Raw genomic sequence first — 60,948 nt, forward strand, 5'->3', positions numbered from 1 at the left:
AGGAGACACTTGTTTGTATCCTGGATGGTCTCCTTCCAGCTACTTACGCTCTGGTGGTGGATAAATTTTTACGACATATCTCGCTTACATTTAGAAAGAAGAAGATGCTTCGAAATCCGACAGTTGTGGTTGTGGTTTAATTACTGCTGATATACCCACTCTGTGATCTACTGGAACAAGACAAAGCTAACAGAGTTTATAGCCACCAAACCGGTATTACAGGAAACAATAAACTTTAAAAAAAAAAAAACACTGACGTGTGATGCCTGCAGCTTTGTCTGTCTTTTCCAAGGTTTTTATGGTTATTTGCGGTCATTTGTGGTTCTGAACAAAAATTAAGGTTGTTTGTTCTATTTCTTTGAAAATTTTCACTGGAAATTTCATAGGAATTTTGTTGAGTCTGTAGGTGGCGTTTGGTATAGTAACATTTTAACCAAGTTACTTCTTGCATTTCTCGGTCTCAGGGTGCTTTTCCATTTATTTAGTTTTCTCCATTTCTTTCATGAGGTGTAATCGTATTCAGAGCACAGGTCGTTCTCCTCCTTCTTTAAAGTTGACACTGCATTTGTTTGTGCAGTGACAAACCTGTGTTCTCTAAAGGGCTGTTCTCATGATGGGCCCAATAACAAGGGAAGGAAAAACTCAAGAATGCCCATAACTACCCTTAGGCAGATTGCAGTGCTCCCCTCTTCTGCCATCCATAGAGATTGTAAAAGAATGAGAACTGCTGTATGAATGAAGAGCAGTTTTGAAGCACCAAACGTCACTATCCTCAAAGCTCTAACTCCGTGTAAGGAATACTGGTGCTGTTTCGGAAATGAACTACACGTGCTTTTCTGGTAAGAAATCACTCGGTTAGTTACCTACTAGGCGGTGCTCATACCCAAAATCACCCGATTTCTCAACAGAAACTTTGCAAGCCAGTTGGCAGTGGCAACAAATACTCAAAGTGATGAATACCAAGAACAACAACCAAGATTACTCCTTTAGAACGGAAGGTCAGATTAAGAGCTTTCTTTGGGGTTTTCCTCTCTCCTGCTTTCCCTTCTGCGGACCAACTGTGTTAATTACACATTTCCAGAAACAAACAATTCATCCATCATAAGTCTTAACTTGTGTGCGGTTCAGAGTTGGGTCATGAAATTTTCTTGAGCCCTGCTCTACCCCACCCAGAACATGAATCATCCCGTTGTCCAGCGCCTCCAACTTGTGTGTGCGATTCGTCCTTTAGTCAAACATGACAAACCTAACAGAGTTTGTCACCACCAAATGAGTGGTATATGAAACTGTGCGTGGCATTCTTCAAAAAGATGAAGAATGGCAGAAGTGCTGTAAGGAAAAGAACAGTTTCAAATCGCCAAACGGCACCTCAGATTAACCTCAAAGCGCTAACTCTGTGTAAGGATTACTCCTGCTGTTGTAGTCATGAATTGCTAATGCTCTTCTGGTAATAAACTCATCCTCTTCACTCTATAAAGCTGCGCTACCAGGCTATCTCTCTACACTAGATTATATTTACACTGGAGAAGACTACTACACTCACTATGTTCTTTGAGAATAGAATCACGTCCTTCGTCAAACGGAGTTGTGCGGAATTGATGGTGGATGCTGTGTTTTCCTTTCTTGTGGAGGAGATAAGCTTGGCTCTCCCAGAAGGGTCCATGAAATCTAGGGAGAACCACTGCCTGTGGTGTTTCAAAAAGATGTGCCACTTACTGTTGAAGGAGACACTTGTTTGTATCCTGGATTGTCTCCTTCCAGCTACTTACCCTCTGGTGGTGGATAAATTTTTACGACATATCTCGCTTAGATTTAGAAAGAAGAAGATGTTTCCAAATCCGACAGTTGTGGTTGTGGTTTTATTACTGCTGATATACCCACTCTGTGATCTACTGGAACAAGACAAAGCTAACAGAGTTTATAACCACCAAACCGGTAATACATGAAACAATAAAGTTTAAAAAAAAAAAACACTGAAGTGTGATGCCTGCAGCTTTGTCTGTCTTTTCCAAGGTGTTTATGGTTATTTGTGGTCATTTGTGGTTCTGAACAAAAATTAAGGTTGTTTGTTCTATTTCTGTGAAAATTTTCACTGACAATTTGTTAGGAATTGTGTTGAGTCTGTAGTTGGCCTTTGGTATCTAACATTTTAACAAAGTTATTTCTTGCAATCATAGATCCCAGGATATTTTTCCATTCATTTTTGTTTTCTCCATTTCATTTATAAGGTGTAATAGTTTTTAGAGCACAGGTCTTTCACCTCCTTGGTTAAAGTTAACACTACATCTGTTTGTGCAGTTACAAACCTGTGTTCTCTATAGGGCTGTTCTCATGATGGGTCCAATAACAAGGGAAGGACAAACTCAAGAATGCCCATCTCTAGCCTTTGGTCGAATGTAATGCTCCACCCTTCTGCCTTCCATAGAGTATATAAAAGAATGAGAAGTGCTATAAGAATAAAGAGCAGTTTTGAATTGCCAAAAGTCACCTCAGATTAGTCTCAGTGCTCTGTGTAAGGATTACTTCTGCTGCTTTAGTCGTGAATTATTCATGCTTTCCTGGTAATAAATTCATCTTCTTCTTTTTATAAACCCCCTATATCAGGCTTCCTCTCTACACCTGCTCATGTTTAGACTGGAGAAGATTCGCACTCTCACTATGTTCTTTGAGAATTTAATCACGTCCTTTGTCCAAACAATGCCATGAAGTTGATGGTGGATGTTAGTAGCCAGCTATGTTATCACATCAAAAAAGGCATTGTATATGTAGGACTTGATGCTCTCCTCCATGTCAGGTGTTGACTGGGAGTGCTGGAAGGTACTGCCCATGGATAAGGGCGGGGTGGGGGCAACTCTAGTATTTACAAATGTAGTGTATGCAGTCTTGCCATGTGGTTCTAGATTAAGTTCCTTCTGCTGGGAGCTCAGGATCTTTAGCGTGGACCAGAGGAGGGGAGCCGGTCTCCAGAGAAAGACCACAGTGAGGGGGTAAGAGCACTCAATGGGTGCTAAGGGGCTACAGCCTACTTGAGGTTCCCTGAGTGGGGGACTTGGGTGGCCAAGGCTGAAATTCTAGGCTTCTTGTGCTTCTTCCACTGGTGTTTAGGGTTCCATACTATCTGTGGGAGAAGCACAAACCATAAGTTGTTTGAAGGCATATTTCCCCTGTAATGGGACAGATATCCAAAATTAGCCAGAGTGCAGACAGCCACTGAGGACAGAACTGGGGGGAGGTATAGGGCTTAGAAGACACATGTTACAGGGGACCCAAGTTGGGGTGGCATGGTGGTGTCAGTGAAACTTGGCAGGTATCCAGAAGCCTCTGGTTGGGTAAAGAGAACCACAGTGAAGGGAGAGGAAAGGTGTGAGTTCAACAACCCTCCCCATGGAAATCTTGAGCTCCTATAGCTTCCCTGGACAGTGGAGCCTACACTGCTCTGGCTCTTCAGCCTCGAAGAAGAAGAAAGAAGAGAAAGAAGGAAAAAAAGGAGAAGGAGGAGGAGGAGGAGGAGGAGGAGGAGGAGGAGGAGGAGGAGGAAAAGGAGAAAAGAAGGAGAAGGAGAAGAAGAAGGAGGAGAGAGAGAGAGAGAGAGAGAGAGAGAGAGAGAGAGAGAGAGAGAGAAGAGAGAAAGAAAGAAAGAAAGAAAGAAAGAAAGAAAGAAAGAAAGAAAGAAAGAAAGAAAGAAAGAAAGAAAGAAAGAAAGAAAGAAAGAATATCAATCTCAAATGTAACCCTCACGATCTCAGGTCACTCATCAACCAAGAAAGAGGGGAGAGGTCAGTTAGGATGAGTCAATTTGCTCACTTGGAGCCCCCAGTGGTCTTAAAAGATGATCAACTCCCTGTCAGGCAAAAGCCTTGCTATCCGCATCCATCTGTGCTTGGTGATTTCCTATACACCAAACCCCCTACAGAATTTGATAACTTGCTGATTAGACTGAACTCAGCCTTGCAGGGGGGGAAAAGGCAACCACCGGCTCTTCCAGGGCAATCCTGAGCAACACTGAAACCGCAACCCACACCCCACTTTGAGAGCAAGCTAAGCACATCTCAACTTGGTTGGATCTAGATTCTGAGAAATCCTGGCCCTCTCTCCAGAATCCTGACCCCTCTACCCTGTTGCACTTTCTTCCCTGCCTGCTACTTAGCCACAAATCATCATTTTAAACCGGAACAAAATTATCCTCTTCCTTAAGAAAAGAAACTCATGCACCTAGGCTGCTCAAAAAGTTTATTTTCCTGACCCTGATGTCTCCTTCAAAAGAAACACGGGCTCTTCTGGATGTGGATAGTCATGAACAGTCTGTCAAACCCGGGTGTGAGAGCAGACATTGTGAAGACACTCTCCCAACTTTTTATACCCCCGTCTTGGTTATCAGATTGAGTGTCCCAGTGCCGTACTGTTTGTGTCCAAATCACCCTTATTTTACTTGATAATGGCCCCAAAGAGCAAGAGTAGTGATGCTGGCACTTAGGATAGGTAAAGAGCTTCCTCCAAGGAAAAAAGTGAAAGTTCTTAACTTGTTCTATTTTATTAGTAGTCACTGTTGTCAATCTCATATTGTGCCTAATTTAAAATTAAAATGTATCATAGATGTGTGTGTATATGGAAAAGCATGCATAGGGTTCTGTACTACCTATGGTTTCAGCCACTGGGATCTTGGGTCCTATTCCCTGCAGATAAGAGGGCTACTGAACATACGCTTTGCTGCAAAATGCTGGGGTATGACAGACGATTCACATGATTTGCCTCCCAGCTTTCTCTGGGAGCTTTATCTTGTGTCATAGAGAATAACTCTCTGTGTGAAGGAGATTCCAGTAGGAGAAATTATGACAGACCACAACCTGGTTGTAATATATACAGGGTGAGACTTTGCTACAGAAAAAAAAAAATAGAGTAGTTTCAGCCTACCATACAACAATGGGTTGCTCCATAATGGGAAAGAAAGAGATATAGGACATACCTGAATGGCTACAGAAAGTGGCGAAAGCTGACAGGAAGTGACTTTTATTCATTCTGGTCAGAGTTGGCCCACATTTGATCACTTGATGTGTAAGAATATTTTAAGGGGGGTCATGGTGACCAATATTGAACTGATATAAACTAGGACTTGTTTTTCTTTCTCTTAAGAAGACAAAATGTTTCTGGATTACTGGTCAACTCTTAAGATATTTTAAATAGTCTTCTCTAGAGACATATGAAAACATGCTCAAAGTCACTAATCATCCGAGAGATGCAAATCAAAACAACAATGAGGTACCATCTCACACCTGTCAGAATGGCCATCATCAACAAATCAACAAACAACAAGTGCTGGAGAGGATGTGGAGAAAAAGGAACACTTGTGCACTGCTGGTAGGAATGCAGACTGGTGCAGCCACTATGGAAGGCAGTATGGAGGTTCCTCAAAAAATTGGAAATGGAACTCCCATTTGACCCTGTGATCCCACTTCTAGGAATATATCCCAAGAAACCAGAAACACCAATCAGAAAGGATATATGCACCCAGATGTTCATAGCAGCACAATTCACCATAGCTAAGATCTGGAAACAGCCTAAGTGCCCATTAGTAGATGAATGGATTAGAAAACTGTGGTACATCTACACGATGGAATACTATGCTGCTGTTAAAAAGAAGGAACTCCTACCATTTGCAACATCATGGATGGAACTGGAGAGCATTGTGCTAAGTGAAACAAGCCAGTCAATGAAGGAAAAATACCACATGATCTCACTCATTCATGGATAATAAAGACCATTACAAACTTTTGAACAATAATAGATACAGAGGCAGAGCTGCCTCAAACTGATTGTCAAACTGCAGTGGGAAGGCCAGAGAGAGTTGGGGGGCAGGAGGGAGGGGAGTAAGAGATCAACCGAAGGACTTGTATGCATGCATATAAGCATAACTAATGGACATAAGACACTGGGGGGTAAGGGAGGGTAGGGGTTTGTCAAGGGTGGGGGGGAAAAAAGGACACTTATGTAATACCCTTTGTAATACTTTAAGCGAAAAATAAAAATAAATAAATAAATAAATAAATAAAAAGAAAGAAGCTATCGAAAAAAAAAAAAAAAAGTCTTCTCTAGCCCTAGCCAGTTTGGCTCAGTGGCTAGAGCGTCAGTCTGCAGACTGAAGTGTGCCGTGTTCAATTCCAGTCGAGGGCACATGCCCGGGTTGTGGGCTCGGTCCCCAGTAGGGGGCGTGCAGGAGGCAGCCAATCAACAATCTCCTCTCATCACTGATGTTTCTCTCTCTCTCCAACTCCCGAGACAGCCAATAAATGATTCCCTCTTATAATTGATATTTCTATCTCTCGCTCCCTCTTCCTTCCTCTCTGAAATCAATAAAAAAATATTTTAAAAAAATTATACCTACTGAGCAATATTAAAATACTTTAAAACTTAAGCCAACAGAAGCAGATACAATTTTACAAATTTTTAACTTAACAAATAAATATTGCAAAATATTTGAACAGGTACAAGTCAGGCCCTTTCAGGTTATAAATGCACACAGCAAGTCTGTCACAACAGCTGTAATTTATTTTAAAATATAGGAACAAACTTCAATAAAAATGGCTATTAAAATAATTAAAAGAAATATAAATATTTTTAAATAAATAAAATCCATGATAAAATGAAATATAAATATAAAATATATAAAATTTCAAAACTGAAATAAAACCTAAAGATTCATGATAGAAAATAATAAGACATAAATAACAAAAAGAAAGTATAAATTAAAGGAATAAAATAAAGATAAAATAAACAACTATGAATCAAGTAATGATTAATTAGTCAGTATAAGTTGAAAATAGTAAAATAAATGAAAAATTAACTCAAAACTGGAAAGATCTAAAATGGATAGAGGATTTAAAATTATTACTACTAATACTATTAATAGTGATACTATTACCATTACAAATACCACTACTGCTATTACTATTGTCTGTGTCCATAAGTTTGTTTGTTCACTTGTTGCTTTCAGTTTTATATCTCACAGATGAGTGAAATCTATGGTTCTTGACTTTTTCTGACTGACTTATTCTGCTTAGCCTGATATTCTCAAGATCCACCCATGTTTCCTACCCTAACAGAGGCTCACTGTTTGATAATGTGTACAAACCCATCTGACTGGACTTTTTTTAGACAGATCTTCAAGACCTATTTCCACCCTGGTCCATCACCTCTTTTGCACAAGGGTGTGGTTGTTCTTTCTTTTGTGCCATTTTGGGGTGGAGACGGTGGATGTGATGAGGCCAAAACTTCATTCCCTCCCAGGTTGTGGGGTTTTGCCCTTGCACCAGAATATGAAATAGCTTCTAAGAGCTCCAGCTGTATGCTGGGAAGAATCTGTGACTGTAATCACATGGTGACAATACTCGGAACCTAAACTAGACTTCTGTTATATTCTCGCCACTCAGTTTATTTTTTAGCAGTTTAATGAGTCTTCCATTGTGTGGAATTAGATCCTCTCTTTCAAATGTTGTAATTAACATCACTTAAAATAAAACTTGAGTAAAATATTGAAACAAAAAAATCCATCTATGTTGTCACAAACAGAATATTTTATCTTATCTTATGGCTGAGTGATATTCCATTGTACATAGGTACCACATCCTTTTCATCCAAACATCTAGTGAAGGACACCTTACTTGTGTCCATGTCTTAGCCACTGTGAATAATGCTGCAATGAACACAGGGGTGCATGCATCTTTATGAATAAATGTTTTCTAGTTTCTTGAGTAGATACCCAAAAGAGGGGCTGCTGAGTCATATGGTAAATCTATTCTTGATTTTTTGAGGAGCCTCCACACTGCTTTCCACAGCGGCTGTACCAGTTATATTCCCACCAGCAGTGAATTAGTTTCCTGTTTCTCCACGGCCTTCAACACCTGTTATTACTTGTCTTGTTGGGGATAGCCACTCTAACAGGTGTGAGGTGGTATCTCATTGTGGTTTTTATCTGAAGTCCCCTAATAGCTAATGAAGTTGATCATCTTTATATCTGTTGGCCATTTATTTGCATGTCTTCTTGGGAGAAGTGTCCATTCAGGTCCTCTGCCCATTTTTTAACTGGAACAATAGTCACTATTAATAAAGTCTTTCCTCACTAGTGCTTAGACCCATGGTTGGCAAACCGCGGCTCACGAGCCACATGCGGCTCTTTGGCCCCTTCAGTGTGGCTCTTCCACAAAATACCATATGCGGGCACGCACATACAGTATGATTGAAACTTTGTGGCCCATGTGCAGAAGTCGGTATTTTGTGGAAGAGCTGGTATTTTCTGGAAGAGCCACACTGAAGGGGCCCAAGAGCCGCATGTGGCTCTCGAGCCGCGGTTTGCCAAGCCGCAGTTTGCCAACCACTGGCCCTAGACTGACTTAGATTTGCCTTTTTTTTTTTTGCTTGACAGACATCCTCTGTCTGGTTCACTACTACATCCACAACACTTTGAATAAGGCCTTGAACATACTAAGTGTTCAATAAATAATTGATGCATAAATAATGGGAAAAACACAGGCTGTAATATCTACACAAAAATAAGGTTTTTCTTTTTCCTCCTGCCCCCTTTTAGAAGGAAATTGATACTGTTTGTATTACTTTTCAATTTGCTTTTTTTTTCCACTCAGGAATTTGCCTTGGGCTTTTTCTGCATCAATTTATAGAGATCAGCCTCATTTGATTGCCACCAATCCAGAGCTTCTAGGAATGTTTATGAGGACAGGATGAGTTCAGAGACAGAGAAGGATGTATATGGCCCCTCGGTTCTGCATGTCTGGAACAGAACCCCTCCACTTGGCATGGGTTCTCACCTGCCTGTTATGTGAAATTTCCATAGACTGAGAGACTATAGAGAGAGGCTGACGACTCCATCATTATATCAAGAGTGTATTAAGGTGCTAGCACACCTAGGGAATAAAACTATCTGATTAAAAAAAAGATGTCATTAAGGGAATTTACATTTGAGGAGCATCTTGGGCAACATAAAGATGACATGGATATCATACCTCCACCCATGTGGCAGGCATTAAAGGATTATATAGGAGACGGCAGGATGGATAGGGGTACTGGGGGGAAAATGTCTTACATACTTGCCCAGGGCAGGGAGAAGACCTGTTCTTAGAACCAGCACCCCTAGGGCATAGGGGAGGATCCACTAGAAGACCTCTGAGAGGGTTGGGAAGCAATCTCTGTTCTGGACCAGACCTTGCCGACTCTACCTTAGAGGTCCCGCAGAGGTCATGTCATGGAGCAGTCTCTCCTCCACACCTTCTTTAGTTTGTTTTTAATCCCCTCCCATCTCTCCTGTTTCAACTCCCTAGCCATCCCTAAAATAAGAAAAACCTCATGATCGAGTTACAAGTGAGTTGGCATTATTCTCCCTCCTGAGAAGTCATCTCCTTTATCAATAAGCAATACATCTCTCTTCCATTTGGGGGCAATAAAGGATCTTCAGGCTGGTACCTTAATTTAGTCACCACCTTTGTCCTCCTAAGTGTGTGTAAGATACTATTTTCCTCATATTAGAAATATGAAAATGGGCTCCAGTGAAAGAGATTTGGGGTAATTTGGGGAAGTAACAAATGTGGAGCTGGTTTTGAATCCTGCAGCATCTCCAAAACCGTAGCAGGAGTGGTATCCAGGGACTTGAGCCCTAATCCTCCACCCAAGGGTGCTAGGTCTGTTTTGTTAGATGAAGAATTCTATTAAAAATGTGCCCTGATTGTATGATTTCTTCTTTCCATGTTTCTCTCTGACCTTCACAGCTATCACATGCCCAGTCACAAAAACAAAACCAGACTAAAGCATGAGCTTGACATAAATTTAAAACTTCTTGACAGCAAAGGCTCCATAAATAAAATTAAAAGGTGAAAGTCAAGGGGTGTAAAAATGTTTTAAATCTATCTACCCATTATGTCATCCTTAAAATATAAAAAGGCCTTCCACATTTATACGAATTAAATGCCACAAGAGAAAAGATAGCAAAGACATATGAAAACAATTCATAAGAGAAGACGCACAAATACCCAAAGGTCACATGCAAAGATTCTTATTTTCAATAATAGACAGTAATTACAAAGTTAAACTATATATATTACACCAGAATTGTAGAGGGCCGCCTGGGAGGCACCTAGGCATTTTCTTATTATTGTCAGCTGAACTCAGAGCATAGGCAGCCACGCCCTGGGAACATGCTTCCCCAATAAGGCTGGACATGTTAATCAGGCAGGGGCGGAACTAGATATGTAAATCTAGGCCTTAAAAATAAACCTGCTGTGTGGCTCAGCCGCTTTGCCGCTCTCCATCAGAGAGGATGGTGCCCACCTGGCCCCAGCTTAAAATCTATTTCTGCATCTTGGTCTTTCTTTAATTTCTTAATCCCCAGCTCCTCCGCTCAAGAACCTGTCATTTTCCCGTGCGGGTCTCGGGAAACAGAAACAGCCCACCACACAGAATAAATTATTTTTTAACCTATCAGATTGCCAAAAATTTATAAGCTCTGTTTTGAATGAAGAGGCTGAAGAGCCAGAGCAGTGTAGGCCCACTGCCCATAGCAGCCCCAGGAGCCCTGGATTTCCATGATGGAGGTTGTTCCACTCACACTCTTCCCCCAAACCCTCCCTCCATGGTGGTCTCTCTTTACCCATCCAGAGGCCTCTGTGCACCTCCCGAGTTTCACCTACAGGCCCACAACACCCCAACTTGGTCTCCTGGAAAATGGGTTTGTTGGGCTCCATTCCATCCCCAGCTCAGTCCTCAATGCTGTTCTCTCTATTCTGACCAAGTTTGAGGTACCTGCCCTGCAACTGCAAAGTGCAAATTCAACCTACTGTTGGTTTGTACTTCTCCTACCTGGAGCCTCCCTTATGGAGACAAGACATTCCCAACGCCTTCTTGGGATACTTAGCCCAAGAATTTCAGCCTTTCAAACCCCACCACCCCTTATTCCTTGAACCCCACCCAAGCTGCCAACCCTAGGTACCTGTGGCCCCCATGGACATCTCTTCTCCATCATAAAAGTCTTACCCAGGTAGAAATCCCCCTTCTCCCCTTGGGGGCAGGCCACAGACCCTGAGCTTCACAGGAGAGAAAAGTAGCCTAAGAAACTGCACAGACTCCACTTACTAATCCTGTGATTATTAAGGGTTTTTAATTTTTTATTGGGATATAATATAAGATTTGGAAACAGCCTGAATGCCCATTGGCAGATGAATGGATTAGAAAACTGTGGTACATCTACACAATGGAATACTACGCTGTTGTAAAAAAGAAGGAATTCTTACCATTTGCAACAGCATAGATGGAACTGGAGAGCATTATGCTAAGTGAAATAAGCCAGTCGGAGAAAGATAAATACCAAATGATCTCACTCATTTATGGATAATAAAGAACATTATAAACTGATGAACAAAAATAGATACAGAGGCAGAGCAGCATCGAACAGACTGTCAAACTATAGCAGGAAGGCTGGGAAGGTTTGGGGAGAGAGGTAAGAGATCAACCGAAGGACTTGTTTGCATGCATATAAGCATAACCAATGAACACAAGATACTGGGGGGTAGGGGAGGCCAGTGGAAGGTCAATGGGGGGAAAAGGAAAACATATGTACTACCCTTTGTAATACTTTAAGCAATAAAACAAAATTTAAAACAAAAACAACAAAAAAAGAAAGCTCAGGAGATAGCACCAAAAGATAAAGCTATCCAGGCAGAATTGCTGAAATTAAACAAAAGATAAAGGCACAGAAAGATAAAGAGAAAGCACAAATGTGAAAATATTTGCTTAATAAGGAATTCAGTTATGCATAAATATTACACATTGATGTATAAAGACAATAAGAAAATTTAAGGGATTTTGTTTATTAATACATGATCCCTAAGGTGTTTCCTTTGATACTTCAGTTCCCCATTGTTTATAGTTTAGGAATATTGATACCAGTTCACTCTTAATAAAAGTGTTACAAAGTACAATATAAGGAATATAGTCAATAATATTCTAATAACTATGTATGGTTGTAGATGAGTGCTAGATTTATTGGGATGATCAACTAGAAGTTATGTAATGTCTAATCACTGGGGTGTATAACTAATATAATAATGTATGTCAACTGTAATTGAAAAAATATATTTCAATGATTTACTTAAAAAATATTAAGTACCCTAGCCAGTGTGGCTGTTGGTTGGAGCATTGTCCTGTACACCAAAAGGTGGCAAGTTCAATTCCCAGTCAAGGCACATACCCAGGCTGCAGGTTTGATCCCTGGTTGTGGCACATACAAGAGCAATTGATCGATGCTTCTCTCTCACATAGCTGTTTCTCTCTCTCCCTTCCTCTTTCAGTTTTTGCTGAAACCGGTTTGGCTCAGTGGATAGAGTGTCTGCCTGCGGACTGAAGGGTCCCAGGTTCGATTCCAGTCAGGGGCATGTACCTGGGTTGCGGGCACATCCCCAGTGGGGGATGTGCAGGAGGCAGCTGATCGATGTTTCTCTCTCATCGATGTTTCTAACTCTCTATCTCTCTCCCTTCCTCTCTGTAAAAAATCAATAAAATATTAAAAAAATAAAAAAATTAAAAAAATAAAATCAGTTTTTGAAAAAAATACTCTCAGGTGAGGATTTTAAAAAAACTTTTTTTTAATATTAAGCCAATCCCAAAACCACCTTCACAGAAATCTCTATGATAATACTTGACCAAATGTCTGGACATGATGGTCCAGCAACATTGACACATAAAATTAACCAACAAACTTCCACCTCTGCCTCTATGAGGTCCCCTGGGATCTCCTTCTCATTGTCTCTGCCAGAGTGGGCTGACCCTCAGCTCTCCCTGGCCTATTCTACCCAAAGAACTCTTCCTTCCTGGACCTTTCTATTTTCAGGCAGGTGGATGCCATTACTTTGGCAGCTCCCAGAAATACATTCTCCCTTCTCAATAACAACAAGGGCTGCTGACTCTGACCAGAGGGTAGGAGTGGTCCTCCCGCCCCCTCCTCCTGTGTCTTCCTCCCCCGCACCATGGCCAGTTTGCACCAGGCAGGAAGTAAGCCCTAGAGAGGAGCCCATTACCTTGCTTTTCTTCTAGAGCCCTACACCAAGTGAGGTGATAGTATTGTTCTACTTACTTATTGTTTTTCTCTCTCCTACCAAAATATAAGCTCCATTAGGGCAGGGACTTAATCCCCAGGGTCTAGCCCAGCACCTGGCACAGAGAGGGACTAAGAGTATTTGCTGATTGAACAAAAAAATTACTTAACTTCTCCTTTGTCCTGCGCATGCTGTGCCAAACTGCACATAAGCTAGATGGCAATTTACAGTTTCTGAGCAGCTCCACACACATGCCCAGTACTGTCATTTCTCTCTCCTTGGCAGCTAGACCCTCCCCTGAGGACAAAAATTATCTCCCTTTCTCTCTCCTGAAGTCTGTGCACACTGGAGTGTCCCAAGGCACTGGATCCCTGTCAGTCCCTGGAAGAATGTGAGCTGTCAGTGAGGACATGGCTGGGGTCTAGTTATAGAAAAGAGACCAGTTGTGCAGGAGGGTGCAAGCAGCTGCTATCTCAGTTCAGCCCCAAAGACTCGTGCAGTTTCTTTTACCCACTTGGAATTAAGGAGGGGATGTAAGCAAGATTACATGAAGGTGGGGTTGGATTACAGGATAGTTAACAAGATTATGTGTTCTCACCCTAGCCGGTTTGCTCAGACCTGCGAACAGAAGGGTCCTGGGCTCGATTCCAGTCAAGGGCACATGCGAAGTTGTGAGCTCAATCTCCAGTAGGGGGCATGCAGGAGGCAGCTGATCAATGATTCTCATTATTGATGTCTCTCTCTCTCTCTCTCTCTCTCTCTCTCTCTCTCTCTTTCTCCCTCTCTTTTCCTCTCTGAAAAATCAATCAAAATGTACTTTAAATACAGCCTTCTTAAAAAAAAAAAAAAAGATTATGTGCTCTCTCTGTGAGTGGTTACACTTTTAAGGACTCTGAAAAAACAGGCATTTCAAAGGTGTACTAACCAAGGTGCACCAAAACAATGGGCAGGTCTTGCTTCAGGCAAAGATAAACCTTTTTCTAGAAAGTTATGTGCCTGGGGTGTGACTACACCCAGTTGGGAATTTATAGTCAGATCACCCTGTGAGGTTACTTTTGGTCACTGGACTTTTCATATTTATTATAGAGCCCCATTTTTTTTTATCCACAAATCCCTTCTTTTCTTTTTTTCCTTCACTCTGGCTCTGGTCCGGAAAGATAATACCACCATCCGTATCTCCCAGGCCGTTGCTAAGGGGTTAACCTCTGGAATTTAGAGTAACATTTTACTTCAGGCTAGAAAAAACCTCACCAGCCCCTGGTCTGAATGAATAATTGTGCCCTGACAGGATCTATCCCTGAATGTAGCGGGTTATCTTTCTCCTTGGACCTACGAATGACTAGATTGCACTGATGAGCAATGCCTTTTAGATTATTTAATTGTGTCCTTACCTGTTCTAGAAAAAAAGCAAGGAGGCTTTCTGTGATTCGGGGTTTGCCCATTTTGGCAGGGCCTTGTTTCCCTGGTTAGGAAATCATACAAGCTGCATGGCAGCCTGAGAGGTCCTCTCGGTCTCTCCCCTTGAAGTTACAAGTTGGGCAGCTTATAATTCAACAGAGGATTCCCTGCTGAACACACAAATACCTCTGATCCACATATTGAATCATCTGAAGGTGGGCAAGTCAGAGCAAGCTGGGGAGGAGGAAATGGAGAAGAACAGAGACAGAGGCCACAGGTGAAGCCAGGAGCTCATTGTGGGACTCGGGAGCAGTGAGAATCATGTTACAGCAAACACACTCTGCAGGCCTGAAGAGCAGATGGATATAAGCAACATTCCTGCCTAAGCAGTCAGCACATACTGTGGCTGAACCCAGGGACAGGGACAGAGATGGAGCACGGTGATGGGACAGCTGTGGTCTGGCAGCTGCCATTACCAGGCAGAAAACAAATCACAGGTGCCTAGCCTTCTCCCCTCACCCTCCCGGAGCTTACAGTGGGCCCAAACAGAAGCTGGGGCAGTCAGTGTGAGGTTACAGAGCACCCTTTGCAGCCCTGAGATTGGGGAAGCAGAGTGTTTCCTGAGTAACAGGTACACACTGTGACTAATCCCAGTGGCAAGGGGTGGAAATACAGAGGTGTGACCGCTGAGATCTACCTGGGAGGAGAATAAAACCATGAGCCCGCCTCTCACAGCACAGGACCTCCGACCTATTGCAGTGGAACCCAGTGGAGGCACCTAGGACACCTCAACAGGATAGCACTGCTGGCGGCATCTAGTTGCAAGAGGCAGTGCTGAGATTTCCTGGGCCTGGAACCCTATCGCCCACCACATCCCTCCACAGGGGTGGTGCCGAGTCCAAGGATACCTTGTCAAGGAGAGGATGCCAACATTCCCAGAGAATACAGGGCGTTTTCTATGCTGAGACCACACCAAATCCTCAGCAGTGCAAGTAAAAGAAAATAAAAACTGACTCTTCACTGCCACCTACTGGACAATAAAAGAAAGACCTCTCCTTAGCAACCTGCCAAATACTGAAAGCTAAACGCTTGTAAAAAGCAGATTTTCCATTCCCACAATGGTCCAGGCAGAGAAATAATTCATCGAGTATCATGAATCACCAAGGTAACAAAATACCTCAGATAGAAAATGAAAAATCTCCATAGAATAAACTTAAAGACATGGACATATGTGATTTAAATGACAGAAAACTCAATCGTGCAGTTCTGAAAAAACTCAGCGAGATACAAGAAAACTCATAAGGGCAGTTAAGTAAGTTTAGAAATAAAATCAATGAACAATAAGAGTATTTTATGAAAGAGGTTAAAATTGTTTTTTTAAAAGAGCCAAACAGGAATTCTGGAACTAAAGAACTCAATGAAAGAGATGAAGAATGAACTAAAGTGTCTAGGAAATAGAGCTGACCAGATGAAGAAAAGAATGAGTGATATCAAAGATAGAAACCTGAATACGATGCAGATGGCAGAAGAGAGGGATTTGAAAGTTAAAAAAAAAAAAAAAACACCTCCTCAAGAACTATCTGACTCCATTGGAAAGAGCAATCCTATATAATAAAGAGGTGATACGAAAATTAACCCTCCTGCCCTCACAAGATGGCTGCCTACAACCAGGCCGGCAGGGGTGTTAGTGGGGGATGACCAAACAACTGAACAAGCAGGCTGTGTGGGGCAACCAGGCCAGCAGGGAGGTTAGTGAGGGCCGACCAAAAGACTGAACAGTAGGCTGCATGGGGCGACCAGGCCAGTGGAGGGAGGGGGGCATGAGGGGTGACCAGGCCAGCAGGGGGGGCAGTTGGGGGAGACCAGGCTGGCAGGGGGGGCAGTTAGGGAAAACCAGGCCGGCAGAGAGGGAGCAGTTAGGGGTGACCAGGCAGGCAGGTGAGCGATTAGGAGCCAGTGGTCCAGGATTGTGAGAGGGATGTCTGACTGCTGGTTTAGGCCTGATCCCCAGGATCGGGTCTTAACTGGCAGTCAGACATCCCCCAAGGGGTCCTGGATTGGAGAGGGTGCAGGCTGGGCTGAGGGGACCCCCCACACACACATGCATGAATTTCGTGCACCGGGCCTCTAGTATAAAAGAATAGGCATACCAGAAGGAAAAGAGAGGGGCAAGGGAACAGACAGCTTATTCAAACAAATAATCAATAAGAAGTTTCAAAAACCTATGGAAAGAATTGAATCCTCTCAACCAACAAGCAAACAGAACATCTAATTATTTCAATCCAAAGAGACTTTCTCCAAGGAACATTATATTAAAACAGTCAACAATTAATGACAAAAAATTAATGACAAAAAAATTATCAAGGTAGCCAGGGAAAACAATATGGTAATGTATAAAAAAAATCCCAAATTTTTCAGCAGAAACTTTACAAGCTAGGAGAGAAAGGAACCCAATATTCAAACTATTGAAAGAGGGAAATCATCAGTCAAAACCAATATATCCAGCACAGTTATCCTTTAGATAGGAAGGAGAAATAGTTTTCCAGACATAAAAAAACTGAGGGAATTTGTCATGACAAGACCTGCATAACAGGAAATACTAAAGGGTGTTATTCTACCTAAAACAAAAATACACAAAGATACAAAACTATGAGTAAGATGACTCACAGACAGAAGGAGGAAATTGTAGCCCTAGTTCAGAATAGGGTACTATACACTTAAATATCACATAAAAGTTAAAGGAAGTAAAAAAAAATTTTTTTTAATGGAAAACAATAGCCTGGCCAGGGTGGCTCAGTGTTTGAGCATCAACCCATGAACCAGGAGGTCACAGTTCGAATCCTGGTCAGGCCAAATCCTCTGGTTTCAGACTTGATCCCCAGTGGGGGCATGCAAGAGACAGCTAATCATTGATTCTCTCTCATCATTGATGTTTCTATCCCTTTCTCCCTCTCCCTTCCTCTCTATGAGATCAATTTACTAAAACATATTAAAAAAGAATAGAAGACAATACTTACTACAATTTGGAAATGAACCTAGCATAAAAAAACATCATTTGTGACAACAAAAACATAAAAAGGGAGGGGTAAACGTCTGAATTTGCACAAGTGAATAAAATGGCAATCAGAAGAAAAAGGACTACTATATATATATGAAACATCTTTTTACATAAACCTAAGGGTAAACACAGACACACACACACACACACACACACACACACACACAAACTAGAACTGAGACATATAACATAAAAAAGAGGAAACAGAAGAAAAATCATAAACTACCACCAAACTAAAATAACAGATATACTGTACAAGGAAAAAGAAACAATGGAAACACAGAGCTGCCAGAAAAGAAAAGATAAAAATCCTGATAGAAGCCTTGGTCAGTGTTTCTCAGTGGTTAGAGCATTGGCCCATGCATGGAAGAGTCCCAAGTTCAATTCCCAGTCAAGGACAGGTACCTGAGTTGCAGGTTTGATCCCCTGCCTCAGACCAGCTGTGTGCAGGAGCCAATCAATCAATGTGTCTCTCTCATATCCATGTTTCTCTCTCTCTCTCCATTCCTCTCACCCTCCACTTTCTCTAATAATCAATGGGGGGGAAATCCTCCATGAAGATTTTTTTTTCAGGTTTTTTAAATTTATTTCAAGAAAAAAAATTTTAAATGTAATAATGTTACATGCAATAAACCTTAATATTTCAAGAAAAACTATTTTAAATATAATAATGTTGCATGCAATAAACATTAATATCTCAAGAAAAACTATTTTAAATACGATAATGTTACATGCAATAAACACCAATTATTCAAGAAAAATGATCTTATGTATAATAATAATACATGCAATAAGCATTAATATTTCAAGAATAAAAGGATTTTAAGTATAATAATATTACCAAAACTGTACTAGTTTGATATCACAAAAGATGTAGGAAATATAAAAATCTTCAAATAACAGGATTACTTCTATTATATTCTAGAATATTTTTTCCCTCTGGCTCTATTTTTGTTCATCAGTTTGTGTTGTTCATTATATTCCACAAATGAGTGAGATCATATGATATTTATCTTTCTCCAACTTGCTTATTTTGCTTAGCATGATGCTTTTAAACTCTATTTTGTCGAATATGAGTATTGCTACTCCAGCTTGTTGTTTTTTCTTTTCCATTTGCATGGAAAAATTTTTTCATCCCTTCATTTTCATCCTGTGCGTGTCTTTTGTTTTGAGGTCAGTCTCCTGTAGCAGCATAGAGTTGGGTCATGTTTTTGTATCCATTCAGCCACCCTACACCTTTTGATTGGAGCATTTAATCCATTTACATTTAGGTTTATTATTGAGAGGTACTTATTTATAACCATTCTAATTCTGTATGGCTAGGTTTCTCTCTCTGTTTCTTCTTCTCAGCAATTCCTTACAGCAATCCCTTTAGCATTTCTTGTAATGCTGGCTTGGTGGTGATGAACTCCTTTAGCCTTTTTTTTTTGTCTGGGAAGCTCTATTTGAATGATAGCCTATTGAATGACCGTCTATTTTGAATGATAGCCTTCCTGGATATAGTAATCTTGGTCTCAGATCCTTGCTTTCCATTACCTTGAGTACTTCATGCCATTCCCTTCTGGCCTGTAAAGTTTCTGATGAGAAATCAGGTGTCAGCCTTATGAGAACTCCTTGGTAGGTAACAGTTTTATTTTCTCTTGCTGCCTTTAAGATTCTCTCTTTGTCTTTAATTTTTGGCATTTTAATTATGATGTGTCTGGGCATGACTCTGTATGGGTTCCTCTTGTTTGGGGTCGTCTCTGCCTCCAGAACTTGTGTGACTTTCCTTTACCAGGTTAGGTAACTTTTCTACCATTATTTCTTCAAACACCTTCTCTATTCCTCTCTCCATTTCTGCCTCTTCTGACACACCTACTATTCTAATATTGTTATATTTCACATTGTCCCACAGCTCCCTTAGGCTGTCCTCCTGTTTTTTTTATTGCTTTTTCTTTTTGGTTCTCTAATTGAGTGATATTTTCAACTCTGTCTTCTAATTCACTGATTCAATCCTCAACTTCCCATAATCTGCTGTATATTTCTTCCAATGTGTTCTTTATTTGTGTTATGTCATTCTTTATCTCAGACTGTTCTTTTTTCATAGTTATTATATCTTTTCTTATACTGTTGAACATTTTTAACATCATTACTCTGAATTCTGTTTCAGATAAATTTCTTATCTCTGCTTCATTTATCTCTTCTTCTAGAGAATTTGCTAGTTCTTTCATTTGGGGGTTCTTTGTTTCATTTTGGTTGTCTGTTGGGTTTGTGGCTATGTTTTAGGGATATCCTCTACCCCTCTCAATCTCAAGCGCAGGACAGTGTTAAAGGCTGTTTCTGATTAATTGGGTCAGGCAAAGACCCAAAGCCTCCAGAGACCGCCTCTGTCTACAGCAGCGGTTCTCAACCTGTGGGTCGCGACCCCTTTGGGGGTCAAACGACCCTTTCACAAGGGTCGCCTAAGACCATTGGAAAACACATATATAATTACATATTGTTTTGTGATTAATCACTATGCTTTAATTATGTTCAATTTGTAACAATGAAATTGGGGGTCACCACAACATGAGGAACTGTATTAAAGGGTCACAGCATTAGGAAGGTTGAGAACCACTGGTCTACAGAGTAATAGGATTCTGACTTTAATTGTCCCCAGTCCATTGTCCTCAGGTGTAGGGAGAGTTTTTTCAACAGGTTGGGCAATTGCTTCTGCCTGGAGGCTAATTGCTACTTTTAATCTCTTAAGTGGCCTCAGGGCAAGGTGTTTTCTAATACCAGTGGTTCTCAACCTTGGCTGCACATTAGAATCACCTGGGAATCTTTTTGAAATCCTGATTTCTGGGCCTCATCTTCCAGAAATTCTGTTTCTTTGTTACTAATGTTGTGACCCCACCCCATAACAAAGAAACAGAAATTCCAGAGGATGAGGCTCAGAAACCAGGATTTTAAAAAGATTCCCTGGTGATTCTAATGTGCAGCCAAGGTTGAGAACCACTGTCCAATTCGGCGTGTTGACTGTTTTTCCCCCAGGCAAGGCAGATGTCTATGTGGGAAAGATGTCCTCCACTGCGTGAGGGAATGACTCAGCCCAGGAAATTTGGGGGTGTCTGCCTTCTGAGCTCTATCCCTCGAGCCCCAGTCCTGGGTTCTACTCTCACGGCTCCAGTCCACTTCACCCTCCCTCTGCCAGAGCACAAAATGGGTGGCTCCACAGGGAATTTTTGTGCCTTGGCCCTTCAAGAGGGTGCCTGAACTTTCAGCTGCCCCTCCCTGACAGACAGCACCCCTCTGCTTTTCATAGCTAGATGCTATGTGGGTAGTCTCCTCAGTTTGGTGCTCTCTGCTGGGGAACCCAGCTTCCGGATTAGATTCCAGAGTTTTCAGTGGAACCCCCACCCCACCCCCACAGCTGAGATATCTCTCCGGGACTTCCGTTGCTGTCTGTGGGTGCCCAGAAAGCCCTTTCATGCCTTCACTCCTCCTACCAGTCTGTATGTTATCTCCACCTTCGGTCCTTGGGTATCAAGGTACTCTCCTGTAAGTTTTGCATTGATTACACAGGAAGCCTTTCCATATTTCAGTTGTAATTTCAGCTTGTTCCTGGGAGCATGTCCATGAAGCATCCTCCTACTCTGCAGACATATTTAATCTCCTCCACAGTGAAGATTTTTTTAAAAAATAAAAATAGCAATAAGAAATTTTTTTAAATAAATCTTTATTGTTCAGATCATTACAGTTGTTCCTCTTTTTCCCCTCATAGCTCCCCTCCACTGTTCCCACCCCACCCTTGGCCCTTACCCCCCCACACACTGTCCTCATCCATAGGTGTATGATTTTTGTCCAGTCTTTTCCCACATCCACAACACCCCTTTCCCCCCGAGAATTGTCAGTCCACTCCCTTTCTATGCCCCTGATTCTATTATATTCACCAGTTTACTCTGTTAATCAGATTTGTTATTCACTTGATTTTTAGATTCACTTGTTGATAGATATGTATTTGTTGTTCATAGTTTTTATGTTTACCTTTTTCTTCTTCCTCCACTTCTTAAAGAATACCTTTCAGCATTTCATATAATACTGGTATGGTGGTGATGAACTCCTTTAGCTTTTTCTTATCTGTGAAGCTCTTTATCTGACCTTCAATTCTGAATGATAGCTTTGCTGGGTAAAGTAATCTAGGTTGTAGGTTCTTGCTATTCATCATTTTGAATAATTCTTGCCACTCCCTTCTGGCCTGCATCGTTTCTGTTGAGAAATCAGCTGACAATCGTATGGATACTCCCTTGTAGGTAATTAACTGTTTTTCTCTTGCTGTTTTTAAGATTCTCTCTTTGACTTTTGCCCTTGGCATTTTAATTATGATGTGTCTTGGTGTGGTCCTCTTTGGATTCCTTTTGTTTGGGGTTCTCTGCGCTTCCTAGACTTGTAAGTCTATTTGTTTCACCAGGTAGGGGAAGTTTTCTGTCATTATTTCTTCATATAGGTTTTCAATATCTTGCTCTCTTTCTTCTTCTGGCACCCCTATAATTCAGATGTTGGTACGCTTGAAGTTGTCCCAGAGGCTCCTTACACTATCTTCATATTTTTGGATTCTTTTTTCTTTTTGCTTTTCCAGTTGGGTGTTTTTTGCTTCTTCATATTTCAAATCTTTGACTTGATTCTTGCAATCCTCTAGTCTGCTGTTGGAAAGTCTGTATAATATTCTTTATTTCAGTCAGTGTATGCTTAATTTCTAGTTGGTTCTTTATCACAACATTGAGGGTCTCACTAAATTTATCGGTGGTTTCTAGAAAATTCTTGAAAAGCCTTAAAAGTGTGGTTTTGAACTCTATATCCAGTCGTTTGCTTTCCTCCATTTCTGTCATTTGTGGCCTATTTCTTTGTCTCCACATTTTGGCTGCTTCCCTGTGTTGATAGAGTGGTTTGTGTGCTAGGTGTCCTATAGGGCCCAGTGGCTCAGCCTTCCCAATTACCTGAGGTGGACACTCTTGGTGCACCCTTTGTGGGCTTTGTGCACAGGCTTGTTGTAGTTAAGCCTTGATTGTTGTTGGTATCACTGGGAGGAATTGACCTCCAGGCCAATTGGCTGTGAGAATCAGCTGTGTCTACAGTGGGAGAACTTCTGTGCTGGAGACACCCTTATGGGGCAAGACTTGCTTCAGTGGGGCTTTGGTGCTCACTGAGTCTGCCCCCTGAGTGTGTCCCTTATGGATCTGAGGAGTTGTAATATGGATGGTCCCACTCTGACCACTGGGTACACTGGCTCTTGGATCTCTAAGGAGGTGCTAATTTAGCCTCTGCCTGAGGCTACACAGCAGGAGATACAGAGAGATCTGCAGATTCCTCTGCCTTGTTTGGAGTTTGGATGTGCCCAGATGAGGCCCAGCTGTGAAGCAATGCAAGCTGCTATGGGACCTTGGGACTTCTTTTGGAATTTCTGTGTCTCTATGACCCAGCTGCAGTTTGTTAGGTAATTTTAGATTGCAAAGGGTCAGGTCATTCATATGCAAAAGCCTCTGCACACAGCTTGGGTGGGGCATGGTCTCAGGGAATCAACAGGGTGGAGCAAATGGCTATGGCTGATCCTCAGTCCTGCCCTAAGAGGTCCCGGGTCTTAGTGTCCCATGGTAATCACTGCAAGCACCTCTGAGAGAAAGCCACCCTCAAGTTCTGCCCACTGCCAGACAGTCCAGTTTCTCCCCGTATGAGTCTGGGTCCCCAGAGACTCACCCGGAACTGGAGTTCAGAGCAGTCGGGAGCTTGAGACTTCCTCCCGATTGAAAAAGACAATCGTGTCCTCAGTTGCCAGCCCTTTCCACGATCGCACCGCCGTACCTCTGCACTTTACTTCTGCACCTCCTCTGAGTCTCAGTGTGCTTTTCTCTTTCCTTCTAGTTGTAGAATTTCCACTCAGCCAGCTTTCCTGTGGTTCTGGATGATGTCTGTTTTGTTTTTTAGTTGTAGTTTTGAAGTGGTTGTGCGAGGTAGCAATTTCAGGTGTTTACCTATGCCGCCATCTTGGTTTCTCATCCCCGGAAATTCTTATACACCAATAATTTAATCACCATAAATGTCAATGGACTGAAATAATCAATAAAAAGTCACAGAGTAGCAGATGGATAATAAATTTTAAAAACCCAACTATATGACTCCTTTAGGAGATATAGCTCAGCCTAAAAGACAAATATAGACACAAAGTGAAAGGGTGAAAAGTGATTCCCCAAGCAAATGGCATCCAGAGAAAAGCAGATGTAGCCATACTTATATCTGACAAAATAGATTTCAAGATAAAAAGGGTAACAAGAGAAAAGGTGGACATTTTATAATTATCTAAAGAATAATACATCAAAAAGACATAACACTTATCAATTATATGCACCCAATCTGTGAAGACCAAAATATATAAAGCAGCTGCTAATAACTAAAGGGAGAAACTCACCAAACTCACAATTATGGTAGATGGAACTTAAATACCCCATTGACAGCTAAGGATAGATCATCCCCAAAAAATAATAAAGAAATATCAGCCTTAAATGACACATAAGAACAAATGGACATAATCAACATTCACAGAGCCTTTCAACGCAGAACAGCAGATTACCCATTCTTCTCTAGTGCACATGGAACATTCTCAAAGATAGACCATATGTTGGGTCACAAAACTAGCCTCAACTACAATGCTTTGAAATTGGAGATCAACTGCAAAAGGAAAATAAGAAAAACCACAAAAATATAGAGATTAAACAACATGCTACTAAATGATGACTGGGATAAGGGGGAAAAAAAGGAGAGATCAAAAGATACATGAAGATATGGGGATGACAATACAACATGTCAAAACTTTTGGGATGCAGCAAAAGCAGTAATAAGAGGGAAGTTCATATCATTACAAGCCTATCTCAAGAAACAAAAGAAATCCCAAGTAGACAACCTAACATTTCACCTTAATGAACTAGAAAAAGAACAAATGCAGCCCAAAGTCAGCAGAAAGAAACTAACTATAAATATCAGAGCAGAATTAACAAAATAAGGAACAAAAAGACAATAGAAAGAAATAATGCAACAAAGAGCTGGTTCTTTGAAAAGATAAATAAAATTGACAAGTCTTTGGCTAGACTCATTAAGGAAAAAAGAGAAAAGACTCAAACAAAATCAAAAACAAAAGAGAAGTTACAACAAACACCACAGAAATACAAAAGGTCATTCAAGAATACTATAAAAGACTATATGCCACCAAATTTAATAACCTAGAAGAAATGGACAAGTACCTAGAAATATATAATCTCCCTAGACTGAATCTATGAAGAAAAGGAAAATTGAAACAGACTGATCAATAATAAGGAAATTGAAACAATCATCAAAAGCATTCCCCAAAGTAAAAGCCCAGGAGAGATGACTTCAATAGTGAATTCTACCTAACATGCAAAGAAGATTTGATACCTATCTTCCTGAAACCCTCTCCCCCTCCCCCGCCAAAAAAAAAAAAAAAAAAAAAAAAACTGAAAAAGAGGCAAGACTTCCTAACTCAATTTATGAGGTCAACATACCTTGATACCAAAACCTGGCAAGGATAACACACACACACACACACACACACACACACACACACACCACAGATTACGGAACAATATCTATGATTAATACAGATGCATAAATTCTAAACAAAATACTAGCAAATTGAATGTAACAGTATGTTAAAAAGATCTAGTGAGGTTTGTTCAGGAGGTACAAGGAGTCTCCAGTAAATCAATCAATGTGATATACCACATTAACAAAATGAAGGATAAAAATCATATGATCATGTTCATAGATGCATAAAAAAGCATTTGAAGAGGAATATATACCAATGGAAATATGATCAGAATCCCCTGCTAACTCTTGGAGACATTGAAAATCACATTGCCAGGGGCATAGCTGCCTAGCAAAGATCCTGAGAATACCTGGCCACAGGTGTTTATAATAGAACTAGGGGCCCAGTGCATGAAGATTCATGCACAGGGGGTGGGTCCCTCAGCCCAACCTGCACCCTCTCCAATCTGGGAGCCCTCAGGGGAGCCCTCTCCAATCGAGAGTTTCTGTCTGTCTTTGCAATCATATGAGTGAATTGTCTGAGAACCCCCCAACCCAGTTTGGTTTGTTGCTCACAGAATAATAGAGGCTTTATTTTTCTTTGCTTCATTGGTGGAGATTTCCTGGAAGTTTTAGGATATCTTCCCTTTAATTTTTCCTAGACACCCTGATTTTAGTTATGTCTCTCACCTTAACTTTCCCTCCATCACCCACTGCAACAGTAATTTGCTCCAGGCTCACTTTGCTCTAGTGTCTAGGACCATGGTCAGCAAACTGTGGCTCACGAGCCACATGCAGCTCTTTGGCCCTTTGAGTGTGGCTCTTCCACAAAATACCACAAAATACCACATGCGGGCGCGCATGTACAGTGCGATTGAAACTTTGTGGCCCATGCGCAGTAGTCGGTATTTTGTGGAAGAGCCACACTCAAGGGGCCAAAGAGCCGCATGTGGCTCGCGAGCCGCAGGTTGCCAAGCTGCAGTTTGCCGACCACTGGTCTAGGAGATCCGTCTGCCACCAGAACTACTATTCCCAGAATTCCTGGTGCTTCCCGCACTCTTGGTTTTCCCTTCCTGCTCTGTCTTCATCTTACAGCCTCTCACTCTGCCAAGTCCTCCAAGCCACCAGCTCTCCCTCTCTGCTCTCCATCTGGCGGCTTGGGGAGCCAAGTTCCCCAAGTCACTCCATTCTCCACTGGCTCTCCCGCTCTGCTTTCTGTCAGGTGCCTGTGTATGCAAATTAACCCGCCATCTTTGTCAGATTAATTTGCATACTCACTCCTGATTGGCTGGTGAGCATAGCAGAGGGACAGTCAATTTACATGTTTCTCTTTTATTATATAGGATAGCCCTTGATTATCTTTAGCTGAGCTAGGAGGTGTTTGTGCTGTGGCCAACACTTCCTGATGTACCTGGATCAACACTTTGGTTACATAAGATCATTGAGCAGCCATTTGGTTTAAAAGGATGACTCCTTTAACAAGGTATTTTTTGTTTGTTTATTTGGGTTTTGGGAACTTTGGCTCCAAAGTGCACTCCAAACATTGGGAATCATCCTGCCTTATAGAGTAAAACCTCAATATAACAGACTAATTTGGGTGAGGGGGTGTCCGTTAAAGCCAAAAGTCCATTATATAATAAAGTAGGTTTTCTGAATGCATATGCTTAAAAATTGACAAATTAGTTAGTTTTTCTGTTTTACTAATGTAGATATGTTTGTATAATTAAAATTAAATATGTATGAAAAGTTTAATTCTCCAGAAAAGTTTTCTATATGTATTACAATAAATTGACATTTATACTGAATAGGTCTAGTAAACCTATGTTTTCACCAGGCACCAAGAGCAAACAAATGCACATGGCTAGGGCGTGGCTTAGCACACATCGGAACAAGTATTAAAACTGCTACAGAAAGTCACGCCAGTAGACAACAGAACCAATTACCAAGCATGATGCAATGCGATCATGTGTTAACCATTTGCCAAACATTGTTTATAAGTGGCGAGAGAGCTTTATGAGATCACTTAGGAAGAAATGAAAGAGAAATTAGAGGAAAGAAAACTCATAAAATTGTCAGAAATTATGAGAGTTAAACAGGAATTTATTAATGGACATGCTACTAAGCTTGGAGCTGATATTTGGATCTATATGAACAGGTGATAGTGCAGCGCTAGACTATGGGCAGGATGACTTGGCTTGGCTTGGCTTGGCTAAGGAGTTGAGAAGACAGTTCTCTGGCAGTCACAGAATCAAGCACTAACTGGCATGAGATTTGCAGCCATGGAAAAATACGATGATGCTGTACAGCTGTATGATCTAATCTTACATGAAGGTCCAACTAACACTGCACTGGGAAAGCATAAGATTGCCACTCTAAAAGCCCAGGGAAAGTGTGGAGGCCATTCGAGAAGTGAATGAGTGTCTGGAACAATTTGTTGGAGACCAAGAAACCTGGCCTGAATGTGCATGGCTTCTTATCAATGAACATGACCATGCTAAAGCAGCTTTTTCCTTGGAGGGGCTTATGCTGACTAATCCACAAACCATGTACACTGTCAGCAGTACGCTGAGGTGAAACACACCCAAGGAGGACTTGAACTTTTAAGAAAGTGTTTTGCACAGGCATTGACACTGAACAGCAGAAATATGAGAGCTTTGTTTGGACTTTACATATGAGCAAGTCATATTGCTTCTAATCCAAAACCAAGTAAAAAAAAAAAAAAAGTACATCATGAAATATGCTAGTTGGGCAGCTAGTCAAATAAACAGCTTATCAGTTTGCAGGCTGAAGGAAGAAGGAAACCACATGTTCTCTAAAGGTAGTTGAAGACATGTTGGAAACACAGCAGATTGCCCAGTCTTAAGGTTTCCAAACCTCTTTCATGTTACCTTTCACAATTGAACTTACTGGCCTGTGTCTTATTTACTGAATGCCCAGTGATATTTATATATTAATTTCCTGTTCAAGCAGTTGTAAATAATGTGTTTATATGAACCTAAAAATGCTTTTATTGCTAAGCAGCAAGATAGGGGAAGTCCATGGAAGAAAGATTTAAGATGAGTCTTATGAATTATACATCATTCTCTTCAGATTACACACATATAACTGCTTTTGAACTAAAATCTGATCTAGAAATAACCTCGTTAAACAAGCCATAATATTTATTTTAAAATATTAATTAATTAATTAATTAATGTTCAGTCATGAGACAGGTAAAACAAGGCAAAAATCATTAATTTATAACAGTTGGAATAAGTTGAATTTATTAATTCAGATGGCTAAGCCTTTAATTTTTAGAGAAGCCCATGAAACAGGTAGATTCAGAGCTGACAGTACTATTTTAATCTCTTAAGAATCTAGGTACCTTTAATTTATTACATAATTGCTTGGATATTGTGGTTTTGTTTTATACATTAGGATAAGGACAAATTTGTAAATCCCCTGTAACCCATAATATGGCAATATCTGACCTAGTGGTGGAACCTATAAATTATACCATTTAGAGAAATGTTTCTCAAATCCTCAGTGTTCTTGAGAATTACCTGAGGTGCTTTTTGATATGGAGACCCCTGGACTCCTTGTCCTTATGGCCAAGCCTGAGATAAATGGGACTGGGGTGGGGATGTGCTGCCCGCTAGTGGGCAGACCTGCAAGGGGCAGGCAAAGGGGTGGGTGTGTCCTAATGTAACAAGGCAAAAAAGGTAAGTTATTCCTTCTACAACATGAGCCTTTGTTAATTAGATGTAGAAGATCTAACCATGAATCATTGCATTTAAAATATCCTATATAATAAAAGGTTAATATGCAAATCAACCAAACTGTGGAACGACCAGTCTCTATGATGTGCACTGAGCACCAGGGGGCAGATGCTCAACACAGGAGCATCTGTGAAAGGGCACAGGCTGGGCTGAGGGAACCCCCCTTAAGTGCACATATTTTGTGCACCAGGCCTTTAGTTTGTTACAAAAACTCTCAGCAAACATCATACACAATGGGCAAAAGCTAAAACCATTTCCTCTAAGAACAGGGACAAGACAGGGATGTCCACTTTCACCATTCTTATTCAACATAGTATTGGAACTCCTAGACACAGCGATCAGACAAGAAGAAGAAATAAAAGGCATCCAAATTGGAAAGGAGGAAGTAAAACTCTCATTATTCACAGATGACATGATATTGTACATAGAAAACCCTAAAGACTCCACAAAATCAACACCCAAAAATGGATGGCTTTTTTTTTATTCACCAATAATGAACACTCAGAAAGAGAAACTAAACAAGCAATCCCATTTACCATTGCAACAACAAAAAATTAAAATATAAAATACTTAGGAAAAGACCTGTATTTGAAAAACTACAGGACATTGAAAAAAGAAATAGAAGAAGATATAAATAAGTGGAAGAATATACCATGTTCATAAATTGGTAGAATCAACATCATTAAAATGTCCATATTACCCAAGGCAATCTACAGATTCAGTGCAATCCCTATTAAAATACCAATGACATATTTCACAGATCTAGAACAAACACTCCAAAAAATTATATGGAACCAAAAAAGACCCTGAATAGCAACAGCAATCTTGAGAAAGAAGAACAAAGTTGGCGGAATCACAAAACCAGATTTCAAGTTATATTACAAAGCCACCGTAATTGAAATAGTTTGATACTGGCACAAGAACAGGCATATGATCAATGAAACAGAACAGAGAACCCAGAAATCAACCCAAGCCATTATGCTCAATTATTATTTGACAAAGGAGACAAAGGCATACATTGGAGTGAAGACAGCCTCTTTGATCAACCGAAGGACTTGTATGCATGCATATAAGCATAACCAATGGACATAAGACACTGGGGAGTAGGGGAGGCCGGGGGATTGTCAAGGGTGGGGGGAAAAAAAGGAGACATATGTAATACTCTTTGTAATACTTTAAGCAATAAAAAAAAAATTTAAAAAAAAGACAGCCTCTTCAATAAATGGTTTTGGGAAAATTGGACAGATGTTGTAATGTACCCCGCGAATCACACAAGGATGCCTCAAGAAGTCGAATTAAGGAGTCACATTTATTGAAAATCCGGGACTATGAAGGGCCATTTTGCTCTCCAAATCTCATAGTAATTACCTAGCCCTAACACCAGATTTATATAGGCAAAAATCACAAAGGTATTGATTACATCTCAGGGTTTGGAATGAGGAACCTAGTTTGCAAAAAAAGCAGTTTACAGAAGCAGAATTGAGCATGTTAGTTAAATTATAGTTTTGGGTCTCTGGACCACTGAGTTGACAGAAACACATTATCTAGAGCCCTCGGGTCTTGGGACCACTGAGTCAACAGAAACACATTATCTGGAGTCATCGAGGCAATTTAGAGTGATTGTGCTATCCTGGTCTTGGGACCACTGAGTCAACCGGAACACATTATCTGTGGCCACTGAGGTAATTTAAGATAATTGTGCTGTCCTGGTTCCCAGGTACAGAAGAATGTGCTTCGATAACCAGTAAGATCACAATCAATGGGATATTCAAACCACCAAAAATGGAGTATTCATTGATTGGGATAGCATACATAAGTTCAGAAAATCAAAGTAACTTTTCTATTGTTAAACAAAGCAAATAAGTATAGAAGCCAAACAGCAGGGTTAAAGTTAAACTATAGTTTCTACCTGAGATGATTGCTACCATACTTCACAGATACATGCAAAAAAATGAAACTATTAATCTCCAACATTTATAGGGAACTCATACAACTTTACAAAAGGAAGATAAACAATTCAATCAAAAAATGGGCAAAGGACCTAAATAGACACTTTTCAAAAGAGGGCATTCAGAAAGCCAAGAGACATATGAAAACATGCTCAAAGTCACTAATCATCCAAGGGATGCAAATCAAAACAACAATGAGGTACCAACTCATACCTGTCAGAATGGCTATCATCAACAAATCAATAAATGACAAGTGCTGGAGAGGATGCAGAGAAAAAGGAACACTTGTGCACTGCTGGTGGGAATGCAGACTGGTGCAGCCACTGTGGAAGACAGTATGGAATTTCCTCAAAAAGTTAAAAATGGAACTCCCATTTGACCCAGTGATCCCACTTCTAGGAATATATCCCAAGAAGCCAGAAACACCAATCAGAAAGGATATATGCACCCCTATGTTCATAGCAGCACAATTTACCATAGCTAAGATCTGGAAACAGCCTAAGTGCCCATCAGCAGATGAATGGATTAGAAAACTGTGGTACATCTACACAATGGAATACTACGCTGTGGTAAAAAAAAAAAAAAAAAGAAGGAATTCTTACTATTTGCAACAGCATGGATGGAACTGGAGAGCATTATGCTAAGTGAAATAAGCCAGTCAACGAAAGAAAAATACCACATAATCTCACTCACTTATGGATAATTAAGACCATTATAAACTGATGAACAAAAATAGATTTAGAGGCAGAGCAGCATCGAACAGACTGTCAAACTACAGTGGGAAGGCCGGGGAGGGTTGGGGGAACGGGGTAAAAGATCAACCGAAGGACTTGTATGCATGCATATAAGCATAACCAATGGACACAAGACACTGGGAGGTAGGGGAAGCCAGGGGAAGGTCAAGGGGAGAGAAAAAAAGGAGACGTATGTAATACTCTTTGTAATACTTTAAGCAATAAAACAAAATTTTTTAAAAAATGAAACTAAACCACGAACTTACACCATACACAAGAATAAACTAAAAATGGATAAAAGACTTAAATCTAAGTCATGAAATCATAAAAATACTAGAAGGAGCCATAGGCTTCAAAATCTCAGACATCTCTCAAGGCAATATGTTTAAGGATACATCCTCCTTTCTCCACTTGCAGAAAACTAAGGAGAAAGTAAACAAATGGGACTACATCAAAATAAAAAGCTTCTGCACAGCAAAAGAAACCATCAATAAAATGAAAAGGAAGCCTACTGAATGGGGAAAAGATATTTGGCAATGATACATCTGATAAAGGGTTAATATCCAAAATACATAAGAAACTCATACAACTTAACAAAAGAAAGACAAATAATCCAATTAAAAAATGGGCAAAAGACCTAAATAGACACTTCTGCAAAGAGGACATACAGACAGCTAAGAGACATATGAAAAAATACTCACAGTCACTGATCATCAGAGAGATGCAAATTAAAACAACAACGAGGTATTACCTCACATCTGTCAGAATAGCTACCATCAACAAGTCAGCAAATGGTAAGTGCTGGCAAGGATGTGGAGGAAATGGAACCCTAGTGCACTGCTGGTTGAAATGCAAATTGGTGCAACCATTATGGAAAATAATATGGAATTTTCTAAAAAAATTAAATATGGAATTGTCGTTTGACCCCATGTTCCTACTTCTAGAAATACATCCTAAGAAACCTGAAATACAAATCAGAAAGAATGTATGCACCCCTATGTTCATAACAGCACAATTTGCAATAGCTAAGATCTGGAAACAGCCTAAGTGCCCATCAGTAGATGTGTGGATAAAAAAAAGCTGTGTTACATTTATACCATGGAATACTATGCAGCAATAATAAAGAACAATCTCTTACCCTTTGAGACAGCATGGAGGGACCTGGAGAGTATCATGCTAAGTGAAATAAGTGAGTCAGAGAAAGACAAGTATCACATGATGACACTCATAAGTGGACTCTAAGTAACAAAATAAACTGATAGAGTGGATCCAGAGACTCAAAACATGGAACAGAGTGTGGAATCTTGGAGGAAAGGTGGGGGAGGGTGGGTGAGTGAGAGGTAATCAACCAAGAACCTCATATGCATATATGCATGGCCCATGGACATAGAAAATGGGCAGTGAGGCCCTGGGGCTGGGGGCAGGGCGAGCTGGGGGGAGTAATGGGGGAGAAAAGGAAACATATGTAATACTTTCAACAATAAATAACTATAAAAATAAAATAACTATTCGTTAAATGGCTCTCAAATCTCCTTACCTTGAGATTCACAAGTGTGCAGAGGTACATCACACAAACACACACATGCGCACACACATGCACACACACACAACACTCAGGGAACCGTCATGGACAGCACCAGGCAGCCAACAGGAGCAGAGCAAAGAGAATTAATGGCACCCAAGATGTCCCTGGGTCAGTCAGGTCAGAATCTGCTCTGAGGGCTGAGAAGGGGCTGGGGAAGAGACAGGACCTGCAGGAAGTGGGGAGGGCACCATGGGACTGGGGACTGCTGACCAGGAAGGAGCACTATTCCCAACACAGAACACATCTCTCTGCAGTCCTATGAATACAGAAGGTCCTGGGCCTGGCTGTCCTTGCCTCATCCCAACACCAGCCCTGATTCAGGACGCTGAATTTGCAGTGGGTTGGATTGAGTAATTCCAAACACAAACGCCTGTCCTCCAAAATAAAAAAATATCCATGCATTCTCTGTCAAATTCCCAAGGCACACACTACTAGCATCTAAATTAGCAGGAAATTGAACATTTCCTTGGTGTCCCCCCAACCCAGGACTCACCCCACATGTCCACTTGCAGACTCACAAGGTAATAACAATTGTCCCTGAATCTCTCCTTTGTTCAGCTGCTGCCACCTCCTGGCAGGTGATGGTAATCAGGACATGGAGCCTGAGAGCCTGGTCCCACAACTGACCAGGGAGGCAGGACTGGGCCTCCACACTGGTGGGGTCAGGGGCAGCAATGACCATTCTGCAGCCTTGGGGGGACTGGGCAGTTGGGGGGACTGGGCAGTTGGGCAGACTGAGCTTCCCGAGTATGAGGGGGACAAAAGTTGATGCAGAACTGAGTGGGGAAGGACTGAGGCCTCAGCTGGAAGCACTGAAGGGGAGGTAATGGAATGTTCCCAGGGAAAAGGCTGGATTCTGCAGGGGAAATGCTCTAGCGCACTGACTCAGCTGTAGGCCCTAAGCAGGCTGTGTGCCTCCTGCTGGACCTCATCTCACAGCTCCCACCTCCAGGAATAAGGCTCTCTCCTCACATCCACCTGCCCTCCCTCACCCGGGCTCCTTCATGGTTTACTCTACATGAAGGGACTCTGGGTCCCTATTTTGCACTGCAGGGAAGGGGAGGGGAGGCTCAGTTCCCCACAGTCAACCCAGAAATGGTGTCCTGAAGAGGGCAGGGAGTCAGGGAGGTCCGCACCTTCCCATTTCCTGGGTCTGAGAAACCCTCCCTCACCCACCCTGAGCAGACCTCCACCTTGACTGCCATCATCATCAACCAACAGCATTTGGACACTTTCTTTTTAATAGTGGTCAGATGATTTCCAGTGCTAGGGGAAAATGTGACTCTCTAAGGCCAATAACACATCTCTCCTCATTCTTCAATAGGAAGGTTCTTGAAATACCCAGGAGGACCCACCACCCACTAAGGAAGGCCCAGTCTGAAATATTTCACACCAGCCCAGCCAAGACCCAGATGCTAAGTGGCAGGGCCTTCAGAGCCACAGGCTCATGACCATTGTCCCCTGTGACCACCCCTCATGCAGGAACATCTGGGCCCTGGGTGTCTATCCTATATTACCCACTGCCCTGAACCATCTCCCTCTACAATGACTTAGGCCAGTGATGGAGAACCTATGACACACGTGTCAGAGGTGACACGCGAACTCATTTTTTTGGTTGATTTTTCTTTGTTAAATGGCATTTAAATATATAAGATAAATATCAAAAATAGAAATCTTTGTTTTACTATGGTCACAAATATCAAAAAATTTCTATATGTGACATGGCACCAGAGTTAAGCTAGGGTTTTTCAAAATGCTGACACGTGGAGCTCAAAAGGTTCGCCATCACTGACTTAGGCCCTAGGGATGGTTCCAGGTCCCCAGTCCATGCTGCCACACCCCAATGTGAGGGGCTCCCCTGGGGACCCTGATGTCTGAACCAGGAGCTACACCCTGAACAAATCTAAAGAGTATTTGAAAAGTGGGGGCTGTTGCAGTAAAAACATGCATTTATTTGTCTCAGGTGATGGAAAAGGTCTCCAGGAGCTCAAGGAGGAGTGTGGGTGCCCTCTAGTGGTTTGTTCCTGCTAGAAGAGGAGAGAAAGAGGCAGGAGAGTTGATAGACTGGGGCTGACCTTAGACAGAGGGCACATTCAGGTTCAGAAGGAGGCATAGTTAGAGGTGATGACTGATGGCTCCCTTAGCTCACCGGCTGGAAGACTGGGTTGTGAAAGGGTGTGCCCACAATTCAGAATGACACCAGTGGGTTGTACTGCAAAGTCAGGTGGGGAAAATTCTGTATACACTAAGAAAAGAAAAAAACGTCATAACAAATCTATATGCCATGCCATTAGACAACCTACTCTGATGTTCTTACCATCTCAAGCATCTTAGCAGTAAATGCAGTCATTTCTATCATTAGGAAGAAACATCTTATTAAGAAGAAAACTATATCATAGGAGTTCATCTATATTTTCCGAATCATACACTATGCCAACACAGAGCTAGATTGTAGAGGAGCAGCTGGATCTGATGTAGACCAAGAGGAAGTTATGGATGAGAGAGCCATGCAGGATGTGGAATCATTGTCAAATCTGACTTAAAAATGAATTTATGGCCCTAGCGGGTTTGACTCAGTGGATAGATTTCAGCCTGTGGACTGAAGGGTGCTAGGTTCGATTCTGTCAAGGCACATGCTCGGGTTGCAGGCTCAATACCCAGTAGGGGTGTGGGGAAGGGAAGGAGGCAGCCAATAAGTGATTCTTATCATTGAGGTTTCTATCTCTCTCTCTCCCTCTCCCTTCATCTCTGAAAGCAATAAAAAAATATATTTTTAAATAATAATAATAAAGATGCATTTATGCCCCCAAATGGACAGTGTCAGGTCTCATTCCCAGCACCTGTGGGCTATCAACCCCTGTCCCAATCCCTGGACCCCTCTCTGAACTACAAAACTTTTAATGTTCCCTCATTAGGGGGTTGGGTGAGGTCTATGTAGTGTCCTCACCATCCATTCCTCCACCTCTCAGACTCTGGGCAGAATCTGCTGTCCACTCTTGGGTGTGATACATAAATTACCGACCTCTATTTCTGTCCTTCCTCCACCCCAGCATGTGACAAGTACTCTCTGCAGGTAATTTTGAGGGGAAAGTTCTCAAAAACTGTTGCCTTGGCCCACCCTGAACAGACCTCTACCTTCAGTGCCATCATCATCAACCAGAAGCATCTGGACACTTTCTTTTTAATAGTGGTCAGGTGCTTTCCAGGGAAAATGTGACTCTCTCTGTACAGGGATGAGTAATAAACGGACAGAGGGAAATGGCATTAGTGTTCACAGAAGGTGACCTATATGAACGCTTAAAATCACAGGTGAGTCCACATGAAACCCACATTCTTGAACTAAAATATGGATCGTGGGTGACTTTCACCATTTCCTAAGAGCTAAACTACAAAAGTGATAATAATGAACTAGAGGGAAGAGGCACTGCGCAGGTTGAGCGGGGCGTCTCTGGACCAGTGGGGCCAGAGGCTTGGAGGGGCCTCGGGGCTAGGGCGGAGGGCGGAACCCTCGGGCTGGGACGGTGGGCTCACTGGAAGGAACAGTGAGACCGGAAGGAACAGTGGGGCCAGCGCTCCATGCAAGGGAGACCGAGAAGGGCTGCCGGGTCCGGGCAGCTCAGTGGGTTTCAGCCCACCAGACAGCGGACAGGGTGCCCCCAGTCTGTCCCAGCTAAGACCGCTCCCTGCCCCAGTCCAGGCCCTGCTCCATCGGGACCTCACAAGGCCGCACAGCGCGTTGTCCCAGCGCTGGGGCAGGTAGCGAGGCTTGGGCCTGCTCCCCAGTGTAGATGGCAGCATTTCTATAGTATATCCAGGATGACTTCCACATCTTGCCCTCTTATCAACTTCAGTCTCATCTCCACCGTCTGGGGAATAAATGGTGTATTTGCATGAATTCCAGACTCTGAACTGAAATAGACTGCAGTGTTCATATTATTTTCTTCTTGTTATTACTAACAGCTCCTCAGAAAATTAAATGTCGGCAGAAGATGAGACGCTCAGGAGGATGCATTGCTGGGCCTGGCGAGTATTTATGATGGAGATGAATTTAGAAAAGCAGAATCTGTCCAAGGTGGAGAAACCAGTATCTACTTGGACTTGCCACAAAATTTCAAGGTATTTGTGAGCGCTGGCTGCTCTCTGCAAGCACTTAGACAACTTGTGGGAAGAACACCGTGGCGACGTGGTCCTGTTTGCCTGCATGCAGTTTCTTAAGGAAGAGACCCTAGGGCAGTGATGGCGAACCTTTTGAGCTCCACGTGTCAGCATTTTGAAAAACCCTAACTCAACTCTGGTGCCGTGTCACATATAGAAATTTTTTGATATTTGCAACCATAGTAAAACAAAGATTTCTATTTTTGATATTTATTTTTGATATTTAATGCCATTTAACAAAGAAAAATCAACCAAAAAAATGAGTTCACGTGTCACCTCTGACACGCGTGTCATAGGTTCGCCATCACTGCCCTAGGGTGCCTGAATATTGTCTCTCCTTTTGAGCTCAGGATTGGCTCTCAGAAAAAAATTGCAGAGAAGGACGGCTCAAGCCTCTGGCAACACAGAGCTAGATTGTAGAGGAGCAGCTGGCTCTGCTGTCGACCAAGAGGAAGTTGAGGATGAGAGAGCCGTGCAGGACGTGGAATCATTGTCAAATCTGATCCAGGAAATCTTGGACTTTGATCAAGCTCAGCAGATAAAATGCTTTAATAGTGAATTGTTCCTGTGCAATATCTGTTTCCGTGAGAAGCTGAGTAGTGAATGCATGCATTTTTTGGAGTGCAGGCATTTGTATTGCAAGGCCTGTCTGAAGGACTACAAGTACTTTGAAATCCAGATCAAAGATGGCCAAGTTCAGTGCCTCCCTTGTCCAGAACCCAAGTGTCCTTCAGTGGTCAGGTCAACGAGCTAGTAGAAGCAGAGTTATTTTCCCATTATGATCGGCTTCTTCTGCAATCTACCTTGGACCTCATGGCAGATGTGGTATACTGCCCCTGCCCATGCTGCCAATTGCCTGTGATGCAGGAGCCTGGCTGTCCCATTGAGCATCTGCTCCCACTGCAATTTTGCCTTCTGGACTTATGTAGAGTGGCCTACCATGGCGTCTCTCCATATAAGCTCACTGCAGAAATTAGATGGATGTAACAAGATGACATGTACTGCTTGTATGCAATATTTCTGCTGGATTTGCATGGGTTCTCTCCACCTAACGCAAACCCTTATAAACATCTCACTGATCCTGCTTCCCAGTGTTTTAACTGGTTGTTCTATGCTGCAGATGTTGATGAATATATTTGGGAAGATGAGATTGAAGAAGACTAGTTCATTCCTCCTGCTCAAGACATGGAAGTGAAATGGTTTGCCCTGATCTTTTGCTGAATATACCAAGTAACTTGGCAGGATAGGATATTTAGGGTTACCATTCATTCACTCTTCCAATGTAAAAGATAAGGAAGACCGAAGTTTACATTTTCATGTGGCACTACTGACTAAGGCACATTCATGCATTTTTCAATGTAACATAATTGAGAAAATTATAAGCCAAAGGTTCAGAAATGAAAACTAAAGAATATTAAATATTACTATGTTCCCAAAACTGAATAGTTAAAAATTTAAATATTTATTTTCTTCCCCAAGCTTTAGGTAAGGAGAGAGGTCAAGAGTTCAACTTGTAGACCTTTTTATCTCTGAGAAGCATCCCTCTAAACTTCTGTGGGAGTCTCCTTACAGCTGGGGTGGTTAGAAGCCTTATTAAAATTGTACCGAGAGCCTGATCTCCCTTACTCCATGTTACATTTCTTCCAACCTAAATTTCTGCTAAGTTCTTTTTGGAGGGAGCCCTTTATAGCTGATTGGATGGCCCAGTATCTTTTTGGTCTACTGCTTTTCAGAATAGAAATTTATAATTTAAAAAATATTCTTTAATACCACAAACAATTTGGGTCACAGATATACCAGGTGGTAAGTACTTCACTGAAATTCATGCACAGGGGTGGGGGAGGTCCCTCAGCCTGGCCTGCACCCTCTTGCAATGCGGGACATCCCTCTCGCAATCCAGGACTGCTGGCTCCTAACCGCTCACGTGCCTGCCTGATCACCCCTAACTGCTCGCCTGCCTGCCTGATAACTCCTAACCGCCTCTGCCTTGGACCCCACACCCAGGAACCAGGCTTCCCTCCTCCGGCCAGCAGCAGGCAAACGGGACCCAGGTTTTCCTCCCTCTGGCAGCCACAGGCACCTGGGACCTCGACTTTGCCCAGTCTATCCGGTCTAGTTAGCATATTACTCTTTTATTAGTATAGATACTGGCTCAGAAAAATTTCAGCCCTGTTCAGCTTTCCTGAGCAATAGAGCCTAGATTCAAAACAGTTGTCTTTGCCCTCTTTCATTCTACATTCTCTTTTACCCTCACCCGGCCTTCTGTTGGTAAGGACAATTTTAATATCAACACCAGCAGCTCATATTTTTTATTTCTATTGCTGGAGTAAGAGAAAGCCTAATATATTCCCAAGCTGAACAAGCTGAGTTTTCAATTATGGGCTTTCTAAACTCCCCAGTACTGTAATTCAGTCCTAACTTTCTAAACTCCTTTTATGGGTCTTCTCTAGTGTGCTTTGGGAATTTGGTTTCCCTCCTATTTTTTGCAATAGCACTGTTTTGGAGAATTATTTTGGCTTGCCTAGATCTCTATTTCAGGGTTTTGTTGGCTTTTTGAAAAATTGTCTTTCCTTTTGGTTTGAGTGGTTTGGTAGCAAAATAACATTTTTTTTAAAAAAAAGGGCAGAACTCAGCTGCAGCTATGAAAACTTTATTTTTTCCTACCTCGTCACTGAAAATTGGGGAGTTATTTTTAACCATATTATGTATGTGTGTCCAAAGAGTCAGCAGTGACTGTTTCTGGATTGTCAATGAGGATGCTTAATCTTAAAAAATGAAAATAATTTTAAAATTGCTTTATAAAAATATAATGAATTAGAAAAATAAAACCTGCATCACAGTTACTGATAAATTGAAAATGGTTTTCCTTTCAAGAATATTCCAGTGCATTATATTCATTTTACAATGATTTAAGAGTTCCTTCTATCAAGAAGCTAGCTACAATTTTTAAAATATTTTTTATTGTTGACAGTAGTACTGATGTCCCCCATTCTGCACCCTCCCCCCTTCCAATCAGCCCCCAACCCACAACAGGCCTTCACGCCATTATTGCCCGTGTCCATGGGCTATGCATATATGTTCCTTGGTTAATCTCTTCCGGTTGCCCCCTCTCCCTCCCCTCTGAGACCGGGTCCATGTATCCATGCCACTGCACCTATTTCGTTTGTCAGTAGGAATTATTACCCTGTATCCCTTCAAATCTGAAAAGCAAAAGCAGAGGAGGTTTCCGGGCACTCACCCAGATCCCATCACCTCCTACCAGCAGAAGGACAAGCTGACTCCTAAGCTCCCCTGGCCCTTAAGACAGAGATGTGTGCCCTGAGTGCTGTTCCTGAGCCCTGATATCCCTGCATCAACCAGCACTGATTTGCGGGTCTGGCCTGAGGCTGGAAGAGTCCAGCCCCTCTTTATGGTTCAATAGGGGCCTTCGGGCCTGTCCACAGACAGCGGGAAGCTCTGGAAACCGAATCACTGCATGGGAGCACCCACAGGGCTCTCAGCTCTCAGGGAAGCTCCTGGGTGCTCCCGGGTGCACCCTGAGACCACATGCCACCCACCATGATAGCATCTGCCAGTCCCCACAGGTGGTGGTTAACTCAGACCTGGAGGCCCTTTCCCATGAGGCAGCCCTGATCCCAGCACCTGCCTCTGACGTCTGGAGGATTACTGAGGCATATGGTTTGGTCACTTGTCACTTTGAGTGCCTGGACCTTGTGCCACAGAAGCCGTGCTGAGCAAGGAGGGAATCAGGAGTCTGAGGAGGAGGGAACCTGCAGTGAGAGCGGGAGGTGGAGCCAAGGCATTGGCATCTAAGATAACCCCTGGTGACAGATGGGAAGGTCCAATCCCTGTGCCAGGTAGACACTCTGAACAGAAGCCTCTTTCCAGTGACAATGTCAGTGAGGATGAGACAGAAGCCAGATCAATACCCAGCTCTGCTTGTCTGGACCCTCACACCATTAATTAAATGATGGAAACCACACAATTAAAGCCTGGAACCTGCCCTCTTATCCTACCACCTGTGACATCTGTGGTCAGAGCATGTTCCATGGAGACCAAGGCCTGGTTGTCAGCATAAGAGGAGGCCAGCAAGTGCCCTTGTTTATCTCAAACATGGAGGACAGGGGTCTCCTAACAGTAAGGGGTCAGACCCCCATTCATTCCTCCAAAATCACAGCCCTCCCCACCTCTACCTGGTGAGTGACAGCTCATCTCCCCAGGGTGGGTCTTGGTGACAGCCTGTGTCCTTCCTCTTCTCAGTGACACCTGACCTGGCACAAACTCTGAACTCTTGGCCCAGGGGGAATTCCTACCACAGGAGGAAGGAGCCCACCTTTACCTCAAAGGAAGTCAGGGAGCAAATCCCTGTGCCCAAAGGCCCTGATCTGTGGGGTCACCTGGCTGTGTCTCTGAAAACATCTCACCAGCCCATGATGTCCTGGGGAACTTCCCATGCAGGATGGGTCAGGAGAATCCAGTATCTAGGGTGCTTCCACCTCAGAAGGGCAGAGGGTCCCAGGGGGGCCTCCTCTCCCCTAAGAGAGGGACCGGACCCTCAGGGTCCCCTGGCAGAGTTTCCACGTGGAGCTGCTCCAGATCCTGGGCCCGTGGGGAGGCCTAGAACAGATGACAGTCAGGGACACAGGGGACTTGGATGCAGTGCCCAGTGCTGTGATGGGGACACACAGGGCATCCTGGGCATCAGAGCCCAGGCCAGCACCCTTTCCTGGAAGCCCCACAGGAGCCCTCACCAGGCCCTTCCTTGAAATCTCAGGGACAGGGAGCTCCTCCTGGGTGGGTAGTTCTCCTGACACTGGATCCAGAGTCCTCTGGACAACCACCACCCTCTCCTTGAGCTCACCCTGTCCTGGGTGAAGTCGGGCAACCTGGGGACCCACAGTGACTGGCCACTCAGCCTGGAGGTCTGAGTCCACTCCTGCCCAGGGCTCAGAGTCAGCATCCCTGATGCAGCCGCAGGTCCCCTTATGCCCTCCAGGGGCGACATTGGGACACACAGACAACAGGAAATTAACATAGGAAACTGGCTTTAATGAAGGAAATGGGAAAGGATCCTGATTTCCATATCACAGACCCTTCTGGGCCCCTCCCATGTGTCCACTTTGTCCCACAGTCTCCTTCTAAGAGACTAGGAGCACCTGCTCTCAGTGAGAGTGGGGACCTTGTGCAGCTCCCCACTCCCTGCCTTGTACCATCATGGGGAAGGCAGGGTGACCACAAGCAAGTTCCTCATGCAGAGTACAGAGGCTGCCCCAAGGGTCAGGGAGCACATGGACCGGCTTAGCCAACAGACACGGAGAGGGAAGATTTCCCTAAAATCATGGCCCTCAAGAGCCAGGGAGCTCACAGCCACATGACCTCCCCCCACAGTCCCCTCTTCTCACCACAGTCCCATCCTCCCAGGACACGCAGACACCACCCCGCCCCCCCCCCCCCCCCCCCACACACACACACACACTGAAAGTCCTACCAACACTCCTGGTCCTGGGACTCTGTCCCTGGGAGCCGAAAACAGGCTGGTGACACCCAAAGACAGAAGGTGGACCCCTCACCAGTCATCACTCAGGCGACCCCTTCTCACCCCCAGAGTCACCTCTGTGACCTTCCTGCTGGGAGGAAATCCAACCTTCCCAGCAGTTTGAGAACATGGGGAAGGTGTGGTGCCCAGCTGGGTTTCTGTGTCACACAAATAAATAATCCCCTGGGTGTGGGGATCCCTGGGGCTCTCTGTGTGGTGCTGACAGACCAATGGCCAGGACACAGCACAGGCCAAGGGTGGGGTTAAGTGGGTAGGTTGTCCTCTTAGGGAGCAGGGATCCCCATCATCCTTGCCATTGGAAGTGCTCTGCAGGCCTGTATGATCAGCATCTCCTGACAGCTTATTAGATGGAGTCTGTCGGTCCACCAAACACCTTGAGTCACAATCTGCATTTTTAGCAGGACCTGCAGACCCACCCTGTGCACAAGAGACGGGGAGGGGCTTCCCCATCCCCACATCACAGGGTCTCATTCTGGCTGGGCATTCACCTGGCTGGGCAGCTGCCAAAACAGCATTTCTAAGGTGTCACCTGGGCATTGAAATCTTTACAAAGTTCCATAGGTGATACCATACACAATGGGGTTGCATCCCTGTGACCAGAATTCCTGATGTCACCCCTGGCTTCTGCTCTGAAGATAAGAGCCAAGTCGGGATGAGAGAAGGTGTTGGGAGGCTACTGTGCACTCCACACAGAGCTCTGGGAGATGCCCTGGATACATACACCCCAAGCTTCTGCTTGTCCAAATGTGAGCGATGGAATGGCACCAGGTGTTAACCTGCAGAGTTAGGCCTTCAGTTCAGCAACCTCGGTACTTGAGTTCAGCTAAGTGAAGAATTCAGAGTCAAGAACTCAAATTATAAGAGAGTGTATTTAGAAAGTCACAGAGGTAGAAGTGAGCTGTAGAAGAAATGGGCTCAGGAAACCTGTTACAGTAGCAAAAGAAGGACCATTGGAGCTTAGGAGAAAGAAAACAAAGATAAGTGCCTTGAGGAAAGAAAGGGGTAGGGAAAGGCACAGGTGTGCTCCAGAGAGGAAGAGCTGAAATGCATCTTAATTCTTTTTTTTTTTTTGTGGGGGCGGGGAGGTGGAGGGGGGCTTTCTTTCACTTTATTAGTACCTATGAAATAAAAACAATTTATGAAAATATTTCCCTTCTCAAGATACAGAAACTACAATCTTTGCAAAAAATACACACCCATATTGTTACAATACATATCCTTGTATATACCTTGGACATCATAAAAGTATCTAAGAATCACACCCTATAAAAGTTGGGAGAAGAAACATTTTCTCCAACCTTGGTCATACATTGTGACATTCAAGTACTTAAACTACGTCGTTGAAATCAAATGTCTCCAGTTTCCAGGGCCAAAGGGATTTAACTTTCAAGGCCCCATAGGTTCTTTTCTTTGTGTAAGGTCAAGAACCAGGAGAGGGATCCCTGAGCGTTAACTTACCTTAGGTAGGTCAAGCAGTGGTTTACTTTCCATACTTTATCATGGAACTAAGGGGGTCGGAGGAAATATGGCCATGGAACCCATCTCGGGCAGGTCCCCTCACTAGCATTCTTATTTATGTAGTGTGGCTCCTACAAGAAGATTTTTAACCCTTGAGCTCTAAAACGCTGATTCTATACTAGTAATTATCTAAGATACTTGCAAAACCATGCTTTTGCAAGTCTAAACTCCTATATTGTGAATTAGGATAAAGTTATGAAAGTGTGACTCCCCTAAATAGACTTCATTTAGGATTTGTCAGGTGGGGAGCATTGGGAACAATCTGTAAACCAAAAATTCCCTCTTGGAACTATAGGAGAAGATCCTTTCTTGGTAAGGCATAAGCCTCAGAAGCCAAGTTTCTTCTTACTTTGGAAGAAGGTGCTACTTCTTGAGGGCAGTTATCTGGAGGTTTCAGGGGAGGATCCCAATAAAATATGTATCAGCTTTCCAGGTGTGTCCTTTAGGGTCAAAGGTCATTAGTCAATGCAGTAGATCCTGATGTCAGCTATGTCCTCACTCATATGGTTTTGCTGCTTTCCTGGGCCTGGAGCTGAAACACAACTGAGGCCTAGTTGTATTTGATGCCAGTCAGAACCTCATTGTCCTGGGGGCTTAATGCTGAAGGGCTATTCTTTGGTCCCCTTGTTCATTTCCCCTTAAGGGTATCTAACCCACATGGCTAACAACATGCCAGGGGAGAAAAGGTCAGGGGAGGGCCTGAACCACATGATCAGTGATATGAAAGGTCAGAGGGACTAAACTGCAAAACCAGGGTGTGCTCCCGGAGGAAAGGTTACCCAGAGGGCAAGGTCCCAGTCCAGTTTTTCACGTTGCCAGGTACCTGGGGCTTTCCACTCTGGTGACCTTCCCTACTGGCCTATTGTCCTACTCTGCTCAAGCCTAACTGCTTACTACACAAGCAAGGTGTGTGAGTGTGTGTGTGTGTGTGTGTGTGTGTACATGGGGAGGAGTCACTGCAGAAGAAGGCAGAAGCCTCAGCAGTTACAGGGAATGCAAACATAGAGGAAAGAAAAGGGGAGGAAGTAATAATGGGAGGGCAGGGAGGAACCTGGGTACAGAACCCGCCCCTGGCCCATGTGACCAGGGAAGTGATCTTGGCCCAGGAGGAGGCTCAGTGCACAGGGAGGAGGAACAGCACATCCCACCAATCAGGACAGCAGTGCTTGTGAGCATTTCTGGAATCCAAGCTCTTCCCACAGAGGGAGGGACAGAGCAGCAGACACCATGGAGTCCCTCTCAGCCCCTGCCCACAGAGGACTTGTCCCCTGGCAGGGGCTCCTGCTGGCTGGTGAGAGGGAACAACTACCTGGTGGTGGGTGGGAGGAGGAGAGGCACAGGCTAGCTGGGGACTCCTGGGGAACACAGGCTCTCAGAGAAAACAAGGGGTTGGGGCAGGCTTCTGTTTGGACTTGAGAGGAGCAGACAGGGGAGCAGAGTAGGATGGGGGAGGGGACCCGGCAACAGGAAAATGATGAGGAAACCATGAGGGGCAGGAAAACCTCAATGGCTGCTCATTTTCCAAGTTACTCATGACTGAGAATTGAATGCTGAAAACTTTTTAAAAAATATATTTGTATTGATTTCAGAGAGGAAGGGACAGGAGAGAGAGAGAGAGAGAGAGAGAGAGAGAGAGAGAGAGAGAGAAACATCAATGATGAGAGAGAATCACTGATTGACTGCCTCCTGCTTGCTCCCCACTGGGGATTGAGCCCACAACCCTGACATGTGGCCTTGACCGGAATTGAAACTGAGACCTTCAGTCCATAAGTTGATGCTCTATTCACTGAGCAAAACGGGTTAGGGCTGAAAACTTTTGATAATAACAATTTATGTGAGGAGATAGGAAATTTAACCAGAGGCACTAAACATTGTCCTTACCACCAAGCTCAGAAAAGGAGGAGGCCCAGGACCCTGCAACACTCACTCATTCACCACAGGTACTTACAGCCTGTTGGAGGCACTGGGGTGCAACAAGATCAGACAAGTCCCTGCCGCCATGAAGCTCATGTCCTATGGAGAGGAGGCAGACAAGAAAAGATCTAGATGTGATGTCAGGTACCCCCCAGTGCCATGCAGGAAACAGAGCAGAGACAGGTCAGAAAGTGAAGACACAGGTCTTTAGAGCAGATGATTAGCAAAGGTATCTCCTAAGGATACCCTTGAGTGTCAGCAGGGGTCTGAGGGCAGACACCTGGGTAACAGTATTCAAAACAGAGGAAATAAGGTCAGAGGTGCTGAAGTATAACTGGCCATGCTGCTGACCTTGACCACAGGACACACACACACACACACATGCACACACACACACACACACACACACACACACACACACCAAAGCTGAAAGATGAAGAGACCAGCTAAAGACCCAAAGCATCATCTCTCCTTCCCAATACATAGCTCCAAATCTTGATCAATTTTTCTCTTCCCTCCTAGCCTCACTCATAACCTTCTGGAGCCTGCCCACCACTGCCCAGCTCACTATTGAATCAGTGCCGCCCAATGCTGCCGAAGGGAAGGATGTACTTCTCCGTGTCCACAACCTGCCTGGGGATCTTAGAGGCTATACCTGGTACAAAGGGGAAAGACAGGACAGCGACCTTCGAATTGTATCATATGAAATAGACCCTCAAAAAATTACCCCTGGACCTGCATACAGTGATCGAGAGACAATATATCCCAATGGATCCCTGTTGTTCCAGAACGTCACCCTGAAGGACACAGGATACTACACCCTACTAGCCACAGGCAAGAATTATCAGAGCAAACCAGTAACTGGACAGCTCCGTGTATACCGTGAGTGATTGCTCTCTGACTTCTGGGTGTTGGGTGGGTGAATTCCATTTCACACACAGGACTGACAGCCCTGGACTCTGCCTCCATCCCCTTCTGCATCATGTCCCAGGTTGGTTTTGGGCATTTAGTGCAGGACACACACAGTGGAGACAAACTTCCTAAAATCAGAGTTCCCTTCCTGAATCCCAGCCCGGCAGACATTCTCCACAGAGAGAAGGCTGATGAGAATCACTCAGCAGAAGGAGACTCAGCAGAGTCTCAGTCCAGCCCCTGGCGCCCTCCCCATGACCATGACACTGAGAAAACCCTGCACACCTTGGTCACACCCTGGCCTGAGGGGACCCTGGAATCCTCACAGAGAAGCTCAGCCTGGGAACCCCACACACACCCCTGTCCCAGGGCTCCTGACTTCACGGAACCTGGGGAGCCTGTGTCAGGTTGGGTTTGACCTCCTGGAAGGGCTGGGTGGGAGCAGTGGCTCTACTCCTGCTCACCAGCCAGGGCTAAGCCCCAAGAGCCACATCAGGACAGGAACAAAGCCTAGTACTTCACCTAAGGCTGTATCAGGAGAGCACAGGTAGACACAATACCCCGTATCATTAGCTAACTCTTCCGAGGGACTTAGGAGACTCTGGAGTGAGGTCAGGTCTCCAGGAAGGAACAGAGGAGAGAAGATGCTCCTGACAGCTCCTCGTCCACCAGGGGTCAGCCCAGGAATTCTCTCATGGAGGCAAATAATGGTAGTGGCCATTTAAGTCAGTGTCTCCTCTATACTGGGCTTGAGGTCAAGTATTCATGAATGTTTTAAGGTCAATTCACAGACAACACGGTAATTGAGAGTCCATTTACCATTTCTTTTGTTTTTATTCAGGGGAAACGGAGGCACAGTGTGATACAGGCACTGAATCAGGCTCCACAGACACAGCAAGGTCCTTGTACAGCCACAGCCCCATCCTCTCCTCCCCCACGAGGGTCTTAGGTGTCTGTGGACCCTGAGACCAGCCATTGGTTCAGTGCTTGTTCTTAGCAGTCCCCAGCTCAAGGTAGATTTTCTGGTCTGGTGATTAAGCAAATGGAGAATTAAGTTTTACTCTAGAATCAAATTACCTACAAAAACATTCAGAGTCACTGCTGGGAATGCCCAGGCCTTCCCCTCAGGTTACAGATCCACACCTCCCTGCACTGGACTTGAAACCACTTATTTGTTTCCTGATGTGTTGGCATCACTCCCACTAGCTATGAAGGAAAGGACTTTGCCTTCTCACTCTCCACCCTACACCTGCTACCAGATCAGGGACCAGTACTCACTTGCTCTTTCATGAAGGAGGGAAGGAATGATGGTGAATGCTGACAGAATGAATGAATGAATGAATGATGCATAATCGCTAGAGAGACTAGAACCTGGATGCAGAGTCCCAAAAGGTTTTAGCCACACCTGTTCCCTGTCTCTACAAGAGCTGAGAGCAATGTCCATCCCTCTGACCACCTGTCCCTGAAGCCCCCTCAGGAACCAAGTCCCTTGGTGACTGTGGGGCTGTTCCACTGTGGGAAGGTTTTCCAGGCTGCACTGCTCCTGCCCTGGGGCAGCTGTGGGCTCTTGGTCCCTGGGGTCTTTGAAGTCACCTGTGACCCCCACTGCTCACCAAGGACATTCTGCCTCTATCTACTCATTCCATGTCCCTTATCTGCCTCCTCCTTCACTCCAGACACACTGCCCTGCTCTGCTCTGCTTACACCTGAGCACTCTCCCCAGATTGTCCAGCTAACACCTGTGTCCAGGCCCACCCTCCCAGGCAATAGGAAAAGACACAGAAATCAGTGGGAGCAGCAGCTCAAACTCCATCAAGAGGCAGTTTCTCAGGTCACCAGGAGAAAGAGCTTCTTCTTGGCCCCCATCCAGAGCTCCTTCCTCCCCTGAGGCCAACAATAGGAACAGGCCACATTACATGGGCATGTAAACCATTGACCTACTCTCTACATGACTCAATCAGGGAGTCAAAGGCAGAAGGACAGGTCTCGTTCCTCAAAGCTCACAGGCTCCCTTCACCCCTGACTAGTGATTCACACCCTTGTCTTGGTGTGAGGCCCCATTCCCCCCAGTGGCTCCTGAGACCTTCCCAGGGTGGGCCTGGTGACCCTGCATCATCTGACTGGTTCACTGACTATTTCACACACGTGTGTCATTATGATGACACCTTGACCACAGGGTGGGATCCTCTCAGACTGAGATCCACCAGCCACTCTCCTTTCTCTCAGATGCTGCCCAATTTGAATGAATTTGATTGAACGCCAGTTGTTTCATGAGTTAGAAAGACAAGGAAGAGCACATGCCACATGCCCGTGTGGGGGCTCCTCCCCATCTGCCTGACTGACCATAGAAACAGGGAGGGACCTTCTCCCTAACTTTACTAACATGGCACATGTCCTTTCTCCCAATTTGGTGTCATCCCTCCCTTTATACAGCAGAGACACCTGGACTCACCCTCCCTCCATCTCCGTCACTTCTGTTCTCTTAGCAGAACTCAGCTTCTCTCTATCCCAGGGAGTCCTTGATTTCAAACCCACTGTGGCATCTCCCTTTGGTCACAGTGTGATCTGGTTGGACAGCAAAACTTGGTCTATGACCTTTGTGCTCTCTAGACAGAAATTCCTCCAAAATTGGGCATTAGAACTTTGGGGCATGAATAATGATTTTCACATATTCTTTCACAATTTAACTCAAAATCTATCTCATAACTGCCAAACACAAATGGACCATGAGGGCCATATTTTCAGCAAGTTCATGTTCCCGCTCATTCCCCAAATCTTTTTTCTGTACTTGCTATTGTCTGAGTGTTGAGGAAGGATCCCTACCTTCTGCCCTGGCAGAAAGGACATTACAGACCAAGGGCAGAGATCCTGGTTCTGCTGCCACCGCCAGCCAGCTCCTGCCATCCCTCACTCTTTTCTAAATCATTCCTAGACTCTGCTCTGCCCTTTCTGGGGTCACTGTCTCATGTCAGACACCAGTGAACACCTGGGCAGATGGCCACACCTCGTGGTCCTGCAGCCTGGGTACTAAACTCACTGTCAGACTTGCTTCTGGTCTCCATGTACTATATCTGCTCAGACACCCAGTTCCATGCCACACTGCCCAGTCTTCTCTGGGTTTAAGGACTATGGGGTCCCCATCATTACTCATCTCTAGGATAACTCTGGACTGTGAGACTTCAGTGGAAACACATCTCGACCCGGCAATGTAGGTCTGTGCAGCTGGAGGGGACTCAGCACCTGCACATCCAGGTGAGACCCAAGGTCAGCTAGACCAGTGGTCAGCAAATCGCGACTCGCGAGACACATGCGGCTCTTTGGCCCCTTGAGTGTGGCTCTTCCACAAAATACCACGTGCCGGCACGCACGCACAGTGCAAAGTTGACTTAAAACTTTAAGTAAAGTTTATTAAGTTAATTTTAGGGAACGTTGTGGAGTGAAAGAAGATGTAGTGTCGAGGATTGAGAAAGGTATGTGAGATGGTTTGGACATATAGAGAGGATGAACGAAAAGAGATAGACAAAATAAGTATACAAGACCAGTGTGGATGGAAGAGTTGGAAGGGGTCGACCTCAGTGAACATACCTCAATCAGATTGAGGATGTTTTTAGCAAAGGCCAGCTTAGGAGAATCCTAATTAAGTTAATAACAATGTACCTACCTATATAGTTTAAGTTTAAAAAATTTGGCTCTCAAAAGAAATTTCAATCGTTGTACTGTTGATATTTGGCTCTATTGACTAATGAGTTTGCCGACCACTGGGTTAGACAGTCAGCTGGTCAGTGAGGAACCAGGGCAGGTGCCAGGTGGTCTCTGACTCCCAGTCCTGTGTCTCTCTGTGATCAAACCCTGATCGTTATCTGACACCTGAGAAAGTCTGTGCTTTTTCTCCCAGACATAGAGCAGGTGGCCTTGCAATCTCTGAGCGCTCAGCTCCTCATGCATTTGTTTGTCTTGTGATGCAAAGAGCTGCCTTATTTCTTTAAGAGCTCAAGTTAGCGCCGAAACCGGTTTGGCTCAGTGGATAGAGCATCGGCCTGCAGACTGAAAGGTCCCAGGTTCGATTCCGGTCAAGGGCATGTACCTGGGTTGTGGGCACATCCCATGTAGGAGATGTGCAGGAGGCAGCTGATCGATGTTTCTCTCTCATCGATGTTTCTAACTCTCTATCTCTCTCTCTTCCTCTCTGTAAAAAATCAATAAAATATATTTTTTTAAAAAAGAACTCAAGTTAGCTAGAGGCACCAATTCTGATTGCAGAAGCATTTGGAGGACTCAATGGGCAATGTTCTCTCTGTTATCTGCACAGTGGAGTTACCCAAACCCAGCATCACAACCAACAACTCTAACCCTGAAGAGCACAAGGACCCTGTTGTGTTAAGGTGTGAACCTCAGACTCAGGACACCACCTACCTGTGGTTGATCAACAGTCAGAGTCTCCCGGCCAGTGTCAGGCTGCAGCTGTCCAAGGACAACAGGACTCTCACTTTACTCCCTGTCACAAGGAAAGACACAGGACACTATGTGTGTGAAACCCGGAACCCCGTGAGTGTCAGCCGCAGTGATCCACTCACCCTGAATGTTCTCTGTGAGTAACTTCAGTCCCTGCCTGGGCCAGGCTACCCACCAAATCCACACTGCCAGAGGCCAGGCTACATCCCTCCCTCCCAGGTCCATGTACACTCACCGCACTCTGAACACCCAGGGTTACCATAACTTCCTATCCCAGGCACATATGGGCAGGCTCGGCCTTGAGCCAAGACGGAGAAGGGATAGGATACTCCTATTTAGAGAGGCTCAAGGTTAACAAGTTTTCATGGGACAAACAGGTTAATGTCTCTGACTCAGGGTCAGTGAACACAGGGGGCTATGGTGGGAGGGGCTATTGGTGGGACTTTTTAAAAACAGGCTGTGACTCAGTTAGAGGGAGGGTGTGGCCCTTACACAGACCAAGAGCATCCCCTTCCTTCTGATTACATCATTCTTCAATCAGAATTCATTATCTTTGCTCCAGATGGCCCAGACGCCCCCATCATTTTCCCCTCAGACTCCCATTACCTACGTGGGACAAACCTCAACCTCTCCTGCCAGGCAGCCTCTCACCCGCCTGCACAGTATTCTTGGCTTATCAATGGGAGTTCCCAGCACCCCACACAGGAGCTCTTTATCCCCAAAATCACTGCACATGACAGTGGATCCTATACCTGCCTCGCCCACAACTCTGTCACTGGCCTCAATAGGACTACGGTCAAGACTATCACAGTCTCTGGTAAGTGCCTCCTGGACCATTGGCACCAGGCTGTGGGGTGCAGGTCTGTCTGGTTTTCAGAACAGAGCCTAGAGGCTTTTGTCTCCCACGCAGTGGCCATGGACACAAGCAAATCACAAAATCTTCCCCTGAACCCTCCCACTACACCTCTGTAGACTCTCCTCCCTTGCTATTCTAATCTCTCATGGCAGAGCTGGGGTCCAGCCTAGGAACGTGAGGATGGGGTTTTCTCAGCCCCAGAAAGAGTCAAGTGGTGGATGGAGGGAGCTTCCCACTGGGGAAAACAAGGGTCCTTAAGGTCAAGTTGCTTCTTCTGTCACTAACACTTTCCTTCTGTCACCTCTTGTCTGCTACCTGCTCCATGTGCTACAAGGAACATACAAGGCTTTGAACAAGCTCACCTCTTTTGCCCCAAACTAAAGGAGGAAACCACCTCTGAGGAGGGGTGAGCAGGACAGACCCCTGCTCTCTGCTGTGCTCCAGGCTCACCTGGTGACTGGCTGCTCTGTGCCGTCTGTGGTGGGACAGGGATTTGTGGTGAAGGTGCATGGGCGGCCTGTCCTCTGACTGGCCAAATCCTGTCACCCATCGACACCATGGCCTCCATCAGACCATGTTGCATGGAAATGGGGATAGAGTGAGCCACAAGGGAGACCCCTCTGAGATGTGTCCTGGCTCTGAAGTCACCAGGTGTACAACACTGTGCGACACGAGCCTATGTGACATTCCTATAGAGAGCAGTGAATGGTGGTGCTTACTTCTCAAGTAGGTAGGTTCCTGGGACAATAAGAGCAGTGCCACAAAGTGTGTACTTTACTGGGTAAGCTAAGAGTACCAGCCTGATGTTAAAACTGACTACTTCTCTCTAGGAATTTCCTTCTTTGTGATATTCAATACACAGGCCAGGTAGTGAAAGTCCTATTCAGACTGAGAAATCCTTTATATTGAAACTTCTCCCAGTCCTAAGGTCATGAAGACTGGCTGGGCTATATTCTCTAATAAATTATTTAACAAAAGGGAAGTGCCTTCACCATACCAGAGAGGGGGTGTGATTATTTAAAAAGTCACAGACAACTATGGAAAGAGTCACACAAAAGTCAATGGGTGGAAAATGCCAGCTGATGATGAAGATGCTGGACATCGGGGGTCTACGGCCCCCGATGCTAATACGTCAGATGTCCAGGGAGAGAGCTCAGGGGTCATCCTGAGGTGATCTGGAGGGATGAGGGAGGTAAGCCCTCTCCTTACAGACTGTCACCTGAACAAAGGTCTTCACCCTGCAGAGGTCAGAGTCCTCCTCTGGTGACCTTTACAGAGATCACTGTGGCCTGTGATTGGCTGACATCTCTGAGGAAGGAGCCCACTCTCAGTTACCTCCTTTATTTATCCACAGAGCCAGTGGGGAAGCCCTCCATCCGAGCCAGCAATGCCACAGTCACAGAGCATAAGGATACCGTGGTCCTGACCTGCCTCACCAATGACACTGGGATCTCCATCCGGTGGATTTTCAAGAACCAGAGACTCCTGCTCACGGACAGGATGAAGCTGTCCCAGGGCAACAGCACCCTCACCATAGACCCCGTCAGGAGGGAGGACGCTGGGGATTATCAGTGTGAGGTCTTCAACCTGGTCAGTTCCAGCAAAGGTGACCCTTTCAGGCTAGATGTGCAATGTGAGTGACCCTCAACCTCTCCCACTTGCTCTTTGTAAATTTCATGGGTAGGGGGGTGAGATGGAAGAAAGCCTTGAGGAGGTGGGAGCCTCCTTCAGAGCCTATAGAGCACATGGGTACGGACCCCAGTATTAGACTAATCTCATCATTGTCTCGGTTCTATGAGTATAAACTGTCTGACCACGGGGAAGGCTCTCACCCACCTGAGCCTCAGTTTCCTCATCTCTAAACTGGAATAATACAGCTGGACCTAAACACCATAGTTAGGCTATTTCTTGTGAGGTTAAGGAGAATAAAGCCCTCAGACAGGGTCATGCTCAGTCAGGACTCAGTCAATGTACCTATTATTATCGTTATTTTTATAAACTCTGTTATCAGTAGCTGTAAGTCAAGCAGAACTCAGTGAAAATGCCGTTTATCACTCACCAGTACTGTGACCTCCAGCCATTTATTAAGCACCTCCCATCCCTGATTCTGTGTGTGCTCAGGAGGGGTGACACCCCAATCCCTCCTGGGGGTGGAAGGATCAGATGACATGAAGGTAGAGTATTTCCCACCCTGCGGGACCATTGAAAACACTCATCAGCACTGAGTTGACAGGTAAGGTGCCTGCTAAGATTGTCCATAGTGATGGAAAAGAAGAAACAGGGGTAAGAGACAGAATATGTGAGGGAAAGAGGAGTTAAGAGGAAAATTACCAGGACATCTGAATGATGGGTGTGAGAGTACACGCAAAATTAGAGCAAATGGAAGGTTTCAAATGTGCAAACCAGAGAATGATGCAACCGCCAGAAGTGGGATGTCAGGAGGACTGACACTCCCAAACCGCACAGACCAGGTGGCAATTCCTTCCTCCCCCTGACAGGCCTCCCCCTGCAAGGCCCCTCCTGGTTTCCCCTGCGTTGACTTGGACCTTCACCCCGCCCTGTCTCCCTTCTCCTTTCAGCAGAACAAAATGACATGGGCTACTCTGTGGGGACCATCGTTGGCAGCGTGATCGGGGTCCTCGTCGTGTTGGCTCTGGGGGCCTTGATGGGCTATTTCCTGTACCTCAGGAGGACTAGGAGGTACCGTGGCATTTCCTTCACCCTCACCCTAATCCTGCCCCCTGACCCAGGCTGACCCCCAGGGGAGCCTAGGCCAGGAGGACAAAGACCCCTTCCTCAGAGGGTTCTGGGCCGGCTCCGTGTGGCCTCCAGCTTCCCCATGGAGGCCCCTAACTCCCTCCACCCAGTGCCTCCCTCACCAGCTGCTGACCAGGGTGGTTTCCTCAACAACTTCCTCACCTATAAATGAGGCACGATTAAGGAACTGTGCCCTCAGGACTGTCCTGGTTCTCTCCACAAACCTGCAGTGGTGCCGACAGGTAGTAAGTGCTCAGTAAGGCACCTCCTGTTGCTTATCTAAGTCCACCCTCCCAGGTGAGGGGATGGGCTGCCCCAGGGTCTGAAAGTCATCCTGGCCAAGGCCACACAGCTGAGGGTGGAAAAGCCTGGACAGACTGGGTGAGTCAAATGCCCACATGAAGCCAGTTTGGTAACCACAATCCTGATCTGTGAGATGGGAGGCCTGGCCTGGACAGGACAGCAGAGCCTATGGTGTGGTTTTTGCCTCTAGTTCAGGTGGATGGAGACAGGACAGCCCACTGTCACAGTGTATCTCTGTAGGCCTGAGAGGCAGGTCTGCCCACAGCAGGCACCACACTCATCAAGATGCTACATGAGGCTGGCACTGCTGCCCCCTGCAGCCTTGTCCTTTCCACTAAGTCAGACCCTCAGGGTGGATTCCTGTCCTTGGTCCTCAGTCCCTTCCCTGGTAACTCCTCCCAGACCCCCATCTGCCTGTGGGTCCTTCCCCTGTTGGCCCAAGTCAACTGTGGATCCTTAACACCTTGCCTCAGTTCCTCACTCCTGGGCCCGTCCCCCCTAAACATTGGAGAGAGGCCTCCACCCTCTGCTGAGAAAGGAGACCCTCCTTGCCCCCTGTTGTGACACCAAAGCTCCCCTGTACCCCTCACAAGTAAGTCTGACCTTTCCCAGGGCCAGTGACCAGCATGGCCTCCGAGAGCACCCACCTCCAGAAGCTACCCCTGGTGAGTGTCTGTTTACCCTGGATCCCCTGGGCCTGCCCCACAGTGTCCACCCCTGGCCTGGTCCCTCAGACTCTGACCCTTCCCTGGCCTTCAAGAGGGATTCTCATCACCACTTTGCACAGGGGACCCCTACTCGCCAGTCAACCTGACCTGTAGGTTGTGTCATGTGTCACCACCTCTCCCTCACTGGACCCTGAAATGGCCAGAGGGTCTTGCCCTGAGAGATGACCTTTGATCCCTGACTCTTGGGAGCTAAAGAACCACCCTCTCCTGGGAGAACAGGCCAAAGCTTCCTCCCCTCTGGGTGCTAACACCTCTGTCTCTGCTCCTAGGCCAGGGTCCCTCTGGAACCTCTGCCTTCCCGGTAAGTCCATCCCCTCCCTGTTCCCTCACCCAGGGCCTCAGTGACTCATGCTCAGGGCAGGGGAACCATCCAACCTCTCAACACAGCACAGACCCCTTCCCCAGAACAGACAGCACTAGGGGAGCCCCGCCCTGGCCTAGTAGGGCCTCACATCAGGGGTGGACAGGGCAGGGATGGAGTCTGAGGGGATCCCTGGAGTCCAGTATGGAGCAGAATGGGCACTGGGAACACCAGTCAGGGGTCCAAGACTAACAAGGGTGAGGGGATGCACTGTGGGCTGAAATTGGGGTGCTGGGCTACAGGTGTGAAGATAGCTGCTCAGGAAGCAGATCTGTCAGTCCTGCAGAGAAAATCCTCCCTCCCCATCCTCTGATGCCCTCTCTCCCTCCTGCACAGGGCCCCCTACCTGACCCCAAGACAACAGGCCCCATCTACGAGGTGAGTTTGGGTTATGAACATTCTGTCCTGCAGGTCCCAGGGGCCCCAGGATCTGCCCCCAGCCCAGCCTGGCTGTGCTTCCAGGCTCAGGAAAGGGCAGAAAAAAGTGATAACAGAGGGTGGAGGAGAAGGTGCCCAGGGACAGACACCCCAGCACAGTCAGCCCCCATGGCGCCTGTGAAACACGGCACGTGTTCTGAGGAGGCTGCGGTGCTCAGAGATCTCTCCTTTCTTTCACAGGAATTACTCAACCCAAACACAGAGGTGTACTGCCGGATCATCCCCAGAGCAGACGTGGCTTCTTAGTTCCTCCAGGACCTGAGACCCAGACCCTGTGGATGTGGCCTGCACCAGAGAACCAGCTCTGAGCATCATGCTAAGTGAAACAAGCTAGTGGGAGAAAGATAAATATCACATGATCTCACTCATTTGTGGAATATTATGAACAATATAAACTGATGAACAAAAACAGAGCCAGAGAGGGAAAATATTTTGGAATATAATAGTAGTAATCCTGTTATTGGCATATTTTTATTATTTCCTACAATGTTTGTGATATCATACTATATTATACAGTTTTGATAATATTATTATACTTAAAATCCTATTTTCTTGAAATATTAATGTTTATTGCATGTAATGTTATATTAAGGTCATTTTTCTTGAATAATTTATGTTTATTGCATTTAATATTATTATATTTAAAATAGTTTCTCTTGAGATAAAAAAAATTTTTTTAAATGCTCTAAGAAATTGCTGAGAAAAAACAGAGAGAGAAGCCTAGCCATACAAAATTAAAATGGTTATAAATAAGTACCTCTCATTCATAACCCTAAATGTAAATGGATTAAATACTCCAATCAAAAGGTGTAGCGTAGTTGAATGGATACAAAAATATGGCCCAACTGTATGCTGTCTACAAGAGACTCACCTCAAAACAAAAGACAGCTTTTAACAAGGCGGTGGGAAGCAGTGGTGCGATTCCAGCTTCCTGGGGCTGCTGCCCACTTTGGTGGACCCGGCGCTGAAGCGGCGGTGGCGGTGGCAGCCCGAGAAATAAGAAGTGGGTCTGGTGGCGACTTGCTCAGGAGCCCCTGGGGCTGGAAGTCGATCCATTCCTAGAGGACCTGCGGCTACAGGAGCACACTAGCAGTGGCTGGGTATCAGAGCCCACCCCTCCCTGCCCCTCACCCCCATGCTAAACTCTTCTTCATGGATTCTGGCCCCAAGGACAGAGAGCGTGGCAGGAAGAGGACCAAAGGCAGAAGAGGCCACTGCTCCTCCAGAAACCTCTGCAGGTGGACCTCATGTTAGAGAGCACATGCAAGACCCCTGCCCCGAAAGACATCCTCTCCCACCAGGTCCCCAACGCCAAGAAGCTCAAGCGGAAGGAGCAGCTATGGGAGAGGCTGGCCAAGCAGGGCGAGCTGCCCTGAGAGGTACACAGGGCGCAGGCCCCTCTCCACAGCCCTCCTGCGGCCAAAGCCAGGCCCGGGCCCCAGAGCACTGCGGAGCAGCCCTTCTACGACCTCTGGACCACAGACAACCTTCTGGAGCGGCCGCTGCATCTGCACACCACACCGTTCCAGGTGCCTGCTGTGGAGGTGACACCCTCCAGAGCCTCCTACAACCCGTCCTTTGAGGACCACCAGACGCTGCTCTGGGAAGCCCACGAGGTCGAGCTGCAGCTGCAGAGGGAGGCAGAGAAGCTGGAGCTGCAGCTGGCCCTGCCCCACGCTGAGCAGGCGGCCACCCAGGAGTCTACCTTTGAGGAGATGTGCCAGGAGCTGCTGGAAGAGTCAGATGGGGAGGGGGAGCCAGGCGAGGTATCCACAAATCAGCCAGGGCCAGAGGCCCGAGGGGGCTGGAGACCAGGCCAGAGATGATGAGTTTGGAGGAGCCAAGGCTACCACACTTTCCCGCCTGGCTGCTGTGGAGAAGAAGACAGTGCAGCAGCGTCGGCGGAAAAAGGCCGTCGAGATGCTGCGGGTACAGCCGGCCACGGTGCGGGCAGCTCGGCTGCGGAACCAGGAGCTCTTCAGGCTGCTCGGGATCAAGGCCCAGGTGGCACAGCAGCTGGCCGAGGCTGACAAGCCCCGCAGGCTGGGGCGGCTCAAGTACCAGGCCCCCAGACATCGACGTGCAGCTCCACTCGGAGCTGACCGACTCTCTCCCGACCCTGAAACCTGAGGGCAACATCCTATGTGACCGGTTCAAGAGCTTCCAGACGACAAATATGATCGAGCCCCGGGAGAGAGCCAAGTTCAAGTGCAAGTACAAAGTGAAGCTTGTGGAGAAGCGGGCATTCAGGATCTCCAGTTGTAGCTGATGCTGAATGCGTAGCCTCATCCCTCAATAAAGCACCTTCGGACCAAAACAAAAACAAACAAACACACACACACACACACACACACACACACACACACACACACAAGACACAAAAGGAACACACAGGATGAAAGTGAAGGGATGGAAAATTTTTTCCATGCAAATAGAAAAGAAAAAAAAAGCTGGAGGAACAATACTCATATCTAACAAAATAGACTTCAAAATGAAGGCCATCACAAGAGTCAACAAAGGTCACTACATAATACTAAAGAGATTGATCCAACAAGAGTATATAACCCTGGTAAACATATATGCACCCAATATAGGTGTACCTCAATATATAACAAATCTTCTAAAGGACTTTAACGGAGAGATTGACAACAATACAGCCATATTAGAAGACTTTAACACCCCCTCAAACTTCACTGGACAGATCTTCCAGACAAAAACTTAACAAGAAAACAGAGACTCTCAAGGGCACACAGGATCAGATGGATTTAACAGACATTTACAGAACATTTTACCCCAACGAAGCAGAATATACATTCTTCTCAACTGCACATGGAACATTCACAAAAATAGAACATATGTTAGGGCACAAAACAAGTCTCTACAAGTTCAAGAAGACTGAAATCATATCAAGCATTTCTCAGATCACAGTAAAATGAAATTAGACATCAACTACAGTAAAACACCCCAAAACATTCAAACACCTGGAAGCTAAATAGCATGTTATTAAACACTGAATGGGTTACCAACGAGATCAAGAAAGAACTCAAAAACTTCCTGGAAACAAATGAAAATGAACACACAACAACCCAAAATCTCTTGGACACAGCAAAAGCAGTCCTGAGAGGGAAGTTCATAGCACTACAGGCATACCTCAAAAAAACAAAAAACAAAAAAACCAGTAATAAACTATTTAAGCCTAAAACTTAAAGAACTAGAAAGAGAACAACAAGAACAGCCCAGAGAAAGTAGAAGGAAGGAATTAATAAACAGTAGAACAGAAATATATACCATAAAGACTAAACACAATACCAAAAAATCAATGAAACAAAGAGCTGGTTCTTTGAAAGGATAAACAAAATTGATAAACAATTAGCCGTACTCTTCAAGAAATGAAGAGAGAGGACCCATATATTGAGTTACAATTACCTTCTTATTTTTCTCCAAGAAAATACCCATGAACTCTCTGTTAAATTCCCAAAGCACACACTGCCAGCATTTAAATTAGCAGGAAATTCTGTCATTTCCTTGGTGTCTTCCCCCCAGCACCCTCCCCCACAGGTCCACTTGCAGACACACAGGGTGATAACAATTGTCCCTGCATCTCTCCTTTGTTCAGCTGCTGCCACCTCCTGGCAGGTGATGGTAATCAGGACATGGAGCCTGAGAGCCTGGCCCCACAGCTGACCAGGAAGGAAGGACTGGGCCTCCATACTGGTGAGGTCAGGGGCAGTAATGACCATTCTACAGCGCTGGGGGGGACTGGGTAGTTGGGCAGACAGAGCTCCTCGAGTGTAAAGGGGGAAAAGAGTTGATGTAGGACTGAGTGGGGAAGGACTGAGGCCTCAGCTGGGAGCACGGAAGGGGAGGTAATGGAAT

The 60,948-nt window shown here is 44.8% G+C and overlaps 1 protein-coding gene and 3 pseudogenes across 4 annotated transcripts; all 4 read left to right on the forward strand.

Moving 5' to 3' along the window:
• Nucleotides 1-20,582: 20,582 nt before the first annotated feature.
• Nucleotides 20,583-27,958, forward strand: LOC138997107 (ER membrane protein complex subunit 2-like; annotated as a pseudogene).
• An 8,421-nt stretch (nt 27,959-36,379) lies between these two features.
• On the forward strand, nt 36,380-38,263 carry LOC138997293 (E3 ubiquitin-protein ligase RNF14 pseudogene; annotated as a pseudogene).
• A 7,226-nt stretch (nt 38,264-45,489) lies between these two features.
• Nucleotides 45,490-57,624, forward strand: LOC138997077 (cell adhesion molecule CEACAM8-like). 4 transcript variants are annotated; one of them, XM_070398499.1, is made up of 10 exons: nt 45,490-45,642; nt 46,788-47,147; nt 51,487-51,765; nt 52,192-52,446; nt 53,840-54,118; nt 55,065-55,185; nt 56,158-56,210; nt 56,543-56,574; nt 56,971-57,012; nt 57,253-57,624. In XM_070398499.1, exons 1-10 carry the CDS (start codon nt 45,579-45,581, stop codon nt 57,316-57,318), a joined length of 1,551 nt encoding a protein of 516 aa, XP_070254600.1. In that variant the 5' UTR covers nt 45,490-45,578; the 3' UTR covers nt 57,319-57,624. The 4 variants fall into 4 exon arrangements, with proteins under 4 accessions (XP_070254600.1, XP_070254601.1, XP_070254602.1 ...); XM_070398500.1 differs by lacking the exon at nt 55,065-55,185; XM_070398501.1 differs by lacking the exon at nt 51,487-51,765.
• Nucleotides 57,625-57,908: 284 nt separating this feature from the next.
• On the forward strand, nt 57,909-60,620 carry LOC138997294 (ribosome biogenesis protein NOP53 pseudogene; annotated as a pseudogene).
• Nucleotides 60,621-60,948: the final 328 nt, after the last annotated feature.

The sequence above is a fragment of the Myotis yumanensis genome, unplaced genomic scaffold (assembly GCF_028538775.1).
Source record: "Myotis yumanensis isolate MYYU_CA2020_CCGP unplaced genomic scaffold, mMyoYum1.0.hap1 SCAF_18, whole genome shotgun sequence".
Taxonomy (NCBI): Eukaryota; Metazoa; Chordata; class Mammalia; order Chiroptera; family Vespertilionidae; genus Myotis; species Myotis yumanensis.

Excerpts from the sequence above, each read along its gene's own strand:
- LOC138997077 (XM_070398499.1), top strand. The coding sequence starts at position 45,579 with ATGGAGTCCCTCTCAGCCCCTGCCCACAGAGGACTTGTCCCCTGGCAG. Across the intron at positions 51,766-52,191 it reads ACTCACCCTGAATGTTCTCT|ATGGCCCAGACGCCCCCATC; the intron begins GTGAGTAACTTC and ends TCTTTGCTCCAG. Across the intron at positions 57,013-57,252 it reads CAACAGGCCCCATCTACGAG|GAATTACTCAACCCAAACAC; the intron begins GTGAGTTTGGGT and ends TTTCTTTCACAG.